Source organism: Ceratotherium simum, chromosome 21 (assembly GCF_057802395.1).
Source record: "Ceratotherium simum simum isolate JZ-2026a chromosome 21, ASM5780239v1, whole genome shotgun sequence".
Taxonomy (NCBI): domain Eukaryota; kingdom Metazoa; phylum Chordata; class Mammalia; order Perissodactyla; family Rhinocerotidae; genus Ceratotherium; species Ceratotherium simum.
In genome coordinates this window covers 7,217,738-7,289,826 of record NC_141920.1, presented here as the reverse complement: position 1 = coordinate 7,289,826, position 72,089 = coordinate 7,217,738, and the positions used below count along the sequence as shown (strand labels likewise).

At 43.2% G+C, this 72,089-nt stretch overlaps 1 protein-coding gene across 1 annotated transcript; it reads right to left on the bottom strand.

Moving 5' to 3' along the window:
• Nucleotides 1–29,622: 29,622 nt before the first annotated feature.
• CBLN4 (cerebellin 4 precursor) lies at nucleotides 29,623–35,206 on the bottom strand. Its single transcript, XM_004430253.3, has 3 exons — nucleotides 34,870–35,206; nucleotides 31,682–31,798; nucleotides 29,623–29,820 (listed from the first exon to the last, which is right to left on the bottom strand). The coding sequence occupies exons 1-3, from the start codon at nucleotides 35,158–35,160 to the stop codon at nucleotides 29,623–29,625; spliced, it is 606 nt and encodes a 201-aa protein (XP_004430310.1). The 5' UTR covers nucleotides 35,161–35,206.
• Nucleotides 35,207–72,089: the final 36,883 nt, after the last annotated feature.

Genomic DNA, 72,089 nt, shown 5'->3' with positions numbered 1-72,089 from the left:
CTTCTCCCGACAGACCATAAGCTGCATTTATTCATTCAGGAAATATTTATTGATCTCCTATTATGTACCATCCTGTGCAGGACACTGGAAATTTAGGTGAGCAAAATAGATTTACATTCTGCCGTTCATGGAGCCTGTGGTCTAGTGGGAGAGACAAATATAATAAAGGGGGTGCATAAATGGTTACATAATTAAGTCTGCACTATGTTCCACTCCAGTGGGCTTTCATTGGTGTTGCATCTCTAGCGCCCATGCTCTCTCTTTTAGTAATAACGGCACCTTCCTTTTCTTTTCTTTTTCCTCCGTTTTGGGAACTCACCTCTCCCACTCTCAGGTAGTGTGGTTTCATGGGTTGGCCCCACCCTGCCCAGGCTCTAGGGGACACACGTTTGGGGCATTGCCATCAGACTCTGTGACTAGTTCTGAGATGGCAGGTGACACATGTCTATCCAGTGACAAGACCCTTGCGGTAACCACTGGTGCAGTGACATGCTGTCAACAGCCTCCCTGAAATCTGAGCCAGGCTGAGAATGATGAACAACTGAGAAGAATGCAGCCTGGACATATGGACATAGATTGAGTCTTCACTACACCTGAATCCAGCCGTGCCTTAAGTAGTTACCTTCCCTGAGTCTTCTCAATTACATGAGTCAATAAGTCCTTTTTTTTTGGCTTAAGTCAGTTTGGTTGGGTTTCTTTCATTTGCAATAAAAAACACCTTGACTAAACACAGCCACAAGGAGTAAGTGCAGGACGACATGAGATGATGCAATGCAAGACTCGGTCTTACCCGTGGTCGTGTGACACTGAAGTATGAATGGCAGTGAGCGAGCGGAAGACAGGGTAGACATGAGGTTAGAGACCACGCTGGGCTTATTCATGACTCTCCCCAGCGCCTTCCACAGAGTGTGTAGTTGATACCTGTTAGTGGAATGAATAGAAGAATAAAGTATAAACTATGAGTTTGTTTCTCATCACCACTTGGATCAGCTTACTCTGGCCACAGGAATTCTGCATAACAAACCATCGATCCTTTATTCTCACAGTTTTGTGGATCATGGCTCTGCCAGGTGACTCCACTGACCTCAGCAGAGCTCACTCACACATCCAGAGTCAGCAGAACAAGACTGGAATCGATGAGGGCAGTTTGACTCTGTTCCACATGCCTTTCACCATCCTCCTGCACCAGCCCAGATACGTTGTTGTCATGGCAATGGCTGAGGTGCAAGAGGGCCAGTCAAATCACACGGGCATTTTTCAGGACTTCGGTCGCACCACGCCCACTAACGTTTCATTAGCCAAAGCAAATCACACAGACAGATGCAAGGTCCAGGGCAGGGAAATGTATTCTGCTCCTTTAGAGGAAAGAACTGCAAAGTTGCTTCAAAAGGCATGAATACAGGGAGAAAGGAAGCGTTGGAGCCATTCATGCAATTGACCACGCCACTTTAACCTCCTGAGTTCTTTCCACTTGACTTCAAGCTCAGAAAAATTAGACATATAGATCAGATATTAAAAATTTAGAGTTTACTGTCAAGAAAATACATGTCTCATAAAAACAATCAGAGAAACTTGTAGGTGAAAGATTGCACAAGAGGAATCTTCCCATAAAAAAAACTAGGTCTGAGGCTGACGAGGCCATAGTTTCCAGCCAGTGTGTTTTCTGGAATATCTTGAGCGTAATCATTTTCCAGTAGCCTCCATACACCTTTATAGCAAATCACATGCCTAAAAGCCAACCACCGGGGACCAGAAGTGTTTACATCATTCCGTTGTTGTCAAAAGGCAACAAGTCAGAGTTATTAGTCAGGATTCTAGCACAGAACAATCCATTCAAAGGGATAATGCACGAGAGTTCAATGAAAAGACTGTTTACAAAGCTGTGGGCAGATTTCTCAGAGACAACATAGGATAGTGAAGCACCCAGGCCCCAGCAAAGGAGGTGGGACTGTCACCTTAAGATGCAAATAAAGGGATCTGTTAGCAGAACCCCCCATAAGCTCCAGTCATCGGAGAGAGGCTGCCTGACACGAGCTGTGGACAGCGATGGAGAACAAAGGAAACCAGGAGAATAAATATCCAAGTTTCTCTTTTTCATCCTCCGGTCTCCTAGAGGTGCTGACCCAAGAGCCCATGCTCTTCATCTGCTCTGTGCTGCTTGCCCATTTTGCACCTTTGATCTTGCCGTCATCCTGATCAAAATCCTGCAGCTGAGAGCGATGGCATCCACCAGCTGAGAGGAGTCAGTGATTGACAAACTATAATAGCTAACACTTTCATAGCACATTCTCTATGCCAAGCATGTCATATGCAATACTTCGTTTAATCCTCTCAACAACCCTGTGATGTAGGTAATATTTTTTCCCCATTTGACAGATGAGGACGTAGAGGTACGAAAGGGTTAAGTAACACACCAAGGTCATCCGGGTAGTAAGCAGACAAGAAGGAATTAAACTCAGGCAATCTGGCCCCTGAGATCATCATAACCACTATGCAATCTACTGCCTCTAAATAGAATCCCAAAGTTTGGGAATGATTAATTTGTTCAAAATGAATCAGATGGGATCCATCCCTATGAAAATGTCATTCTCAACTCACTTGCCTTCCAATCTGCTCCCTTGAATGGAAGAAGAAGAAATGGAATTACATCGAATCGTGCAAAACCCTGGCTCTTCCCATAGGGAAGAGTTGCGTATATGAATACCATCCATCAGGTGTGTCAAGACAGAAGAAGTTTACGAACCACTGACCCAGAGATTAAATCCTGTCCTTCTCAGCCTTGCATTCAAGGCCCTCTGCGACTCAGCCATGATCTGTAATTCCCACTTTAATTCTCACAATTCCCTCTTCGTGGAATCCACACTCCAGCTAAGCCCAACTTCTTACACACGTTCCACCATACCTCTGCTCACACTGGTTTCTGCCACCGTCTCTTCATCATCACGTGTCCAAATAATTCCCATCGTTCAAAGGTCATTGGAAATTCCACCTCCTTTTAGAATCATTGTTAATGTCCTTTCCTCAAGACCCATCTATATTCAAGTTGAGCAAACTCTTTCTTCTATAAACTCCCACCTCATCTCGTTTGTATTTTCCTGAGATGCTTATTGCTCTCTGCCTTGTGTCATAGTCATCTGTGCACATATCATGATCACAATGATGATTATAACAACGACTAATTTTTCTGCATGAGTACTCTGCGTCTCTGCCTGAGTGCTAAGTGCTTTCACACATTTTTTCACTTAAAGACATGCCTCTAATGGGTAGTGTTATTGTCCCCCAATTGACAAGCAACTCCCATGCTTGGACACAAAAAGGGATGATGCTTAAAGAAAGGAAAAAGATAAACTTCTTCTTGAAGTTTACTGTGGAACAGAATTCCAGAAGTTTCAGCCCTTATAGCATCTCTCCATCCTTTGCACATCAAAGCCACAGAAAAAGGTCCTTCCATTTACTACCTGAGCTGACCCTTCCCCTCAGGGGAAAGGGGAGCTAGTTAGGATGCTGTGGGAGTCAGGTTGACCCTCTCTTCTCTCATATCACTATGAGTTCAAGCATAGATGCCAGTCAGGAGTGAATGTGTGTCCTTGTTTTTCAATCTGACAGTGCTATTTGTGAGAACTGAACCTCAACATCTTTGGGGACCTTTATGATCTTCCGTCCTGAGCTAGGGCACATCTACACTTTTCTGATACAAAACAGTTATGCATTAAGTATATCGTGATAATTATAGCTACCAAATTTTGAGCCGAACACATTATATGCACCTTTTAATCCCTTTTTAAAAAGTTACCCAGCTAGTGGATAGGGATATGGGCTCTAGAATCCAAACTTGCCATCAAAATGTTACAGGACAATCAGTTACAAAATAAAGTAAGTCTTTATAGAGTGTATATTATGTCTCACCACCGTGCTAAAGGTTATTATCATTTCTTGCAAATTTCATTTAATTCTCACAATGAGCTAGAAACTCATTACGCTCACTTTATGCGTAAAGCTCAAAGGGTTAAGGATTTTGGCTAAGGGTTTTGTCCAAGGTCAGAGAGAGAACAAATGGGAGAGGTGAGATTTGAACCCAGCAGTATCTGAGGCCGAATCCTATGTTTTTAACCGCAGGATTGAGATGCGCAGTGGGAGTATGGCACGGTTCAGTTGAGTGGCCATGAACACATCGTTAACCTCACCGAGCCTCACTGTCCACATCAACAAAATGGGGATGATAACAGTGTCTGCCTCATAGAGATGAAATGGGATTAAGACGAGATAATTTATGAAGATACACAGCACTGCACCTAGCTCACAGCCGGGGCTCATTCACTGCACATGTATTTACTGAGCACCAAGCAAGTACTAAGCACTGTGCTGTCGTATTTGCTCCCTGTTATGGCACATGCAGACTGCCCCAACCCGTCTAAAGCTTCCCTTTGTCAGGGAAGACAAACTTCAATTTTACTAGCGTTTGTGTGACCACGGGATGAAAAATTCAAATAAATGCATTGGAGAAAAGCAATAGTGTTCTGGCCAACTGCATATTCCAGTCTAGCCCAAATGGTCAGGAAAGGCTTCCTGGAGGAGGTGACACTTGAGCTGGGAGGTAAAGGAAGAGCACTAGTTAACGGAGTGAAGAGGGAGGGGAAAGCAGGGGAAAGAGTCCTCCCCGCAGGCAGTGTGGTGGACTGGCCCTGCTTCGCCCAGGACTTTCCCGTTTTTGGCACTAAAAGTTCCAGAGCCCAGGAAACCCTTCAGTCCCAGGCAAACTAAGACAATCGGTCACCTTAAGTCAGGGGACTTGTATATGCAAAAGCTCTGAGGCGAAAGTGAGTACGTCCCGTTTTAGGAACGTAAAGAGGGCAAGTCTGGCTAGAACACAGAGATTCCTGTAAGACGAGGCAGGAAAGTTGTCTTTTGTGCCCTAGTAAGGAATGTATTCTCGGTCTGAGGAGCATGGGAGCCATTGGAGAGTGTTAAGCAGGGAGATGATGTGAGCACAGGTGGGATGTTGTAAAGTCTACCCTGCTGCTGTGTGGAGAATGGACTGTCAGACACTGGAAGTAAGAGAGCAGGTTATTGGCTCAATAAATGCTAGTTCTTGTTAATACCATTATTGTTATTTCAAAGTGGGGAGAACCACCGATTACAAACTGAGTATCCCAGCTTGGATTTGGGTGTTTGGAGGCTGATGGGGCATCTCCGTGGAGTCTCTACAGCAGCCGCAGGACCAAGCTCTGCGTTTCTATCACACGAACTTCCAGAGAACGAGCGACCGGAGACTGAATTACGCTCTGACTCAGGTCAGCAATAATAAGAGTTCCCCATTGTGAAGGTCTGAACTCAGTCAAAAACTTGATTTTTAAATAAACAGAACAGAAAGTCAAAATCCTGCTAGCAGAAATGGGGATCTGAAATTGGAAATTGCTCAGAAATGTCTTTTGTTTCCTCTCTGTTATATTAATGACTTTTCCAAACTGTCTCCCAAAGGAATTACTCTTAGATATGCTAATGTCCCTCCATTTCTCTAAAACCTCATGTCAAACAGTGCTATAGAAAAGGCCCTGGTAGAAGATACACTTGGAAATCACCAGTGATTAGCAGTTTTATTTGAAGTGAAACTAAAATGAAACATTCCTGCAGGTTCAAGTGGCAAAAACCAATAAGGTTTGCTGCCTAGATTCTGATCATAGTGTCTCCCCACTGCCTGGATCATTCCCCTCCCGCCTCTCCCTTCCCAAACCTACTCCTGGCTGAGACCTATTCATCCTTTAGGAGTCAGATTAAACATCACTTCCTCCAGGAAGCTGTCCCCAGCTCCCCAGGGCAGACTTCTCCCTTATGCCACCTGGAGTCAGCATTTCCCCTTATAGGACGCCTACCAGCTCTAGTGTTGCTAGTTTAATCCTCCTTCTTCCCCCACCAGACTGTCAGCTGCTCGAGGGCAGGGACGGGATGTACATTTGCCCAGTTGCATTTCTAGAGCGCAGAACAAAGCCTGCCCTGCAGGGATGTACAGCAAGTATATGTTGCATGTTGTACAATTGTTTATTGGTGTCTTGTGTTCAAAGTACTATATTGTCTACATCACCTAATTCCATTTGAACTCTATAAAGTGGATACAACCTGTTAACAGACTGAGAAACTGATAGTCAGGGGCTCAACAAATTTGTCAAAATCGTGTTGCTAATAAATGGCCGGGTTGGAATTCAAATCAAGTGTGTGACTCCGAATCCTACGTTTAAAACCACCTCACCCGTGACTCACAATGCAAGTACAGGAGAACACAAACGCACAACCTGTTCTGATGTAGAGAAAACTTTTTTCTGTTTTTAACTGCATTAAAGTCTTAGCCTAGGGTGCTTTCCTTCCCCAGGACAGAATGAGAACTGAAGGGAAGAGAGATTCAGGCCATGGGTGTTTTCTTAAGACTGAACTGTATCTGCCCTCAAGAAAAAGCTATTTGTGGTTAACGATCTGAAATCAGGTTTAATGGGTAATGGAAGCCCCTCCTGATTGGCTATGCAGAACAATTATGAGGGGAAGGAAGGACACAGCGTCTGGGCGAGGTGGGGCGAGTGAGGCATCTCTGGTGCAAATCACAGAAGGCGCTCCCTCTCAGGGCTGTGCAAGAGCAGGTCAGCTCTGGGAGGGACTGCCTCCTTACCTGTGCACCCTGGGCACCTGGGCACTTGCCTCAGGCTCCGCCCAGTCCTGAGAGTGCTGAGTTCTTTGATGTGGAGGGATAAAGGGGATGATGCAAGCAGAGAGGGAGGCTGACAGAAGATGCAGAGGAAGCCAGGACGCCAGGTCCGAGGGTCGAGCCGCCGTCCAGGAAATGCTGGAGAAGCAGACTGAGAGAAGGGGTGGGAGCTGGCCAGCCAGCCATCCCACAGGAGGCAGTTCTCACGACCCCATCGTGTTCATTCTGCTGTTTTTATCGTAGAGAGAAAGTCCTCTGTCGCCGTGCCTCCAGCAGGCATGAGAAAATGAGAGATCCCTGTGTTCCTTGCGTTCAGCCTTTTCTTGCTGTCCACATGTTACCCACTTGGCCCGTGCGGGGCTTGTCTGCTTCCGTGGCATCAGAGCTCGTGGGCCACACTTTGGAAGTGACACATTGCTCAGGGCTGTAATATCAAAGCCACACGATGTGACCCCAATATGGTAATATATCCCCACTGAGATACATCAAGGGGTCTCTATCAAGCACGCCATGTTATGGACTGAATTATGTCTCTCCCTCAATGCATATGTTGAAGCTCTAACCCCCAGTGTGCCTGTTTTTGGAGACATGGCCTTTAAAGAGGTGATTAACGTCAAATGAGGTCATAAAGGTGGGACCCTGATCCAAAAAGACTGGTGTCCTTATAAGCAAAGGAAGAGGCATGCACAAAGAAAAGACCACGTGAGGACACAGGGAGAGGGTGGCCATCTGCCAGCCAAGGAGAGAGGCCTCAGAAGACAACCCTGATGGCACCTTGATCTTGGACTTCCAGCCTCCAGAACCGTGAGAAAATAACTGTCTGTCGTGTAAGCCCCCCAGTCTGTGACATTTTGTTGTGGCAGCCCTAGCAAACAAGTACCCCAGCCTTGCTCAAGATCGCACTCAGACACGATGTCACAAGGAAATCCACCAGACTCTCTAGGGCGTCTTGGTAACCCACGCATCTTCACTTTCAGGACATGACCCCAGCCGCCCCTCTCATCCTCAGAAGTCACACCGTCCGGGTGCTCCACTCCACCCTGCCCTGCAGCCCCCGAGTTGAGGTCCAGGAGCCGGAGACACTGCACACCATTTGTAGGACCCCTGCTCCAGGGCAGTGCTGGGAAAACAGGCCCTAAATGAGATCTCTGAGGAGCGACCTCCCCTCTCTTGACTTACCTGCAGACGCAATATTTCACAAAGCCCTGTCCGTCACTTCTGTGTGCTGCCATCTCTCTCCAGGGCGGGCCTCGGGTCCTCCGTCTCCTCCCATCCCTGCTCTTGTACCCCCTGCCCCATTCCAGGGACTCTTGAGCGGCTGGTTCAGTGCTCACACACAAGCTGTGGCCAATAAGTGGACGAGACCATGCCTGTCTTTTTCACCATTATGTTCCCATCCCCAGCACAGATTTTGGTATATAGCACAGCTTAATACATGTATGGTGAATTAATAAGGGTTTGCTTATTCAGCAAAAATCATTGATGCAGAGAGAGACTAAAAACTATTTGTAAGATAGTAGAGTGGTGGTTAGGAGTAGTTAGAATCCCATGCTCTAATACTTCCTGGCTGCATATATTTGGACAAGTTACTTACACTCTGAGCCTCAGCCTCCTCATCTGAGAAATGGGCATAATAATAGCGCCCACCCATAGGGCTATGTGATGATTAAAGATAATACACTCAAAGTGCTCGGTACAAGTCTGAAACATAGTAAGCACATAAAGGTTACTTATTACTTGCTCATTATTTCCTTTTTGAGGGGCAAAGTTTGAGACATTCTTTTCCTCCTTCCTCTCTCCCATCTGTGCCTAATACTGAACTAAGCAAGCCCAAAGGCATGAACATTGGACGTGAGGAGACAGAAGTATTCACTAAGTGTGTATTCAGTTATCCAATAATTGAGGGAATAAAAATGTCAGTTTCGTAAATTGTTGTGTTTCTAGCACAAACATGGGAACTGACACATGGAAAGCTTTCAAACAGTTATTGAATAAATGAAGAAAGAGAAATGGGGAAGAAAAGGGGAAGGGTGAAGAAAGAAGGAGATGGATGAAGTTAAGTTCCCAGAATCTATTTCAGCCACGAAGTTGATCTCTGTTTTTTCTCCCCTTTTGGGGTAATCACACCCTTCTTTTCCTTGGCGAGTCCTACCTCCTCCACTCACAGTCCAAGACATTTGGCGGGGCTGACTCCATCTACAGCTGGGAGGAGGGGCAATTGTGCCGATCAACATAATCCCATCCCACTGGCCATCAGGACTTGTTCAGGCTGTGTTCATGAGCTCAGCTGATCCAACTAAAGTGGATCCCTAAAACTTATGGGTGCTCTTTAAAAAGGAAACTCTCTTTCCTGCTGGAGAGGAACCGGAGAAGGTGTAAAGCTGGAGGATGGAGCCTGAAATTGTTTGGAGCCACCACAAGAGGAAGACTTCCTAGAATAAAGCCAATAATAAGCAATTAGAGACACATGGAGTAAGAATCCTGTTGCTAGTATTTAAGAACCTGGATCCAGCCATACCTGAAGCCATTACTCTGTGAACTTTCTAGTTTCTTGAGCCAACTTTTTTTTAATTAAACCAATTTGATTTGGGTTTCTATCATCTGCAATTGACATCATCCTGACTAAAAGGCAGTCTTAAATTATCTTTGGCTCAAGGCAGGTTACAAAACAAAGTCAAAACCATGGATGAAATCTTTAATTATGCAAAATAGCTACTTTTTTTTTTTTTGGTGAGGAAGATTGGCCCTGAGCTAATATCTGTTGCCAATCTTCCTCTTTTTGCTTGAGGAAGATTGTCCCTGAGCTAACATCTGTGCCAATCTTTCTCTATCTTGTATGTGGGATGCCGCCACAGCATGGCTTGATGAGTGGTGTGTAGGTCTGCACCTGGGATCCGAACCCATGAACCCTGGGATGCTGAAGCAGAGTGTGCGAACTTAACCACTACACCACCAGGCCAGCCTCCAAAATAGCTACGATTTTTGAATACCTACTAAGTGACAGGCTCCAGGCCAGGCCCTTAATATACACTGGCATTATTCCTTGAAATAGCTCTGGAATGCCCACACCATAAAATCTTCTGGCTATCCAATAAACCCTACGATCCTTCTTTTTGTAAGTGAGATAAATAAAACATCCAAATTCCCAATACCCACGCCTTCCCTTGGTCTTTTAAAGTGAATCTTGCGCCTTAGTTACCATTTTTTGTATCAGGGAAGAGAACCTCCACATAAATCAATCTTGATTCCATTTCAAAGCCTGCAAGATTTTCCAGATATTCCAAAGGGCTCCTTCCCTGAGTGAAATACTACGTTTATTTGATAAAGCAGGTAGGATTTACTATCTAGGTGCGAGAAAGCACTTTTTACTTTTCACCAGACAGATGACAGCTGCCGGCAGGCTTTTCCTCCCTCCTTTTGCTATTTTTTCCCTCCTCTTTCTTTTGCTACGACTTCACGACTTTACCTGTCACAGTGGAATTACCAAGCTGAGCCAAAGAAAGGTTGTCCCTCTGGGGGTGCTGTGGAGGTTGCAGGCTTTATTTTCTTTTAAAGATGACTTTAAAGAATTAGAAATAAATGTTATCAGCTGTGGTTTTAAATGATGCTGACTTATTGTCGTGGGGGAGCCTTAACACTGCACCCCAACACACATGCATACACACACGCACCCCCCAACAACAACAAACTTTTAAGCTGAATTTTCTGGGGACAGGAGGTGGGAAATAGCAGGGGAAAACAGTCAGTTATACAAGCATTCCCAGCCTCAATTTGCCAGAGAAAGACAACGGCTAAGCCAGTAGATTTCCATCCCTTGGCTTAAAACCCGGGAAGGAGTCAGCGCTTTAAGTGGAGTCAGCGCTTTAAATAGAGTCTGCCTGTGGAGGAGAGAAAGCAGCTGGGAGAGGGAGAAAAGTGGTTTGTTTTCATTTGCTGCCAGCAGGACAGAAGGTGAGGGTTTCTCTCTCGACATCTTCACCCGTAAGTTAGGCAGCAAGCCAGTTTGCTCTTTGGCTGAAAAACTCCAATTAAAAATGCATGACTCGGGTCTTCTGGAGAGGAGGGGCGAAAAGTCAATGCTGGGCTGTACAAACACTTGAGGCAGCAGAAGTGAACTGCGGAATCTCAGGACCTCACTTGCCAACTATGGTCTGGGAAAGAACACCCACTAACTCCAGGCAGAGAGTGCAGCAGATCCAGTCACCTTCCGCAGCCCTCACCAATTCACATGGTTTCATCTTGGGCCCCCAAACTATGATTTCAGATTAGGACACTTCAAGTGTTCGATAAACCATTTTTCAGCCTAAATAACTCTTTCAGTTACTCATATACACACACATGCACACAAACGTACATACACACAGGCACAAAACACACATGCACACAAAAACACATGAATTCACATGCACGCACGCATGCACGCACACATGCACACAAACGTACATACACACATGCACGCACAACTTCTTGGTGATATCTTCCTCAATGACACTCTTCTTGCCTCTGGTCACGGCTTATCAGAGTATCTGGAGACATTCCCTTCATCTCCTAGTCATACTTTTATTAACTCTGGGCAGCAACTGTATTGGTCTTATTCATCTCTATATCCCCAGCACTCAATGAGTTGGCAAATAATATTATATTTGTTGAATGAAAGGGTAGATGAATAAATAGGAGGCAAAACACTATTTCCACCACTTTCCATCTTAGGACTATCGAACATTGCTCAGAAGCTTCCCTCTCATCCTCCTTTTTATGTCCCCTGTAAGATTCCTTTTCCACAAAGCATTAGTGATCAATGGAGAATTGTCCTGATGATCTTATAGAGGGAAGAGAGATTTGAAATGGATCTTCTCCCCAGTCCCCCTTCCCCACAGCCCCTCTTCAGATGGTTTTCTCTTCCAGCAAGCAACTACACTTACTTCCCTTCACTCTGTTATACTGAACAATTCCACTCTGCACCCAAACTTGCATTTTAGCTTCCATCGAAACAAAATAACCTGCAGCAGCAAGGACCCAATAGCAGTTTATGAACCACTGACTACTCTGTGAGTGTAATCCCTTATGCCAATGGCTTATCAAAATATTTCTTCCAAATATGGAGAGCTCTGTCCGAGGGAGGTTCTGCTAAATGAAATTTTATCAACTGGTGACCTTTAAGTTTTAATGTTCAAAGTCAGCACCTCCAAAGTGTAAGGATGACTTTGATTATCTTCATTGGCCTGGACTCTCAGAACTGGTTAACGCTGAGGGCCAACTTTATCATGCCAGGTACCACTACCCTTGACTTCATCAGAATTCTCTTTTGTATGGTTTACCTAGGATGTAGACAATTTCCTAAAATCTCTGCTTTTCTTTATTAGTTCATTTTATTTATGAATAAATTATTTTTTCTTTATTAATGTCCCCCACTAATCCCCACCTAGTGGGATTATCTCATGTTATCCCACCCTTTGAGTGAGGGCTGGGTCTATGACTTGCTTTTAATGAACAAAATAGGGCAAAAATGATGAGAAGACACTTCTGAGATCAGGTTGCAAAATAAGTGACTTTTCTCTTGCTAGACAGTCTCTCTACTGCCATCTCAGCTTTCACACTTTGATGAAGCAGGCCACCATGTTGGCAAAGCCCACATAGCAGAGAACTCAAGGCAGCCTTCAGCTGATCACCAGGAAAGACCTGAGGCTTTCCGTCCACCAGCCGTCAAGGAAATGAATTCTTCCAACAACCATGTGAGTGAGTTTAGAAGTGGCTTCTTCCCCAGTGGAGCCTTCAGTTGAGACCACAGACTCCACTGAGAACTTGACTGCAGCCTTATGAGAGACTTGGAGGCAGAGATGCCCAGCTAAGCCATACTCAGATTCCTGAACTTCAGAAACTGTTGGACAAAAAAATGTGTGTTGTTTTAAGCCACTAAGTTTTGGAGTAATTTGTTATGTGGCAATAGGTGACTAACACACCTTGAAATTAAGATCTTTCTGAAGTGTTCATCATCCTCATGTCTGGCTCATAAGTAGCCTAATATGAGATGCTTGACCTCTACTCTGTTGATGGCTCTATGAATCAGCATTAGAAGTCCAAAAGACATCCCTTTTCCTTCTCATCTCACTGAGCGATTCTGAACCACAGACACGTGAAAGTTGAATCCCACAAAATGAATCACTGGTAACTGCTCACTAGGCCTATACTATCTTACTGAGGTTCTAAGAAACCCCAAACAACCAAGACCAATCATCTCTGAATTATCTTTCTGTGAAGACCCTATGTACACACTTATTTTTCTGGATTTTATCTAAGCTGCTAGTCTTTCCTAGCTAAGGTGTTACAGCCATTACAATGCCCACTGCCTCTTCTGCCAGATTAATTCCCCACAGGTGGAGGTTTCATTCTCCAACTGGTCTGCCTGCCTGGATCCTTCCTCTACTTACTACAAATAAATGGAAGCCTTCATCCCCAAGAAGTCTACATGACTGAGGTTTTGAGGAGCCATGTCTTGTGGGAAAATCCCACTTGGGTTATTCACTTATCAATCACTATATTGATCAGCTCTAAAGCAGTCATACAAAGCTAGCCCCTAGATGTTTCAGTTTCTAATTGTGGGAGAGGAGTTCTGCCTGAGGTCTTCAAATTCCACTGTGAAGGATACAGAAATGCACCACCCAGACCCCTCCTTTGGGAAAGTATTTGATGCTCAGCTGAAGAGAACGCATCGGCAACAGACTCTAGCTGCCAACTCCGCCAGGGTCTGCCTGAACTGCAGAGAACAGCCTCACCCAAGGCCACGCCCTTCCCTTAGCGGAGCAAGGTTGTGTGTGTTTGCAGAAGGCCTGGCCATCTGGCTCAAAGCAGGACACATGCTGGGTAACATCAGCTCTAGAGCTCCCCATTGGGGTGACCAAAGCTTTGTTGGCCGGCATCTCAGTTTGCCTTTTCCTTCTGCCCATGCCTGCTTCCTCGCCTTTCCTTTCCATATGTTGATCTCTCATAAATATTTTATACCCCAGACTCTGACTCAGCATCCACTTCCTGAGAACCTAACCTGTGATATGACTGTTAGAGAGGCCCTACTTAAAATCTTATTCCTTAGGATTGTATGTAAAAATGCCTAGCACGGTGTTTACTGCCATTTCTGTTTACATGTATGTGGTTCTATCTTCAACTTTCTGGCTTTGTCTCCTCCTCAAGGTGGTGATTTCCATGAGAGCAGGGACTATCTCCTCTAATTTCTTTTACTCAAAATGCATCAAATCAACAACATCAGTGTCAGGTAATGGATTTTATTAGTAAAGTGGAACTCTGGACCGGTGGGTAAGAATCTGAAGTTTGACAAGACCACATCAAAGTTGATAAGCACTGTTATAACCATTGGTGCCTACCCACAACTGCTAGTCCATGCCTGAGCATATGGGCAGGGTGAAGACCTAGGCCTAAAGACTGAGTGAGATTACCTTAGATGTAGGATGAGAAAGCTTGAGGAAGAGAATGGAGCCTCTGGATTCTAACTCTACTGATTAGAAAATGGGAATCTTTTATTTTGGAAAAAAGGCATGATATTCAAAGAAAGATGATGACAGCACTGCCCAGCTGTCGAAGGAGCAGTCCTGGAGCAGTGTCCCATTCAACCACAACTCTCCTGCCCACCCCCCATCACTAGACTGGGCATCCCTAATATCAAGACAGGCCTGCCGTGTTCATCTGTCCTCAACAGGTCCTTTAAACGTCTGGAACATAAATAAGTGAATAAATTAAAGAACTCTGAGAAGATGAGATTCAAAGCTAGAGAACTGGTCAAATAAGCCAGCGGCATGAGATGTGATGGTGTGGCCTCTGAGCCAAGTCGTGTGAACGATGATTCAGGCATTTATCACTTAGACACAGCATGGAGACAGAAACGTGCGAGGAGCCTCAGGTCAGCCTTCAAAGAGGGACTATAATGAACTGGCCGTACTTCATCATTCTGATAATCACAGAAATTACAGGAGGAAATGAGAGTTTTGGCAGGTCATCCAGTCATCACCTGCCTGCTCTGAACAGGTCTCTAGTGTATGTTTTGTAGGGTTTCACGGCACTGCGTAGTTGCAATGATTTGCATGCCTAGAGAAAATTGGGGGTCAGTTCACACTTTCTTCTTTGCTTCTGCCTTTTACAAAGGTCATAGTCCAAATTCTGCTCTTCTCATCTGCAAACTATTTCTTGCAAGCAGAAGTGAAGTGTTACTATGAAGTAAGACGTCATATGTTTTTCTTTAAGAAATATTTCATTGTGGACATTGAGGGCATGATGCAAAGTGAAATAAGTCAGAGGGAGAAGGTCAAATACCGTATGATTTCCTTCATTAAGTAGTAGATAATAACAACAATAAACAAACACATAGGGACAGAGATTGGATTGGTGGTTACCAGAGGGGAAGGGGGGAGGGAGGAGGGTGAAAGGGATAATTGGGTACATGTGTGTGGTGATGGGTTGTAATTAGTATTTTGGTGGTGAACATGATGTAATCTATGCAGAAATAGAAGTACAATGATGTACACCTGAAATTTTTACAATGTTATAAACCAATGTTACTGCAATAAACAAAAAATTAAAAAAAAAAAAAAAGAAATATTTCATTGGAATAGTCCAGGGCATGCAATAGTAACAAAAAAAAAAAGATATAAATCTCAAAAGATAACACATAAAGTATTTCTTGCTCACAATACAAGTCGGCAGGGGATTGTGTGTATCATGACACAGATCCCAGACTGGTGAAGATGTTTCAGCGTGTTCTGCCATGGGCATCAGAGGAAAGAGTTGGGAACAAAGTAAATTGCACATGGGCTTTGAAAGTGTCCTCATGGAAGTGACACACATCACCTGTGCTCTCATTTTATTGGCATGTCACTTAGTCATATACTTATCAGATGGCCTACCCACGTGCCTGGAAGAGAGAAGAACCAGAAACATTTTGTGGGCAGCAAGAATGATTGCCACAGCAAGAAATCTACCTCAAATGCCAAATGGTCAACCTCATTCTCAAAGACAACTGATGATAAGAACATGACCCTGTGAAAGTGGGCAAATGGCTTTACCATACAGTTAATCGATGGATATTCACTGAGTGATTACTATGTCAAGACTTGCAGTGGCAAGAAAAACAAAGCCACTCAATGATGGTGGTTATATTTAAAAGGGGGAGATAGGTAAAAGAAAAAACAAGTCAGTAGAGAAATAAACCTTATAATGAAAGTGTTACGAAGCATATATACAAGGTGGGTGTGGAGGTGTCTGTGTGATGGGCCAGTGCATTATTGGTGTCCACGCAAGGTGAGGAGGCATCTATGTGGATGAGTGGCCTGCTCTGAGATGTTGAAGCTCACGTGGGTGAGGAGAGTGTTCACATGGGGGAAGCAATCCTATGCCAGGCGTGGAGTCCAGGTGGGGTGAAGAGGGCTTCTACATTGGTGTGGGCAGCCCAGCATGCAATGTTGAATCCTGAGTGAGGTAAGGAGGGCATCCATGCAGGGGAAGGGGCAGAGGGAGAAACCAGAGATTGATTAGATACAGTAAGACTGACCAGTAAGAAAATTAAGAACCATGGGAATGTGGTTTTTCACTTGCAGAGAAGTGAGGTACAAATACAGAAAGGAAGAAAATGAAAATGAAACCCATGCTGTTGGACTGGAATTAGAGGTTATCGGGATAAATTCATAGTTTTTGATAGATGATAGATAGATAGATAGATAGATAGATAGATAGATAGATAGATAGATAGATTTGTGAGTGTGTGTTATACATACTTATATTCTCTAGTTTGTCTGCTGAGAATGCTGAGAAGCAGAAATACTGGCAATGAGCACACCTGGCTCCCAGATCTTGGTTTCTAAGTACCAATATCCACTAAAAGGAACCAGAGCCTTGGAGAAAGGGCTGTTCCCTGTGCTGGGGAAGAAAAAGTACAAGATGAGCCTGGAACATCTTTTTGCACAAGAAAGTGCTCAAAGAATGATAGAAACATGTTTTTTAAAAAATGAAACCAAACTGAAGGGGCTCCCTCTAATCAAATTGAGGACAATTTAAGCGTTTAAGTAAATAATGATAGTAATGGATTATAACCCAATGAATAAAGTAGGAAATCAGGAGTCCATACAGGTACAAACAAACAGACCAACAGACAAACAGTTGGGTGATAAACGGGATATTTACAGGGTCTCGAAGCTCCTCCCCATAAGATACCTCTTAATTCCAAAGGGGAAAAGAACAGCAACAGTGGACAAGCCTGGGAGACACCGCAATAATCTGACAATCAGGGAGACATGACCAGTGATGGGACAAAGTTAAACCATGTGCCACCTGCTAGGATACAAGGCAACACTACTTCTGTGATAACCCTGGTGAAGATGCGTAACCTGAATCCAATCACGAGGAGACATTGGACAAACCCAAAGTGAGGGACACGTACAAAATAAAACACTGGCCTGTGGTCCTCAAAAATGCGCAGCTCACGTGAGTCAGCCACAGACAGAGGAAAATTCCTGGACAAAGGGGTTTGAAGAGACATGACAACAGAATGCAATATATGATTTTGACCTGGAACCTTCTGCTACAAAGGACATTATTGGGACGATTGGTCCTAATTGAACAGAATTAATGGTAGTAATGCATCAATGTTAATTTCCTGATTTTTATGGTTGTATAGTAGCTATGTAGAAGAATTTCCTTGTTTGTAAGAAATACATACTAAGTATTTGGGGGTGAGGGGACACATTTGCCATTAAATGATTCAGGAAAAAGAATTCAGTACTACATATGCAACTTTTATACGTTTTTATTTCTTCAAAATAACAAAAAAAAAGCAGTTATACTAAAAAGAATGAAAAGATATTAATGATATATTAAGAGCACAAGAAAGTTACAGAGCTGAGTGGTATGACTCCAATTTTGTTTTTAGTAAAAGAATGCACACACACACAGTCACACACATGTCTGCTGCGTTAAGTTAATGGTGATGGTTTCTGGGTGGTAGGATTAGCTGTAGAATTTGTGTTGTATATGTATGTTGAGAAGCAATATGCTTCTCTGAATCACCTAAAATTCATGACCATGAACAGGTATTTCTTTTGTGATGAGAAAGTCTTGCAAAAAGAATTGATGGGCTTGGTTCTTCTCAATGCTTTTTGAGTTCTCTCAGCTTCTTGATTCTTCAGCCAGAGCGTTGCAGAGCTCACGGCTTCACACAGGCAGCAAGATCAGGAGAGAATAACCTACAGGAAAGAGTATGACCCAAATCCAGAGGCACATCCCGAGGTTTGTCTAATTTTGCTTGTTGCACAGAAGGCATCTCCAGAAGCCCCCCAGGAGAAGCCCCTGTGACACTTAACCCCACAATGAGCAGGCTGCGTATATTGCCAGCATTAATCACTGGAAGCCCTGAGCAACTCTCTTGGCTATCCTCAGAACAATGTAAGGCTTGTGCATATGCAACAAGAATTTCCAGTGGTAGGAGCCAAGAGGTTGGGTGCTCTCTCAGGACCTCCATTCAGTCTGTTCTCCAGGGTGGAGGGCTGGGCACTGTTAACAAGCCTCCCCTCTTGTCCTGTCACTCACACCTAGAGTGGGCTGGGGAGAAAGACATCTGGCTGCTCCCCGAAGCTGCAGTACTAAGCAGGCACTCTGGTACCCACACATCAGGAACTCCAACAGCACCAAGAGGCTTTTGTCGACAGCACCATGGCAAATTTTTAGTGATTGCTATCTGGAACTGGGGGCAGATATTTTTATGAACTTTAAATAAAAAGATAGGTTAAAGTCAAATTCTCGTTTGGGGTTGAACAATGGCATTATTTGAAAAGTCACTCCAGAGCATCTCTAATAGCTAGTTGATCACTGGGGTCACCTGGAGAAACTATACAACAGAGGGCAGATTTGTGACTCCAACCCCCATCCTATGGATCCAATAAGTCAGAGATGCTAGCAGAGTCAGCAGGGAGAGTGAGAATGATCTTTCCATTTTTACCCCACACATGGCAGCGTTTGCAATTTTTCTTTTTTTTTTTTTTTTGGTGAGGAAGATTGGCCCTGAGCTAACATCTGTGCCAATCTTCTTCTATTTTGTATGTGGGATGCTGCCACAGCATGGCTTGATGAGCAGTGTGTAGGTCCATGCCCGGGATCCCAACGCATGAACCCCAGGCTACCGAAGCAGTGTGCACGAACTTGACAGCCACGCCACCAGGACGGCCCATCGTTTGCAATTTTTTTACGCAAATATGCATTAATTTGGTAATTCAGAAAACAAGGAGGAAAAAAGAAACCACCACGAAAATGATTCAAACAGATGTGACTTTTTAGGTGGGGAATTTAAAGAGCTACCTCACACTTGGAGACTCATCCATTTGGCTCAAACTTAGTGGCTGCATTAAAAAGACAATGGGCAGTGACAGGTCAGTCATTCCTAATTGTAATATCAGGAACAAGCTCCTTCACATTAGCATGGCACATTAGGGTTTGTAAAGCCCCAGCAGTATTTTTATTTAAATAATAATACTCTAGAAGTTGTTAGTATAGAAACAACTAGCATCAGAAACTCCTGTGGTGCTGGTCAAAAATGCAGATTCCCTGGGTACCACCCCAGGCTTAATGAATCAGAAGCTCTAGGGATAGGGAAAGACATGGCAACATTTTTATAAGAATCCCAGGGGGTTCTTACACACAGCCAAGTTCAAAAACAACTAAAGAGCATCCCAACCCTCTTAGGCAGGCAAGGCAGACAGGACAGTTCACTTGCCCAGGGGGATCCTTCACGCCACTTTCCAAGAGCCTGCAAAGCCATAGGACAGAGCGATTCCTCGTGAACATGCTGGAAGCAGGTTCTGGAAAACCTCCCCAGCCCTCTCAGTTTTGTTGTGTGTTGGTTTGATATGATTTCAAATCCACTTGTTTATGACTTAAGTGAAGTTGTTTTAATCCACTTGTTTATGATGAAGACAAAAAACAATGTTGTTTTGATAGAAGAATGAAGTGAGTTGGGTCAGGATGTCATCATCTCATCCGTTGTCACCGATAAGCACTCAGTGCTCAGCCGATGACAAACACTGCTGGGGGCAGAGCGGTGAGAAGATGTGGAGCAGCTGCAGTGAGGGGACATCCGACTATAAAGACAAAGATTGTGAGGACTATTCGAGAGTTTTGGTCTGGGAAGGCACTCTTGGCTGACCCAGATAAACTCTCTAAAGACCTTGGGCATTAGCTCCTACAGTAGAAAGGACAACTCCCTTACCGCAGTGGTGACAAACCTCGCTGTGGCCCATGAAGGAGATCAGCCTGGCTGCCAACACCAGTGCCGTCATTCCCTAGCAACAGGGGACTTTCACTTTTGTTTTCTGCTGGCAGCTGGACATCAGGTCTTGGTTGGTCAAGCCGTCTCTCCAGAGTGCCTCCTCGTACAAAAAGGAACACCTTGAACTAAATTTGGACTTTATTCCTTTCAGCTCCCCTTGCCTGGAACAATAGTATGATTAATCTACCATTGGTTTGGAGTATGTTATTTCTTTATTGGCTTATTAAGAGACATTATCCTGTGTGCTATTGGTTTCTGAAACTATTATAAACCCACAGCGAACCTGTGTTCAATAAAATATTGGCAAACACAGTCTCAGTTTCTGAGCATAACTTTTGCCCCGTTAAACAAAACAAGTTTCGTCCAAGTTACAGAAGACCAAACACCTGCTGAGGGAGATGATAAGGAAGCTAATTCTCTCTAATCCAGCATGAGCCAGATTCTTCTAGAAGTCACGTCCCCTTGGGTTATGAGGGAAGTCCTTCCAGTTGCACGAGGGGGACTGTTTTCTGAAAGGTGGGTTGTCCCAGGTGACTTAGCCCCTCATCATTTCAATTCTGTGAGCTCAGACTCCAGTGGTAAGAAAAGAGGGAAGTGCACACAGGAGGAAGCATGGCGGCGAGTCCCAAGGCTCAGAAATGGGTCAGGAAGTCAGGGAAATGGGTGCATAGTTATGTGAAACGTGGCCGGGACCGCCTGCGCTCGCCATGCCAGCTCCGCGGGTTGGTCACAAGCCAGTGCAGTGGAGGATATTTTGACAAGTGAACACGCTGCTTCTCTCCTTCTCCCCTCCTTCCCTCCCCCATCTTTCAAGCAAGTGCCCCATTTTCCACTCATCTCCTCAAAGGAAAATGTGGCAGAAAACAAACAACCCGTAAGACTCTCAGCCACCTCAGCTATTCTCTGCTTGAACCCATGACCAAGTAGGCCCCTCCCCACCCACAATGCATGAGACCCCCACACTGTGGTCCAAATCCATGGTAGACGGGGCTGGGAGCGAGAAAAACCGAGGAGAAATTTTCTACCAGCCAGTCCACATGTGGGTGTGGAGGTGGGGGTCAGAGGCAGAAATAAAGTGAAGTTACGGAATATTTTTGAAGAATTGTTTTCCTTGCAAATCTAAATTTATAGGTTCATATTTAAGCTACTAAACTTCCCAGGAAGCTGAGTTTAGTGGCTCAGAAGATGGAGGGTGACTGTCCTGGAGAAAGAGTTCCCTTGACCTTCCATCTCTAGGTGCCAGTGGGGACTCTCTGTGGAGCAGATCAGACCAGAGACCTGAACTTCAACTGACTTCGGGAAGCTTTGACGGGTAGCAAATCATCTAACAGACCCAGGGGTATGGAGACCCGATGCCCCAACTTCCCATAATCAAAGACATTCTGTAGAAATAAGACATGATGGACAGAATTTAGGAAAGCAAGCCTCTCCCTTCTCTCCAGGGTACGGTTAACCTTTGAGGCATTTTTATGCAGATTAGGAAAAGGAATTCGTTACTAAAGATACTTCCATCTGTCAGAAAATTGTCATAATATGCTTGTTTGCTAGAATATAACATTCTACTTACTGCCTTCTGCTAGAGAATTGTAGAAATGAATATACAAGTAATTCTATGCTATCTATGATAGAAGTAGAACACCCCAGGGATAATGCAGTGTACAACTCCCACAACTGTACATGACAGCCCTGCATCGTTCTTCATCATTTTAACAAGGCTTGACCCTGAAAGAATGTTCTGGTAAAAGCAACGAGGGGGTCACTTATAGCAGGTTGCTGTTTCAAAACTCCCAGATTGTTGGGCTCAATAAACACTAACACCACACTCTGCCTTCCCAATTGCAGGATTTCCACCCATAAAGTAAAGAAGCATTTGCAAAGAGGTTGGGAACTTGTAGGAATGATGAAGGAGCAGATTCAAAGTATACAGAATGAGGGGCACACAGTAGGTGCACAATAAGTGTGTGATTGTCTATTCAGTAAAAAATGGACATGCCCAAACCCCAAAAAGAAGTTTCTTGCCTTATTTCCTTCCTAACAGACTCAGCCTCTAACTCTCAGAAAATCATGGATGACTTTGTGATTCTGGCCAACTTCAACTCATGGCATTGTGCCAATTTCTAGTAGTAAAGGAGAACATGATATTTTTTCTTTAATTTTTAACAACCAATTCAGTCAAAGAAAAGGAAATCTTGCAAAATTGGAATTTTTAATGGCTCTTATGGACTCCAGAGTTCCCTTTATGGATAGTTATAAAATATCGTCTTATCTTCCAAGAGGGAAAAAGGGCAAAGTCCTATCTCCCTGGAGACCAGCCCAGGCACTTGTGAAGTTGCTCCTAAATCTCGAAGCCTCCCGAGGCCTCTCATGTTCTGAGCATCTCTCCTCGGGCAGATAGAGCTCGATGTGGCTTCCTTCCAAGTTCGGAAACAGTTTCCTTGAATTACTGAAATGCGGGGCGTTCCTCTCCCTGGAGAGAAGTTACCAGGCTCTCTCAGCAGCATTTTTCCTTCCAATCAGCCTAGCCGAGAAACAGAAGGGCAGAATCCAGCACACTTTCTGACGCTGCCCGTGGTTCAGAAAGTCCCCCGAATGAAGACGAGTTGAAATCTTTGCTCGGGAAATAGCAGCCTTTCACCTGCAGAGAACTGACCTCAACACTCACAGAGAAAGAAGGAAAAAAACAACACTTGGACAGAAACCAGAATCCATTTTACTCCTTTCATGTCAGATACCAATAAAGTTTTAGCATTCATTTTTTCCTAGGTGTTGTTGAATTTGTTTTTATCCTTGTACCTTACTTCTTTGATTGAATGCTTCTTATGCTAGTAGTTGCTCCATTTTTTACATAGGGGGAGAAAAATCATGACACTTTTTCACGGTAGTGTTAAAAATGCTAACACTCAAAGTAAAAGCCAAGCTATTTTAAAAGAAACACTCGTGACTGTTTCTAAATAGCTGAGGAACTTAGAAGACAAGAGCCCCCCACAACTTACAGAGGGAGCTGGATCCATTTGTGTAAACACTGAGAATGATCGAAGCCCCTAACCCCATCCCAAGAGCTGAGTCAGGTAGATTGGGCATTGTGTTTGGTTAAACAGGATACTTGTCCAGTCAAAGCAGTGGGCTGCAGAGTATAAAATAGAGAAGAGACTGACCTGAGTATCCAGTGTAGATGCGTTCCTTAAATTCCTTGGGCAACGGTAATGGCCTTTTTTCCTGTGTGGACACCCTAACTAGGAGGATACAGCCTTGATGTTGGATGTCATTTCCACACCCACCAGAACTTGTTTCCAACTTAATGACCCTTAGCCTCATTGAGTGCAAAGGTCACCATACCCCCACCCTGAAATGGGACCCAGGCCTCCTCTTGCTTTTCCATTTTCCTTCTCCCTGGAACACTACGCAAGAAAACCACTGGATGGACAGGTCATTTTAGGCCATGTTTTCCTCTTGTCCTGAAGAAAAAAAAGTAATGTGAAAATAGCCACTCAACCTGCATTAATTTCCCTGCATTTTCTTCCTCTTATTGATTGTACCTTGACATCAAAGCTGAAACATGCCAACAAAACAAAACAAAACAAAACAAAAAACAGCAGAAAGAGAGAGGGAAAGTCCGTTTCTCTACCCCTAAACTGAGCACAGAGCAGTTATTTGCCAGAGTCCCTCATCTTCTCTGGAAAACTACCAGACCGACGCCCTCTAGGGTCTCTCCAATAATTCCAGTTCCTGGAAAGTCAGAGGGTCAAAATTTATGTTCTCCGGGTAACCCTATAAGAAATAAAGACTTCCTTAGCTCAGTACCTAAGACTATGTATTTTCTCATTGTATATATCACCAGTTGGACCTAAAAATTGTTAAGAAAGGCTTCTGCCCTTGGATGAAATTTAAACGTACTGACTGGCCTACCAGAAATTGCTAGTGTCATTGATCCTTCTGAATATATTCTCTCTCTCTCTCTCACACACACACACACACACACACACACACACACACTTTACTCAGTTGAGCAACGTCTTCTTTTTTTTTTTTTTTTTAAAGATTTTATTTATTTTATTTTTTCCCCCCAAAGCCCCAGTAGATAGTTGTATGTCATAGCTGCACATCCTTCTAGTTGCTGTATGTGGGACTCGGCCTCAGGATGGACGGAGAAGTGGTGCCTCGATGCGCACCCGGGATCCGATCCCGGGCCACCAGCATTGCAGCGCGCGCACCCAACCACCAAGCCACAGGGCCGGCCCTGAGCAATGTCTTCTGAAGGCAAATGCCAAGTGTACTTAGACAGAGGCATTGGCATCCCTGGAGAAGAATCACTTCAATTACAAAGAAAAGCAAGATGTCACTGCATCTTTTTCAGAGCAAATGCTGACAAAATGAGGAATGCCAGTAAGGGTTTTCTTTCCCCACAAGAGAGCCACTTTCTGTGGGTGACTTACCTTCGGTTTCTCGCCAGAGTCTCCCACATCTGTCTCTAGGTAAAGTCTTCCTGGAGCCCTTCCTCTGCAAGGTTCCCTCGAGCCTTTTCCCATCACAGAACAGGAGTCTCTGTGGTTATCTGCGTCAAATCCTTGGGCTAACTGCCTTTGGCTCGCGGAGTTTAAAATGAGAAGGATGATAGGAGCCCTTGTACTCCTGGGTCACTGCGAGGAAAATGCCCTGCACCTGGATGGACTGAGATTGTAAGAATCACCCAGGGATTTTGTTACACTGCAGCTGCCTGGAGCCCAGCACAGGTGACTCTGAAGCAGGTGGTCTTCGGGTTTTACTTAGATACAGAGCTTTGTATGCTTTACTGTGCCTAAGATCTATGGTAGGGGGAGAAGAAAGATCTTGTTAAAATGCAGATTCTGACTCAGTAGGTCTGGAGTGAGTATTAACCCCACCTGGGGTTTCTAACAAGCCCCCATAATGTGAACACTACTGGCCCACAGACCTTACTTTGAGAAACAAGGCTTTAAGAAACAGTGATGGGGACCTGCCCGGTGGCGCAGCGGTTAAGTGCACGCACTCCGCTCGGCGGCCCAGAGTTTGCAGGTTCGGATCCCGGGCGCACACCGACACACTGAGGCACCGCTTGTCAAGCCATGCTGTGGCGGCATCCCATATAAAGTAGAGGAAGATGGGCACGGATGTTAGCCCAGGGCCAATCTTCCTCAGCAAAAAAGAGGAGGATTGGCATCGGTTGTTAGCTCAGGGATGATCTTCCTCACAAAAAAAAAAAAAGAAACAGTGATGGAAGATCTTGCTGTTCAATGTGTGGTACCCATGCCAGCACCCTCACATCATCGGGGAACTTGTTGGAAATGCAGAATCTCAGGTCTCACCCCAGACCTACTGCATTGGAATCTACATTTTGTCAAGATTCCTGGATGAGTCTTATGCATGCACGTTAGTTTGAGAAGATGACATAGGAGAACGTCAGGATCAAATTCACAAAGAAGTGTTTTCTTTGTTTTCTGTAGAAAGTTAGATAGGGATAACAAAAAAGCACATCTTTTGATCCTAAGACATTTGAAACCCATACTAAAGGTAGGCTTGTATTAGAGGAGACAGAGTAACCTATTTAGAAACCAACTTCTTAAATCCCACCCCCTTCCCTACCAAAGGAAACCACTTACAACAAGAATTCAACTTTAGCGCCACAACTCTGAATGTGAACCACTACCGTATGCCGTCACCTTTCTCTGTTTTCATTTATTCTCTATGGTCATTACATTCACCAATTTGGGGACCCATGGATTACCATCGTTCTGAGAACAGGTGGTTTATGGTACAGGTGGATTGATAAAGCCGAGCACCTCAGTCAGAAGGTGAGGTGGAACCATTCTCTTAGACCTCTGTTACTCCTTGCAAAGATTCCAGCTGTGTTTGATGTTCAGCGAGCTCTGAAAAGGGCAGATGTCACCACTTCTATCAACTTGGTACCTAGCAAAGCATATGACACATTGTAAGGATAATTTAATCAATGCTGGTTGAAGATATTTATTTCAAGGTTTAAAGCAGTAACTTGTTAAAAAGTAGAGGCCAAAAGAAGATGTGCAGCTATTCACGTTTCCAGAAACCACAAAGAAAGGGGAAAACTGCCTTAAGTCAAAAAGAAACAAAACAAAATTTTAATTAGATAATCAGAATCTAACAGAATCTGGGATCATGTGGAGCCCCCCAAAAGCAGCTGGAATCAGTGAGATCCTACGTACAAGCTCTTTACTTCCTTCAATTTTGCTTTCTTGGGACTCTGTCGGGGGAAAATGCTTGCTACAGACAATTGCATGCATTTGTTGATCAATAGATCAAGGAACAGTCAAAGGAGATAGGGAACATCTAGGAAGGGGTGGTGCTGGCACTGACGAATGTGGACAGGGCCAATGCAAATATTGTGTTCAATTAGCATTTTGTGGACTGAGCAATTTCTGAAAACTATTTTCAAGTCATAGAATATAGAGGGAGCATCTGGCTCCATTTCTGGGAATATTTCTGACACCCCTGCCTCCTGCTCTTCAACCCGTCCCACTCAAACTCAATTTTCTTCCCTTTGTCATGCCAATCTTAATATCCTCCTTCCACCTTACTTGCTTCTTTGCCTGCATTAGGATTTTATGTTTTAGTAACAATGGTAATCTCTTAGTTGAGCTTCCTTACTGTGTACCAGGCACTTCACATGTCTCCTTTAATCCTCAAAAGCAACTATTTCTTGTTTACACATGAAATAACTGAAGCTCACAGAGGTGAAGAAACCTGCCCAAGGTCACAGAGCTGGAAGTGAAGGTTGTAGAATTCCATCCTATGTCCCATCAAAATCCACGCTCCTCTGGCTAAATCATTCTGTCCCTTGTTCTCTCCCTTCAATCTTATCTTTCCAGCCACCATGTTCTGGGTAGCTCTCACTCCCTAGAACCAGTTTGGAATAAGTACCCAAGGCTTTCATTTTGACCTCATTAACCAGACAGATAGCTCATCTCTCCACTGGGGTCCTCCCCTGTTGCAGGTACCCTCGCACACTCCATGGCCACAGCTTCACTGTTTTGTCATGTAGATTTTCTCTTGAAGGTTTTAAACGGATTTTGCATTCCAATATATATAAATACTGGAGCTTAGAAATTAAAGCCAAGTCCTTTGCCAATGTTTTCTTACGTTTAGAAAAATCAAGAAAAATAAGTTCAAGTCCCAAAGGATGGCCATAAACATGTTTATAAATGACATTTCTACCTTGGTCTATTTTGTTAAGCACCAAACTTTCTCTGTCCCATCATAGATGTCTATTGGTAATTCCAATACTCTTGAGCCATTTTGCCAAAACAATGACTAACAGCATATTTATTCAAGTATGATTCACTCTGTTCAACGTATAGACACAAACTCTGAATACAGAGAACTATGGAGAAGCGTACGTTAAGAGCAGGTACATTTGCAGAGGATGCCACTCATATTTAGATGAAAGTCTCCTGTGCAATATTGTTTTTCACATTACACAATTACAAAGGAGGAAAGATTTTTGACTGAAAGCCAGCTGGGGGATAACTTGCCAAGCAAAACATTGAGGATCCAGTGCCAACATCTCTAGATAATTCTTCTCGGGGAAGAAGGGGAGACTTCCTGTGATGAATGAATATTTTGACTTGGTGATTAATCACAATTATACTGGAAGACCTGCCTGCATATTTCCTCCCACAAGATCCTATAGCACCCTCCTCGCTGCCACTAGCTGCAAAAGGGGTCCCCCCAAAATTGTTTTAATCGACTATATACCAGGAAATTGAACCAAATCTCCAGATGAGACATCTATAATAACAGTTCCTCCTAAAAAGAAGCCTGCAATCTCCTGTTTGTCTTTTAGCGTTGAGAAAAGGGCAGAACCTCCTCCCAAAGTCTTCAGTTTGGAAACATGGGTCTTTATGCTCATCACCGCTCGTTCACTCACTGAGCATCCTCGTGGTATTTTAGGGGATTTTTTTTTTAACCTAACTTCCTAACAATGTGTCCGTCTGTAAGAAGAGTTTACTTAAGTTCATTGATTCTCTTCTGGCAAGCTCACAGCTCCTGGATTTGGACAGACTAAACACTGTAAAGATTTCCTACACCAATTCAGAGGACATTCCCCGAAAATTCAGAAAGCTTTTCTTAAACTCCAGGAAAAACAAAAGAGGGAAGAAAAGAAGAAAAGAAGGAAGGAAAGAAGGAAGAAAGGAAGGACGATTGCTGAGAGAGAGGAAATAAATCATGGAGAATACGTATTTTCAAAACTGAGAGGACAAAACAATCCAACTAACATATATTAACCTTTATTCTATAACAGAGACATAAATAATTTTATGAATTCATATGACCCGTACAAAAGACAAAATAAGATATTGCACTAAGTTCAGATATGAGATATTTGGATTTAATATTTTTTTTTAAAGATTTTATTTATTTTATTTTTTCCCCCCAAAGCCCCAGTGGATAGTTGTGTGTCATAGCTGCACATCCTTCTAGTTGCTGTATGTGGGACTCGGCCTCAGGATGAATGGAGAAGTGGTGCCTCGATGCGCACCCGGGATCCGAACCCGGGCCGCCAGCATCGCAGCGCGCGCACTTAACCACCAAGCCACAGGGCCGGCCCTGGATTTAATATTAGCTAAACAGATAAATATATACAATTTAAGGAGTTAAGGCAAAACCAGATGATACTTCAAACACAACAGAAAGTTTGAAAAATAGGTATAATTAAAAACAAGGGTGTCCCATCTCCAGTTAATAAAGTGGTCATGTCTAAGGGAAAAAAAATCCCTTGGGTTTTTAATAAAGTGGTTATTATCAATCATGTTAATTAAAGTTGAGCAATAAAGTATAAGATTTCCTGCGGAGGGGCACTGTTTTGCCGAGGTTTGGGGATTGAGTAATTAGAACTCAAATAAGCAACTTTTTCCTTGTCAGATTTATGATCTATTCTTCCTATTAGAAAATATAATTTGGAAAATATGACTCTTTCACATATATAATTAAAATACAACTATGAAGCATTCTTTTTTTTTAAAGGAAGTCATGTTGGTGATCTCATAGACAGGGTAAATTTGCGGGCAAGCCATTCATTACCCTATTTGTAGAGAAGACACAAAGCCAGTCACTGAAAAACAATTCCCAGTTACCTTAAGAGACACAAAACAAACAAATTCCAAAGGAATACAAACAAGTGTAATCAATATATCAACACCGCATACAGTTCTTTGGCTGTTTCACACTAACCGTTGATTGAAGTCAGAACCTTTGAGTGTTCTAATTCCTAGACCAGTTGCCAGTCTCTCAAAAATAAATAAAATTCCACATCTGCAACAAATTCAGTAATTCCACGAAATTAAATTCAGAATAAACCTTGCAGACAGCTTTTAACTGTTACATTTAAGCATAGACAGGTGTTGTCTGGTGTGGGTCCCAATCCAAATATACTAAAACACACACACAAAAAAAAATAATCTGTGAAACTCTGTACTAGTTCAGACAGGTGTAGAATCCTTAAAGAGAATCCATATTCACCCATGAGAAACCAATAAAAGACATCAATCCGATGACGAGAAAATGATCTTTCAATGACTCAGGGGTGGGCTGCCCCTCACCTGGATAAACATCACGGAGAAATGAAATTCTATAGGGGGAACACCAGAAAGCCAGAGAACGTGGAATACTGCCAGCCTCCGACCAAGTTACCTTTCTCCAGTTTTAGGTAAACCTTATCTTCTTTATCTAGGTAGAGTAGGACTCCATTAGTGGCAGCTTCTCGAGTAACATCTTTGTCCCCAGCGAAGGCAGATATTACTGGTTTTCCATTTAACATCAGGTTAACCTACAAGAAAGAAAACCACTGAAAATCTCTTTCAAGTCAAAACATCTACTGGGGATAATGAATGATATCTAAAATGAATGACCTCTAAAATATCAGATGTTCAGTAAATATTTTCCCTTCCTTTCAAATTAGCCAATTGAGGGGGCTAGACTCAGTCTACTGAGCTGATTTTTTTAAATTTTTTAAAAAAAATTTAAATTTCTCCGATAGAAATTTCCTTAAATGCCTACAAAAGAATACCATCCATGGAGAGGAACCTAGCCATGTGAAGACTGGCCGCCTTTCAGCACATAAATTAGGCTCACTACTTTATTTACGTCCTGTATTCAATAGCAATCTCTTGGGAATGAAGCAAGCCTGTGGCTTCCCAGTATATTAATAAAAAGAGACTCAGTGCCCTTTGCCCTGATAAACCCAGACACAGCAAGATTCTACCAACATCCTTGCAGGTTACTATGCAGTTGCGACATGCATAGTGCTGAAAATTATTTGAAATTATGAAATGTGTGTGTGTGTTGTGATTTCTTTTTCTGTTTTCCCTGATAAGAAATTTTGTGTTAAAAATAATAATTGCCACCACCACTGAAGATTTTAATGATGGATAATTAGCAAAGAATTAATAAACTCAAAATTATTAACAAATAGTAAACTCAAAATTTATTCACTTTCCTGCATACTACAATTTTGATTATATTGTGTTAAGCATTACATAAATTTCTAAATACTGGGGCTTGGGAAAAGCTTTTCCACAGTAGTAAATTTGTTTACTGGATATTCATTCCTTTTATGTTAAAAATAATACTGAATAGATTAAATCTGAGGCTGATCAATTTATCGATTCACTAGGATATGTATACAATACAATCATAGAACATAAGATAAAAAGTTATCCTAGAATCCCATAGACATGCATTGGCATTATTGGTGTTAGCATATTTGAATATTATAGGAACTAGCCCCATTGTTGCCTTTCAGTGCAAGATCAAGCCCGTTATCTTGGAAAGCACAACACAAACATATTCTTTTTTTTTTTTTTTTTTTTTTTTTTTAAAGATTTTATTTATTTATTTTTCCCCCAAAGCCCCAGTAGATAGTTGTGTGTCATAGCTGCACATCCTTCTAGTTGCTGTATGTGGGACGCGGCCTCAGCATGGCCAGAGAAGCAGCGCGTCGGTGCGAGCCCGGGATCCGAACCCGGGTCGCCAGCAGTGGAGCGCGCTCACTTAACCACCAAGCCACGGGGCCGGCCCGCACAAACATATTCTTAAATATGGAATTGAAGTTGATAAGAAGTCACTAGCATCAGAGTGACTGAAGATAAACCATTTAACGCATTAGCATAGCACACCCTTTTTTTAAAAAATATATTGAATAATTGTTCCTTTATAAATTTCTTATTAATGATTAACTGTACCTCTTAATTTTTAACAATGCTAGCAAATTTGTTTTATTTATTTAGTATGCACTTGTAAAGCTCTGCTGGTCTTACAAGTTTTGTCCTCACAAGTTCAAATAATTTTTTCACATGCATTAAACGAAATCAAGATCTTATAAAGAGATTTGTGTCACTGAGTTTTTACTAAGCCGTGTTTTTTAAATGGTTGGTTGTTATTAAGATAATAAGTTCAATTGTGTATTTTTCTATATGCTTCTTGTTGGATGCATATACTGAATGCATCTTAATCTCAATGGATGTTATAAAGAAGAAAATTGGAAATTAAGTGTTTTAAAAATAAACTATAAAGACGGTTGTTTATTTTTACAGTGAAAACACATCTTTGGATAAATACTTAAATATATAACCCACTACCAATAAACACTGTTGTTTGGTGGCAGAGAGGGAACAGGTCAAAACACATACCTGGATTGTTTGGCTCTGGTAGACTTTAATTACGTGAAAACTGAAACTGTAAATTCCTTTTCTTGGTGCTACAAAGACAGACTCCAGTGTGAAAAAATTACCCACATTTACTAGGATCTACAAATAACAATAATAAATAACAGTAAATTATTACAATATTCTCTTCTGTAAGTAAAATAAGCTTCCTTCCTTCTATCCTTCCTTCCTTCCTTCCTTCCTCCCTCCCTTCCTCCCTTCCTCCCTTCTCTCCCTCCCTCCGTCCCTCCCTCCCTCCCTCTCTCCCTCTCTCTCTCTTTCTTTCTTTCTTCCTTTCTTTCTTTCTCAACAACTAGTTTAAGAAACCATAGAGAATAAAACATTGAGTTCTATTCCTTTCCTCTTTAGTGACTTGGTAAATGGATTTGTGTATTGGAAGGTTCTCTGTCTTTTAAATGGTATAGGAAAAAATTAAGTACCTGCTTTGTATGCCTGCCTCAATTTCCAGCAAGGCCCGATGGCTTTGGAAACATCTAGGTAACATGTGAGGGCTTATAAATATTAGCTTTACCTTGAGAGTCAGATAAAAGGCATCTACCATATATTTACATTTCCACCCTCTACAAGCCTTCGCAATGTCCAGAGGTGACGTTTCCAAGCCAGCCAATCGCATCCATGGGCTCTCTGCAGTCATTCCTGGACACATCAAACAGAGGCCTGGGCACTCCCGCCACCGTGTGACATAACTGAACAGTTGGTGCAGAGTGATCTGAACACCTGGCCCTCTTCTGAGCCTCTACCAAACCTCTCCTAAGATCCACGGCCATTTTTTTTCATTTCTACGCCATCTAGGCCTTAATTATAATATTTTGGCAATGACTCAGCCTTTGTAGGCTGCCAAAGAGTAGAGCAGGAATACGGACAGACTGTGAAATAGGTGGCCTTCTCGAGTTCCTCCCAGTCTTATCCTTATCTCCTGATCAATCATCTGCTCTTTAAGTTCAAGGGTCAAAAATGACAAGTGAAATAAGGCACTGTTTTCCAAGAAAACAACAATGCATTTTGTATTCCAAGATGTTCAGCCTGGTTCTACTGGTTATGAAATTAACTCTGAATTTCAATAAGTGACATCTTTAACTAAATTTGCAAATGTCACATAGGTAAGTCCCTTCCTTAGAGAAAAAGCAAGAGAATGTGCGTGTGTGTGTGTGTGTGTGTGTGTGTGTGTGTGTTTGGGGGCGGGGGGGAGGTTGTAAAGTAACCAGCATTTCTTCCATTTCCCTCCAAGAAATGAATCTATAGGTGGGATTCAAAAAAATCAGATGACCCTCTAGACACACATATCCCCTATATCAATGGCAATCTGCTACTATCTCTTTTAAACATTGCATTCTTGCCAATATTAATACATTTTCAAGCCGTCTGCATAATTTCCTAAAGACATACTATTACCTCTGAACAATGCACCAGAATATAGTGATGGTGAGGAAGATGTACCAGGCTCAACCCCTGACTTAAAATACACGTGCGGGTATAATTTTATTCTGAGATTTTACCTTCTTCCAAATAAGCATTGATTTCTTTCTCTGACTTGATGATTGATGATCTTTCAACAAGTCACCAGCTATGCAATAATCCCCAACAGAGGCTTTACAAAGATCTTTTTCAGGCACATTTAAAACAATTTGTGGTACTTAATAGGGACTTCCTGAATCAGACACAAGTAGCATAATTCATTAGCAGTAATGGAAATGGCTGATTAGTGTTGACTACACATAAGGCTGATGTTGACTCTACGTTGTAATTAGAGCATCCAGGCACATCGAGATTTATAACTAAATGTGTCTTGTTGTCTCTAAGATGCATGGCTCCCTGAACAGAAGAACAAACCTTTCTCCTCTTCTAATTGACGGAAAGGTCATTGAAAAGAATGTACTGTACAGAAGATAATGCAGTGTCCACAGTACTCCAAAATTTAATTAATATATTGAAATACAAACCAGGGGTGGTGCTAGACTTTATTTCCTTCAAGATGGAAAATACTGCACCAAAACCCCAGAGGAGCTGCTTAATTCTTTAAAAATTGTGGCTATCCGATAGTAAGCCCCAGAGAGGCATTCTCTGCCTTTCTCCAGCTGGAGAGTGCATTACTTAGGAACAATTAAGTAAAGAATAGAAATGTCACCTCATCCCTTCCCTGGCACATCCTGCAGTACCATTTAACCTGTACTCCTACACATGTGGCTTTGCATACAACTGTGAACTACACATGGCACCTTGGAATTAAGAAGATTTCAGGTGCTGTTAGGGTTGAATTAAAACGCCAGAGTCAGCTTTCAGTTTTAAGACTCCTTGCTAAAGCTAAGCTGATATCCTGGGGTTTCTCATTAGCCAAACCCCAGAGCTCCGTGTCGCTAAAAAGAAGCCACAGATTTTATCAGTACCTCTCCCATCCCCTACCTTCAACCTCAAAGTCTGTCTTTCCCCAGTAATTTGCAATTCTCTGAAAGGACAGGAGCTGGGGAAGGGAGAACCCTATGGGAGCTCAGCACAGTTGCCCAATTTCTTTTTCTCTCCTCCTCCGCAACTTTTCTCCAAGTACCAGGGAAGAGCTGTCCAATGCAGCGGCGCCTGCAACGTGTGTGGGGATCCCGGCAGAGGCAAGGTGGGCGAGGTCTGACCCCGGCCACCGCTGCTCCCCCCTCTGGCCACCTGCGAGATCTGTACAGTGTGTGAATCCCTGGAGCTCTCTTTGGAGAGAAGCTTCTCCACCTGGGAGACACAAATCATTCACCCGGCGTCCGCGAGGGTACCGCGAGAACGGCCTCGGCGGCATCTGCAGAGGAGTCTGAGCCAGGGGACCAAGCTCTAGCCAAGAGATTGCAAGGCCCAGGGACCAGATTCCCGCCAGCTCCTGCGGACCTGTTGCTGTTAAACTTGTCCTGAGCTCTTGCTGCCCGGCTCTGCACTCCCAGTCTCTCTCCCACCGCGCCAGCAGTCTCTTCTGGAGGCCAGGAGGGAATGGGGGCGAGGTCGTGGTGGGAGTGACAGTAGAAGTTTCAGACCCAGACATATTTGGGGAGGCGAGTGCTGAAATGATTCCCCATATCCCAGTCAGACCAGCTTAGCCTGAACAGGCAATCCCAGTCTGAGCTGCCCAGAGATCGCCCCCTCCCCCCACCCCCGGTGTCCCTCATCCCTTGGGGTCCGACCTGATCAAAGTAGATAATGCGCGTCTTGTTGCTCATCTCAGACGGCTCGTGGTTGGTGCTCCGCACCGCCGAGAAGGCGACCTTGGAGTTGGCGGCCCGGACCGAGATTCCCAGAGGGGAAGAAGAGGAGCCCTTGGAGTCCGTGGCTGGGTTCGAGTCGCACACCACCAGACACTTGCCCTCCAGCACGATGGGCTCCGTGTCGTTCTGCGCCCAGACGGGCAGCCCGGGCAGGGTGAGGGCCAGCAACACGGTCGGCACCACGGACAGCGCCCGGCGCCCGGAGCCCATGGTGAGCCGCGTGGGCAGCCGCAGCCGGCTGGCGCTTCTCCTCGCCCGCGTCGCCTCCTACCCCGGGACCCCGGAGCTGGGGAAGATGCCAGCGGCTAGATCGACAGCGCTGCGGGAACGGCGGCGGCGGCGCGCACACTTCCGCCGATTCTGTCGTTTGAAGTCAAAGTCTCCCCTCGCGCCCTCTCGCTGGCTCTGTTACCTTTGTCCTTTAAGGAGCTCATGCAGAACCCCCTACCCCACCCTCCTCCGCCCAAGAATCAGCTTTCTCTGGGGCCTCTGCACCCACCCTTGTTCCTAGACATCTAAAAGTCACCAAACCCTCACATTCACACCTAGAAGGGGAAAATGATGATAAATTCTCACTCCAAACCCAAACACCCCCAGGTGAACCACGGAGCAGTAAAAACCAAGGCGACTCAGAGAAGTCACGGGGCTGATGGGTGCCGAGCGATGCTGAGGTCGGTCCTGTACGCGTCTGGCTTGCGGCAGGGACGAATTACAGAGGCAGAAGGTGTCTCCCAGACTGAGAAGAACGCGAGGCTGTGTTCATGGCCAGGACTCTAGCGACTCCCACTTTCGCTTGGTCAAAAATTCCCCAAAGCTTGATGTCTCTCGGACGTCGGCAGGTAGGCAGTGGCTAGCCGGGTCCCCAGCACGGAAAGCACAAATTCGCGGGATCAGTTCCAGGGTGCAGGGCGGCTCGGCCGGCGGGGTCCTCTCCTGCCTCTGCCGCCCGCCCGGAGTCCCTGCGCACAACTTTCTCTGTCCTCGCGCAGCCGGGGAGAGCGCGAGGCGGGCACACGCGCGCTATTTATAGGAGCGCAGCTTCCGGCTGGGGTTGGCTTCTAGCTCAACCTGCGGGCTCCCGGAAAAGAGAGAGGAGTCCGGTGACCCCAGCGGAGCAGCTCCCGCCTTGCGTTTAACGCACTCTGGAGCAAGCGGGGCGCACAGAGCTGCTGGCTGCCAACGTCCGAGGCCACTCAGCCCCGGGGAGCGCGCGGCGCGGAGAGCGTGTGCCCAGAGAGTCCACAGCCCTCCGCTTGCCCCAGCTCCGCGCCTGCTCGCCTCCTCCTCGGTCTGAGCCGGCGGAGGGGGCTGCGGTTCTCCTCGCCCCTCCCCAGCGCGGGACTCCGCCGCCGAGCGCCCTCCCAGCGGAGCGCGGCGCCGCCAGACCCGGCTGCGGAGCCGGATGGGCGGCGGCGGCCCCGCGCGGCGCGCAGTCTGGGACCTAGGGACCGGCCGACGTCCCTACCGCGCCTGGCCCGGAGCCTGCCCCACAGAGCCCTGGGGCCTGGCGAGCTCTGGGAAGCCTCGGGGCGGACCAAAGCCTGTAGGGGCCGCTGGGAGGAGGTGCCTTATGCTTTCCGCTCTGGGAAGATGGGCCTCAGAAGCCGCCCGGGCGCGCCTTGCCACCCACACCGCGAATCCACCCCAGGCAAGGCCAGAAAAAGAGCGAGAGAGAGAGAGTTCACTCAGCAGGAATAAGTCCTCCGAAACCGTACCCCTAAAAACAGCCAACTCCACTCCTGAGGATACAGCATCTTTCTCCCTCTCGATGTGCCGCCCTCCCCTCTGCGCCACCCCACTGCCGTCTTGGCCTCTGATTGGCAAGATGTATCTCCCTCTTCTGCAGCCACCACTGGGAGCGAAGGGCTTGTCTCTGTCTGTGATCGGCTGCCTACACTTGGCCAAGTCTCTTGCCCTTCTGAGAGGACAGGACTCTGCGAAGGTCCCTCAGCCCTCCAGGTCTGTGATGCTTTGGGGTCATGTCACTCCTTTCCCAAATTGCTTGTAGACTTCCAGCTGCCAGAGGGCAGGCACGGATTCTTTAATCAAAACAGCATCCCCATGAGCCATTTGGAGCGCCTAGAAATGTATTGACTAATTATTAGTTGATGGGGTGTTTGTTGAGCAATGTCCCCCAGACGGATGGCTCCCTATTCCTTCCTGAATGAAGGACATCCTCAGTTAGCATGGGTTCAAGCCCCTCCACAACACAAGCCAGACCTGCATGTCCGGTCTTGTCCCCTCATGAGGTCCTTCGGGAGGCTGGGGTATTGAGCCGTGGGCACCACACTGCAGTTCCAATTGTTAAAATCGGGGATGCCCCTACTGGTTGGTATTTCCCTGGCCTCCACCTCCCTATAATCTTGCAACTGAAGAGTTGGTGCCTGGAGCCGTAGGGGCCTCCAGATTCCGCGGCAGTGGGGCTGGTACCAGTTCTGATTGGCAGGTGCTCCTGCTGTGCTATTTGTTACACTGTTGAATGTCACTACTCTAAACTATAACTAAAAAGGCTGAGCTGGCACCTGTTGAAGATGGCCTTTGCTGCACTTTGTAACTCTCCTCCAGCTCTTACCACAGTCTGCCTGGAAAGCAGCTGCAGTTTCCTCTCAGTAGATGCTGGTTCCTCTTTTTCTGCTACAGGGGTAGGAACTCTGCTTTCCTTGTCCAGGACAGCTGTTTAGTGACTAAGACCTGGGCTGTTCAATTTCAGGCTGGAAGAAGTTTGACTAAAAAGCCCCGTTGACTACAGAATTGTTAAATAGTCAATAAGCTATCTTCCCCCACCAACCCCAATATATTCTCTCTGCATCCTTTCGTTCTCTAGGTATCTTTCCTCCTGCAAGAACTGAGATTTAAAGAAACTTCTTCCTTCCCTCCTCTTTCCCTCACCAAAAGTACTCATTTTGTAGCCCCCAAATCCAACAGAGTGACTATATTAGGGACTCAATATTTGTGGAATGACGTGATGCTTCCAGACAGAATGTAATTATCAGTCACTCACCTTATAGTATAAACTAGTTTAAATGAATCTCTCTCAGCAAATTTAAATTTGAGGCCTTCCAGGTAATTGGAGATGAAAGTCTTGGTTCCTTACTAAAAAATGTTCCTCTATTCAGGGTGTTCTGAATATGTGGAACACTACATTTTCCGTCAACTCCTGTGAAGAGAAGCTATCTGATATCGTGAATCACAGGGTCCCGTCTCCCTTTCCCACCACGGCTGATTGAACAGGGATAGCCCCTGGGTTCCAGGGCTGTCAATCCATTTGATACCAGAAGCCCATGACTTGTGTGTCCTGATGCAGCCAGATGAGCTGGGGCTGCTAGATTCTCTGTCTCTAGGATCTGAATGAGACCCCAGGACGGCTTCCAGTGAGTACTGGGTCCTGCAGAGGAGAGGTCTGTAGTCTCCTCAATGGGCTGCCTGCAAGCTGAAGCAGAACAGCACGATGGAAGAGACAGGAGGACTGGCCACACTCGCAGACAGAAGCCGATTCCGGAGACTGTGCACTTCTGAGAGGTGGAGGGAGGGAGGGAGTGAACAGGGAATGTCCAGTTCATAATTCCTGCTCACAAGAGGTCCAGCAACTCTTTCTTCTCACCTTGGGTTTCTCGAGAGCCTCCTGTATCCTGGCAATAAAACTCACTTCATTGGGCTAGTTTTATTGTCCTTGCCATCTGGAATCCTCATTAGAACAATATCCCAGAAATCACATAAGCCCATGCATCTCCTGCCAAAAGACATGAACAAACCCAATCCCCTGCCGATGGGAAATGTTTCCCCAACATTTCGGGAAAGGAAGCATCACCTGCTCCCCGCCCCCTACTCCAGCTCCAGCATCCCCAGGAGAAAAGAAACAGGATCGAGCCCAAATTTCGTTCCAGCCACAGCACAGATCTGCTTCTTTCTTTCTTCTTTCCTTCTCTTTTTTTCAGTCGCAAGTGTACTATTAGAAAGCCTGGTTGAGACCCAAATGTTCCCCTTTTCTGAGATTCCCAGGTTGTGTTTGATGCCCAGGAACTTTGTTGCTAGACCTACAGCAATTTCACTTCTCTGCACTTGGGTTCAACTTAAAGTAAATTAGGAAAAGTAAGTTAGAATCTGAACTGGTCTTGCACGAGAAAGCGATACTCCCATGGTAAGTAAATTCCATGACTGCTCGTCTGACCACCCCTTAGAGAAACCAAGTTTCAGGCAAGCCCAAGACAGGAAAGATCCATGAGCAATTTTCTCTTTCTGAAGAAAATGTCTCAAAGAAGGCAAAGACAGACACACAAGGTATTTGGTTCTAAGGGCCTCACCTGAAAAACAGCCCTGTGGATGAATGAAAGAAGACTCCACACATCGTGTAGCAGGCAGAACACGTGTCAGTCATGCAGAAGGTGGAAAATCGCGAGAGAGAGCAGTGAGGCTCATATCCTACCCAGGCGAAGGCCCATGGGGTCACTTAATTACACTTCGCTCTCTATATTGATAGTTATCAAGGCAAGCAAATGCTATTCTTGAAGGGAGAGTAAGGAGCTTAAGGAGAACAAGGCTCTGTGAATGACCAATATGTGACCACCGGCCAGTCTCAGAGCAGTGTGGAGTCAATGCTCAGGACCCCCTCTGGAGACAGCCCAATTGCTGATGTGTTTTGCGGGAAGACGGCATTTGTGGGGAAAAGTAGCTGGATGATTTAAAAATCATTTTAAAGGATTTTATAATTTAAAAGTTGTTTGAGATAGTTCATCGACAAAGTCTCCTCCGTCACCACACTGGCCAACAAGGGATGCATCTAAGATGTCAGGGGAGGGTCAGACTTCTTGGTTAGGGCTGCAGACAGGTTTTGATGTCTCTTTTTGGCCTTCCCATAATACCCTATGCTTTCCCCAGTCATTATGTTTATCCCAATTTTCTGAACTTATTGATTTATTTGTTGTGTTCTCCATGGATTATCAACTACTTAGGAGCACAGGATTGAGCAGAGAGTCAATAAGAAAAAAAAAAAGTTTACCAAATAAAGTAACTTATCATTGCCCTTACTTCTCACAGGTAAATAATACACCATTTACTCACTATGATATAAGTGTGATAGGAAAAGTAAAATTCTTTCAAAAAATTTTAGGGGCTTGAAATGTTTAATCCACCCTTAGTTACTAAGAATAGAAGGCCAATGAGGCACAAAGCGGATTTATTGGAAGGACCCTATCTCACAGAGTCCAATGGCAGAACTGAGCCTTGGGAATGGAATGAAGCCTTGTGGATAACCCAAAACGTGGCCTCTGCTCTCCCTCTCCCTCTCCCTCTCGCCGTCTCTATCTCTATCTCTATCTCTATCTCTATCTCTATCTCTATCTCTATCTCTATCATCTCTATCTCTATCTCTATCTCTATCTCTATCTCTATCTCTATCTCTATCATCTCTATCTCTATCTCTATCTCTATCTCTATCTCTATCTCTATCATCTCTATCTCTATCTCTATCTCTATCTCTATCTCTATCTCTATCTATCTCCATCTCCATCTCTCTCTCTTTCTATCTCTCTCTCTATCTCTCTATCTCCATCTTTATCTCCATCTCTATTTTTCTCTCTCTCCTTGGCACATCTGTGTTATTCTTTTGCTCACTGCATTCTAGCTTTTTCTGAAGCCTACATGATGGACAATGGCAACTGACAATCCTAACTTTACATATATCAGATCCATCCACCCAGAGGATACCCCAAAATCCCAAGGAAAAGACTCATTGCCGCATCTGGTATCAAATGCCCACCTTTGGCCAGAGAAGCAGAACTACCATGCTCTTACAACTGATTCCCAGCAACAGGGTATGTGACAGGAGCAGGATCGAGGGGAGAGGACAATTCCTAGAAAAGTGGTACTAGCAATATGTGGTGAAATGAAAAAGAAAAATATAGAGATTACTTTGTATTGTGTGATTCTGTGTTCATAGGCTGTAAGTCTGTGATGATATGGGTATGTTTGAATAAGCAGAGGGAAAAATGTGAAAGGCTAGACAGCAAATTGTCAGCTCTAGAGGGTGTAATAGAAGGAAAGGAAAACCAATTAATTTGACTTCAGATGTTTATTATTTGAATGGTCACAGCAATCATAGATTACATTGTGATTCACATTTAAAATAATTTTTTAAAGGAAAGGGGTGCTGAACAGACCAACCAGTAGGAATTTACTACATTAATGTTTTTTTCATAATTTAAACTTAAAGTTTGGAGAGAAAAGGAACTAACATTCTTTCTTCTAAGTGGCATTGGTTGAAGAGCAGTATTCTTCCTTTTGTTATATTGATCCAACTCTAAAAAATCATTCACTCAAAGTCTAAGAAGATGCCCAGACATATAAACCTCACAGTATACATTTAAGAAAAAATATCACCTTGCAACTGGTAAAGCCCATGAGTAGAATCAAAATTTCTGATTACATTTTAGATTCAGCTTGGCTCTTTACAGAACGTGTGAGCACTGGGGAAAACCTAGCTCCGTGCCCAGTGTGTGATCCGTGCCCAGCCATTGTTAGTTTCTGTTGTACACAAAAGAAGGGTGTGAATGCAGGGTCCTCACCAATGGTCCCTACTTGCAAGAATTTGCTGGGAGGCTTATTACCAAGGCAGACTCTCTGTCCCTACTCTGAGATGATGGTTCTGCTCATGAACTGGGAATATGTTTATTAACTAGCACCCGGGCGAATCTGAAGCAGATGGTACTCTGACTTTGTAGATGCTGCTGGTGGGATGCATCCATGAAGGGTCCATCTGCAGTCAGGCTGACTAGCTCTTAAGTTGAAAACAGGGTATTTAGAATCAGCTTCATCTCGTACTAGCTTTATGAGCATGGGGAAAGTTAAAAACCTTCCTTCAGCCAGGAAAATTGCAATCATAAAAATAATACCCAGTCCCTAGCTCATTATGGGGATTGAACAGGGAAATGTGAGCAGGGCCCTTAGCACAGTATCGGGCACACAGGAGGTGCTTAATTAAAAGTAGCGATTATTAGCATTAATTTATGGAGTCTATTAATGACTACAGGTGAGCGGTGCACCACAGTTCCCTGGACCAAGCCCATCAACTGCTGGGGAGCACTGGCCACAGCTTGATCTCACAGACATTAAAACGGGGAGAACGTAGCGCACCCGAGTGTGAGAGAGACTCAAGGTTCAGACACCCGGTGCAGAGACGATAATCAAAGCCAAGTTTGCGGGACAAGCCACTGGATGAGTGCCTGCATTCTAGAGTGATGAGGCTGAAGTGAGTTCATCTCCAGTAATTCTGCATGACTGAAACTCTCAAATGAGGCTAAGGCATCAGGCAGGTTTCTGAGCTCCCTGCAAGGGATGGATGAAGAGTTTAATTTTCTATTTCTTTCTTTCTTCCCTATTCTCTTAGTCACTGGATCTCATCACTCAGAGTATCTGAAAGAAGTATTTAGCAGAAAGAGATAGATTCCCCAAAGGGAAGATTATACGGAAAGTTAAGAACAGCTGTCCAGAAAGAGTCATCACAAAGCAACAAAGGGATCAGAAAGCCAAGCAGGGGTGGGAGAAAAATATTGCAGTTGTTAAGTACCTGAGGGTACTTAGGGCCAGACAGAGGTGTTTTAAGGACCTGGTAATGCAACTATTTATTTGGCAGCTGGAAGGTCCTAGATGCTTTTAACTTTGCCGAGTTTAACAGGAGTGTTTTTGAGGGAAGAGAGAGAAATAGCTCCCATCCAAAAGGTAACTCGCCCTGCCATTGCACTCCAAGCACACCTGCCTGGAGGAAGTGTGAGAGGGGAAGCGTCAATCTGCTGAGACAGTTGATACTCTCAGTTCCCACTGCCTCTCTGACACGAGCATCTTGCATCATTGAGTGTGATTCTAGTGTTTAAAGAGAAGTATTTTCCTACAACATGGCCACTAAAAGCAAGCCAACCACTTTATCTAGTGCCCAGCTGAAGATACAGCAATCTGTTTCAACTCTGAAGGAAAAACTGGCTGCGGTGGGCTCCTTGAGAGCTGGTGTGCCAGACACCATGGTGAGAATTCCGATAGGATTTTCAAGGGTAAGTTTGACTCGGAGCATTTTTTCCCTTGTGCACTAACTTTAGAATCTAACTCCCGAATACAATGCAACTTCATCGGTTTTTTCTTTTGTTTGGGGAAAACTGTTGCTGATAACGTCTCCCATTTAATTGCCACCGCTCATCTGAGAGATAGATCTTATTACCCCCATTTCATATTGAGGAAATAGAGCATCTGAGACGCTGCTGCCAAAGGTACTCCACTCGTCAGCGACAGGGTTGGATCTGATTGCAGGGCACCTGTCTTCATGTCCAAAGATCTTTCCCCCTAGACCACACGAGAAAGGTTGAAACAAAAGGCAAGGGGCTTCTAAAATGTTCAGAACTATTTTCTTTCAGTTAGTGACACCAAATTCAGAAGAGAAACTGACTGTTTTCCTAGAATTATTAATATCAGTAGAGAGAAAAAGGAAATGAAATTTACAGCAGAGGAAGACAGGCATCAAATCACAGAATTTTTAATAAAAGCTATTGTCCATAAACCCAAGGTGGGGGAATATATGTATATGTATATACAAACACATATATACACATATATATATATTAAAATATATACCATATTAAATATATATTATATCTATTAAATATATGTGTAATTAGATGATGAGTGGTTAGGTCATCTCATGACTTCATAGCTTTATGTGCTTTTCATCTATAGCACTTAACCAGAGTGGCAATACTACTTCCCTACTATGCTGTCAGCTCTTAAGGGCGGAGATGGACTGCTTCTTACCCCCATAATCAATTTCCCGGAATACTTCCTGGCACATAGTAGAGGTGTTTGATGTTTGTTGAAGTAATGAATAAAGTGGTGTAACACAGATTCTAACTTTGGCTACCTTCTCTGAGTGTATTTCTAATTATAACGCTAGATAGTTTCAATAATTGACTTGTGTTTTCTCTGCTTCTCACTAATTATTTATGATGTGTCATAAGCCATCCTTCTGTACGTGGAAATTGAAGACATTTCTGGAAAAAGCACTGTAAGTAGCCTTTCCTTTCCCTGGGCACCCATTTTCACAGCTGTTCCTTGTTTTCCATTTTTCATTCCGGGTTAGGAGTATCTTACTTTTGGCCGTGCTACCAGCTCAGCCACTTGCTTTCCTACTGCTGGGGTTATGAGAATGCCTATTCTTCTCTAGGTTGTGGGCTCAGTGAAACAAAATCTGCCCTACTCTGTCCTTTGCCTGCTAATTGGTTACCTGCAGGATTCTAGGAACGAATCCAAGGTAATGGGCTATGGCTTCTGAATCCATTGGCTTCTGGCTATTTCAGCTGGCTGCGAGCCTTCCGAATGACAAACAATACACCAACTAACTTGGCTTTCTTGGCCATCTGTCTGTTGGCTAAATAACTACCTCTTGGATAGACCAACTCATCACTTAGGCAGCTGGTGTTTTGGTGATTGACTGAGCTACACAACTTCTGGGCTGGGTCCAATATTTCCTGACCACAAAAAAAATGAACTTCACAGGCCTTTGCATGGGCATCGTAGAGTCATTATAAAGCAAAATGTATTATACCCTCAATGTCCATCCATGTTGTCACAAATGGCTGGATTTCGTCGTTTCTTATGGCTGAGTAGTATTCCATTGTGTATATATACCACAGCTTCTTTAGTCCATGCAGAAATAGAAGTACAATGATGTACACCTGAAATTTTTGCAATGTTATAAACCGATGTTACTGCAATAAAAAAAAAAAAAAAAAAAAAAAAAAAAAGCAAAATGGATAAGAAAAGCCAAGTGAATGAGGAAACGGATGGGCTATGCTTTAGAGCAAAGCTTTTTAAAGCGTGAATCATGGATTTTTCCCCTTTGTGGCTGTATTTCATTCTCTCTCCCTTTTGTCTTTCCACGTTTCCTCTGCTTTTCTTCTTTTCTAACCCTCTTCCTATAATTTTTTCCTAAAGTTCCTAGTCTATACTCCATTCAACCAATATTGAATTAGGGCTTAGTGTGTACTAGGCAGGGCAGCAAACTCAAGTGCCTTTGGGGGCCGTGGTGGGCGCTTGCTGTTCTTTTTGGTTGCTCCATGTCAGAAATGCCTTCCTGTGTCCGGGGACTCTTCCTCCTGCTGAAGCAGAGCCCGCTCCCACCACAGAAGCTGAAAGCAGAAGATGCTCGTCTTCCAGCTTCCCTGGCAGCTAGGGTGCAAGCATGTGACCCGAGCTCTGCAAACCAGACACACGTACCCCCAGTCCACAAGAGGGAGCAGGGGCTTCCTAGAACCCTTTCTAGGGAAAGTAGCAGCAGGTGCAGTGGTTCCGGGGCTATAAGCAGCATCACCCATCCAGAGTGGGTGATATTGCACAGCAGGCTGTGGGGTCTATGCTCAGCAGCCATGGCTGTCCTGTCGTGTGGCCCCAGTTCTGTAGCACGAACTGAGCTGGTATGTCATTCCTGGCTGCGTCACCTCCAACATGCTTCTCCAATCCTCTAAGATGTTCTGTCAGCCACTGAATGTATTTTAACAAATTCCTTTTCTACTGAAATTAGCCAGAGTCAGCTTGGGCTGCTTGCAGACAAGAGTCCAGATGGATACTGAGGCCAATCAGGGACCATAAATGGGTGGCATAAACAGGACTTAACACTGAAAAGGTGGAGAGCCTATGCCTCATCTCCAGCAGGCAGCTGCTAGTACACTTTGCACAAGGTGAACCTAGTAATGCCAGATAATTGGGTTTTTAATAGAAAGATAAATTCAGAATTTTTGGTGAAACCTTCACTCTTAGATGTTAGCAACTGGTTCAAAAATGTTTGTAGGTTACCCACATGACTATGGGCTACACGTAGCTCCAGGATTGCCAGTCTGTAGCCTCTTCACTTTTTTAATTTTTTTTACTTTTTATTTTTAAGAAGAATTTCAGGATATCTGTATTGAGTGGCTTCTTTGTAGTAACTTCCCTATTTCCCGTTTGAGCTCTACATTTTGTAGGAACTCAGCTAACTCTTAGATTTAAATAGAAAATTGTTGGGGACTACGATGGGAAATAACATATGTTCATTCCAAACTACCACCATAGCCCCCACTGTCCTGATCGAACCCACCCAAATAATCAAAATGTTTGAATCATGCAAAATCTCCAGCCTCAGATATTGCCCTCTGTCTCAGAGAAGCATCTACATCATCTCCTGATGTTCCTCCTCCAGTTAGGATCACCTGCTCTCACCTTAACCACTGTTTAGTGTGAGGTTGCTGTTTAGTGTCACAGCCTCACAAGCCAACGTCTTAGGTTGGTGTACCTTGTTGGTGGGATCTACACTGAAGCTGTAGCTGCAAGGGAGGCTGAACGAGTATGTTCCTAGCATTTTCAGCTTCTAAAGTGGGAAGTCATCCTTTCCTTTCACCAAGATTTATAAGATATATAATTCCGCAAATATAGAAAGGGCTTCAGATGCTGGTTGCTAAAACATATTGCACATCTTCCTTGCTCTCCCTGGCCTTGACTTCTGTGGCTCTTCCTCACAGGATCCTTCTCCAGACAGGGTTCTGGTTTTCATCCTCAAGCTTGATTCCCCTCCTGCCTCTCCATCAGCATAAGCAGAATTAGACAATACCTACCAAAAATAAACTACGATTTCTGAATAATTTAAGTGCAACTGAATATTGCATTCTGAAAGTACACTTGGCTCAAGCCTTCTTTTAAAATTCTACACTTTGTCACCCTACTAGAATTGTACACACCAGTGTTTCCCAAAGTAGGATCTTTATCAGGATAACCAAGAAAGCATTAAAAATGTTATATATCCAGAGGGAAAGCCCAGACCTATTGAATTAATACTCTAATACTGTATTTTAAAGCTTCCTTGGCAATTTTGGTGTGGATAGTTTTCGATTTTGAAGATGGGGGTGGTACCTTTGGATTAAACTGAGGTTGCTTAGCATGGTGGGCATCTTGTTTTTACAAGCAAGCACAAGACTTTCCATGGCAAGCTGCTCCCACACCACTTCAATGTCACGACTGACAGGGCCAATGCTGATCATAATACCCTCCTCCTGTTCCCAGGAATGGGCTTGTGACCCCAGACCAGCCAATCACGCTACTCCATGCTCTTGGCCATGGTGGTTGATCCAGAGATGAGCATATCACCCAACCAAACCTAATCAGAGTTGTTCCATGAGGATTTTATATTTGGAAGCAGAAGAGAAAGGATCCTGCCTTTGCCTTCAGAGTCAGGCATCTGGAAGGGCAGGAATCAAGGCCACCTGATGGCAGTTTTCTTTGACAGCAGTATTAGAGAACTACGCCAAGATAAGGACGCTGAGACAAGAAACAGAGAGGAGATGAAATTTTCCTTACAATGCCTTTGACCACTCATACATGAGACCCCCCTCCATATCAGGACTTGGCCAAAATGGAGCCCCTTGGGAAAGGCAGCTTCATGTGCAGTCTTTCAACCTCCTCTGGACCACACAAGGATGGGCCTTGGGCCTGGAGCACTTCCTTCCCAAGAGATAAAGGGTCTTCACAGCCTGTGCTAGGCTTATCTCCTCGTGTGGGAATATCTTTCCATTTCAGACTCAATGTGTGCTCCTTTGTTCTGCTTAAGTGTGTGCATCACATGGCACCCAGCCAACCCCAGTGCTATATCTGTCCCCTGTGGGGAGAGACAAGGTCCTTCTGCTGCAGCACAAGAAGGGTACATGCAGGTCAATGGCCCTGAGTTGGCTGCTAGCAGGGACCTGATGGCCACGGGGACCGATGCCCACTACTGGAGCTGATCTCGCTCTGTCTCTTCTCCATGTGAGGAAAGCTCATTCCAGCCAGTGCTTGACCGCATTGCTTTTCCCTTGACGACTCTGACATCAAGATGCAGCGGGCAGAAGTGTTCGGACTTCTGCTCCTGGTGACAGGCAACAGATGCCACTTGCTCGACAAAGCCCATACATTCTTCTCATATTTAAAGCGGATCAAGTTGGATTTCTGCCTCTGGAAACCAAAGTCCCTGGAGTAAGAGAGTTGTACCTTGCTTTCAATAGAAAATAGTAAAAGGATACAAGCGCAAATAAATTTTCCGCATTTTAGTAACCAACATGAAATGAACATTTGCCTACTAATTCTTTAGTATTCTCAGCTCTAACCAAGAAGACAGCTTGATTAAGTTTATAAGAAAGTGTTAATAAAGAAGCCAATGTGACCCAATGCAGTAATAAGAAAGGGCTGTGTGGGTCCAAAGTAACCTTTGGGGGCAAGTAAGTGAGGACTTAAGCCCAAATGAGCTGGGGAAAAATCACCCTTAACAAAGACAATTAAAATGACGAAATGTAATCAATAACAAACTCAGCAAGAACCTTTATTTCCTGAATATTTGACCAAAGAAGAAAAGTCTTGCTGCCTGAACCTCCAGCTTCCCTGTGGCCCAGCGTGGGCATGCACAGAGCGGAAGCTGTGCCACAAACATTGAAGTGAAGGATGAACGTCATTTCCGTCACAGATGTATGTGGGACCTAAAGATGTCATTCCAAAGCCCACCAGTCCAGTCCCCCTATAGCTTCCTTTACAACAAGCTGGCGCCAAGGAAGCCAGACTCATGTGCAATTAACGATTTTACATGGCTTGCCAAACCCCCATCAAAATAGCCTCTCGAAAACTCAAGTGCACATTGCTATGGAAACACTGTCATGTCAAACAAACAAACAAAACACCACACACGAGTTATCCTTAAGTTCTGTACAAACTGCTGAATCCATATGTGTGTGTGGGCATACATGTGCACACACACTCACACACCCACATGCACACACCACATACATCCTGGAAGAAGCCTGCATGTGCTCATCCTCCGGACTGCAGATTTACATGAGGGAGCTTTTTCCAAAGGGAAATGGTTGAAAATATTTTAGTAAAGAGAATCTACAGAAGTCACTTCACTTTGGTCTAGGGGTGAAGGGGTCCTGTTTGATGGATGAAACACGGGAGAGAAAAGTGTCATACAGCTTCCACTGCTCTTTCAGACTTTCCTCCCAGCTCCCTTCCTGGGTTTTCAATACCCATTTCCCTACCCTGAGCACCCCCTTCCTCTCAAATGCCTGAAGTCCCCTTTCCTTTGTTTTTCTTTTAGTCAGAAAGTTCTGAAAATCTAACTTTCTTGGGAATAAATAAGGCATCAGTAGTATAGTTCCATAATGCAGTCTCTAATTCTAGGATGAAAATCAGCAGAAACAGAGCACACGTACCCAGTTGAGAAGCGGAGCGAGCACTTCTCTAGTGGTCCCCTGGAGTTTATCCTGGGAGCTGGGCTTCCACTTCTGTTCCATCTTCACCAGCATCACTCTGGCTAAGGCCCTGCCATCTCCCACCTGGGTACTGAGGAGCTGCCTGTCGGCTCACCCTGAATCCAAGGTCATCCCCTTCTCTTCCATTCCCCTCACTGATGCCAGAGGGATTTTAAAAATTCAACTTTGACCATATCATTCCCCTGAAGAGAACGTTTCATTAGTTTCCCATTACCTGCAGATAAAATCCAAAGTCCTTCCCTGTCCTACGATGTCCACTCACACCCCCCCAGCCTCAGCACAGTGCATTCTCCTCTTTGTGTTCCTCTCTCTATGTCCGGCCAGAGAAACTGTGTGTGGCCCTTCACATCCAACCTTGGTGGCTCCCATCCCCTGCCTATATGCACACAAGTCCCTCTGCCTGAAATGATTCCTCCCCACGCCCATCTCTGCCCCTTCCCTGGTCACTTCTGCATCTCCTCAGAACTGCTTAAATGCCACTTCCTCGTGGAGCCCCACCCCCGTCCCAGAATGCTCTTACCTCCCGGACCCACTAGGTTTGGTTTTCTTATTAATTGTCACAATTCCCGTTAATCGTATATTTTATTTTCTGATATTTTATAAACTCCATGAGACCTGTGATCACCTTTGTCTTGTTCAGAATTGTAATTCCTATACCTCACACAGTGCCTAGCACACAATGGTAATTCAATCATTTTTTCTTGAATGAATACGTGAATTAATTAATAGCTTCTGGAAATGTGGCAACCGCGCCATAGATCCCTTACGGGATAACGCCTTGGTTCGTCAGCTTGCGGCATGTGGCATGGTGCACAAGTATAAATCGGCATGACAGTAAATATCCTGAGCCAGATCTCTACTTACCCAAAATGTAAGTATTGGTTAAGTCCCGACTTAAGTATTGTCCAGACCTCTGCCCTCAAGATCGGGGCAGGGAAGGGTGACTGCAGGGAATATGCAAAAAAGAAAAGTTATCTTTGGAGACGAACATAAGAATGGAGAGTGAAAGATTCTAGAAGCCACGTCAAAACACATAAGGGCAAGATATTAGCCAGAACAGATTGAAGAATCGTCCTGGAGTTAGAAAGCAGACTTGCCCTTGGCAAAGGCAGTCGAGGTCATAGCAGAAGGATCACAGGGCACAACTCCAATTACAAGGTCAATAATGATACGAGAGAAGGGGCAGCACGTTTATTCCATCAGCGAGTGAAGAAGAGCGTTGTGACAAGAGATTCAGAATGGAACCCAGAAGTAGAGAGTATTCAAACTGGGCCACACTGTTCACTTCATTCCCAGAACCTGCTTTAGGGACGTGTTGGCTCAGCAGAGCCATATTGGGCTGGACTTCATTCGCTATGGTTTCCTTGATTTCTTCATCTCTCCTCTTCCAAAGACCGAGAACAATCTGCATTTGCCTACTTCGTTGCACTCAGCAGATTCTGACTCAGGTAGAGTGGCCCCTTGGGTGTCCTGGCTAGCCCAGGAGTGCGCTGAGGCCATCCTATTCACATCTGTATCTCCTCCCCATTACAAGGAGAGGCACAGTGTTTGACACACGTAAAACGGAATCATAATCTCTCCCACTTTAGAGCATTGTGATGGTTAATTTTAAATTTTATGTGTCAACTTGACCGGGCCAAGGGATGCCCAGATAGCTGGTAAAACATTATTTCTGTTGATTCTGTTTCTCAGGAGAACCCTGACTAGTAGAGATTTTGGTACCAGGACAGAATTTTAAAGATGTGTTTTCTGAATTGATTCTAGGGTTTCTGGAATTGGCTTTCTAATATGATTAGATCTAAAGACTATTTCCAGTAGTAAAGAGAGCACTGACAGTCCGTGGCATAAACTGTTAATAGAGATATGCAAAATATCTGCATTGGACACTCCTAATCAACCAATTATAAGAAGCAAGGAGCTAAGTGATTCTGTATATGATACTTTCTAATATTTTTGGAAAATTAAGGAATATAATGACGGTGGTTGTTATTGTTTTTGGACAAAGTGGTGAAAGAAAAGGATGAGTTTGGGGATTCGGTAATTAAATCTGACTGATAATGCTGATTATACCAATAATAATTACTTAATTATTATAATTAATACTGATAATTAAACCTGATTGATAGTGCTGATTAAAACAGTGATGTAAATGGTTTGAGGCCCACATAATTCATTTTAGAGCGTCCATTCATTCAACGACATTTAGTCAACATTCACCCTATATTTATTTATCAACTATCAAGTGCCACATGTGCTCCACACTCTTGCTCCCTCCAATCCATTCTCCTCGCTGCAAACAAAGTGATTATTTTAAAAACCAAATACTCTCATGCCCCTCCCCTGGTTAGAACCATGCAACAGTTCCTATTGCTCATAGAAGAAAGATCAAGCCTTGACCCCACCACTGTAAGGCTTCGCAGGTTCTGACTCTCACCTGCCTCTCCATCCTTACGCTGAAATACCACAGCTTCCCCTGAAGGTCCCCAAGTGGACCACACCCCGTCTCGCTTAAGGAACTTCACATGAAATACTCTCTAATCCTAAAATGATCACCTCTCTCATCACTTGGTTAAATCACATCCATTTTTCCAAGCACCACTATCCAATAGAAAGAACTTTCCGTGATAATGGAAATGTTCTAGATCTGCATTGTCCGATATGGCAGCCAGTGGCCACAGGTAGCTATGGAGCTCTGAAATGTGGCTAACGCGACTGAGGAACTGAATTTTAAATTTTGTTTCACTTTAATTAATTTTAATTTAAGTAGCCACATGTGGCAAGAGGCTACCATATTGGAGAATGTAGCTCTAGAACTGAGTTCAAATGCCTTTCCTTACCCTCTAGTTTTAAGAAGATATACATGTTAACTCTAAGCTTTTTAGTCATAGGATTTATCACAGAAATTCCATGTTATCAGTATGATTATTTGTTAATCTTCAATTTCCCCCACTAGTCAGCAATTCTGTGAAGTCAAGGGTCAGGTCTCTTTTGTCCCATCTTGATCTCTAAGGCCTAGTACAAGTGCCTGGTATAGAGTGAACAATAATATTTGTGAATGAGTGAGTGAATCAATGAATGAATGAGATTCTGTGACTACTTGACTTCAAAATATCACTGCACATTTCTAAGCCTCAATTTATTCATCTATAAAGTCTACGGGTCCATTTAAGCTTAAGCACTGTGTAGATTTCACCTCTAAATAGGAAATTACAGAAACGTGGTGATAGGCAGAAAGTTTTAGACATTACCTGAGACCATTTTGTCTCCACAATGACTTTCCCTAAAGCATTTCAGAAAACGACAGTAATTTATTGTTCAAAAACCAAATATGCTATGAAATTTTATCAGAGCACATTTCTGCCACTTCATTAAGACACACAAAATCTATACAATCCATATTCGACTATTGAAACAACTCATTGAGGTGACTGTTATATTTTGCCAGGATAGAAAAGCTTTCAGACTGAAAGTTAAAATCTGGGGCCTCAAAATATGAGAGACGCTCCCGGTAATCACTCCACCTCTGATTTATGCAACCAGCAACTAATAAAATATGGATCAGAGAGATTTAATATCAATTTATAATTATCTTTTACTTCTTATTACTTTTGGTAATAACTTTTCTGGCTTTCTCATCACAGACTCTTCTTTCTGAACAAAGTAAACTACACCAAAAGTGCAGAAGGTTTCATTTGGCCAAGTTGTCAAATAAATTGTATATAAAGTGAAATGATGGAGGGTTTACATTGAGACTGAAAAGTTTATAATGAATTTAAACTTGGCAAGAGTCTTATATATATCACTAGGTTAACTGCCTATTATTAAGATTCAGAAATTTGATAAATCACAGTCATCCTCTGGACCTACTTTAAAATCTATCTTTCTTCCATGTTGCCCTAGCCATGCTAAGGCCCTCTCTTCCTCTCTGCCTGGAGTAAATGCTTAGGAAATGATCCATGGTGATGACTCATAATGGTGCAACAAAGACAGCAAAGCACAGTGCCCAAATGCACAGGCAATGGAGGAAGACTGCCTATGTTGCAAACTTGACCTCAGTTTCCTCATCTGTAAAATGGGGATAATCATAGTACCTATCTCCAGAGTTGGCATGAGGATTAAATGAGGTAAGACGTGTGAAGTGTTTGACACACTTTATACGGGTCAAAGAATATCAACTATCATAACGATGACGACAGAGGAACAGAAGCAGAAATACTACAGATCTGTGTGTGAAGGTCCTGTACTCAGCAACTTTGTAAAATAGACAATGTTGTCAAAAAGCTTAACGTGCCACCTCTCCTAGTGGCATTTCTGTTTAATTCAATAACTACCACTTGTAAAGCACTCACTGAGCACCAGGTACATGTAAGTTCATTAAATCCTCCCAGTAATCCAAGAAGTAATAGTAGTTATACTAGTAATAGTAGTAACTAGTAGTTGTACTAGTAGTAGTAGTAATTGTTGTAGTGGTAATAACAATAGTAATAATGCCTGACAACGTCTAGGTACTCCTCGCGCCTGGCACTGTGATAGACCCATTACATATATTACCTCATTCAACTCTCTATAGCATACCTATGAGATTAGAATGATAATCACTGTCATTTTAGAGAAAACTAACTATGGTCTGGAGAGCTAAGTAACAAGTCCAAGATCAGACGATTTGTGTGTGGAGAAGCTGAGATTGGAATTCAGATGTGTCTAACTCCTGATAGTTGCTACATACACTCCCTCAATCCTACTGTCTTGGAAATTTAGAATTGGAAAACAGACTATGAGTCAGTTAACAGTAGAACTGTGCCCTGGGTGATAACGTGGACGAGGACTGGGGCTAGGATGAGGCAAATGAGGTGCCTAGAATGCAAACTTCAAGGAGGCACTCACTCTCAGGAAGAACCCAAAGTAGCTGGGATGGGACTAGAAATCTCCTGTGTGGGTCACTGGGAATAGTGGCAAGTGGGGCCACTCATCCTTTTATCCTTTGGTTCCAAAACCCATGTTTTCTAGATACTGGGAACACAGCATCATATCAAGGATTTGATTTAGGGTGTATGTTGAAACCTGGATGACGGCACCCCATCCTCTCAGATTGTCATCTCCAAGCTGATACCTCAGTTGCTTCTTCAAAAGACCATTCCTTACTCTATCAGGCTGGCAGCTGTGGGTGCTGCAGAGAGCAATGGGACCAGTGTGTCCACAGCCACACTTCCTTTACTGTAAAATGGCCCACCACCATGTTATGCAAGATTCTGTGCTAATGGATCAATACCATAAACCTTTGAACATGGTGCTGGCAGAGGCCCTGTGAACAGGACAGGAAAAGCCATACTTCGAGTGGGTATCAACACCAGCCAAGATGAAGTATTGTGCCTTCCATGGAGGAAGGGGACTGTTGTGATCAATTTACCACCAAGCGGCTGGCTGGACTCCTCATGGAATGGTACCCCATTGGGGGCTCAGTGCATACTCTGTTGCTGGCAGATTAGACACCCAGCAGTAGCAGCAATAGCCAAGTCAGCCTTGATGACTGAAGATTCCTTGCTATTGGGCCCATGCGTATCTTCCATCCCTGCCACTGTAGCTACTTCATCATGCACTTGTTGTGCCCAATGACAGACACTGGCTGACACCAACTAGCCAAGTTTGTGTCTCTCCAATTATTTAGTGCTTCTTCCTGGTAGTTGGTCTCCAATGAGCATCAACATGAAATATAAAAATTTTCACCATTTGCACCTACTCCCATGGTTCATCCACATGCCATTTCCCCAAACCATCTTGATCCCATTCTTCCAATCTTTCTCCTTCCAGGCCCCCAACCAACCATCCAAGCCAATCTCTACCACCCAAGAGCCTAAAATCTATCCTTAGGGCACATCTCTTTCCACACAGTGGATAACTGGGTGCACTGTCTATAGCTCTGCCATCGGGAGGATTTCTCTTCCCTGCTGTTTTCTGGGACATCTTTGAGTGTGCGACAGCTTGTTCCCCAAAACTGAGGCAACTCGTCCATGAAACAAATTCAGTCCCTTTCGTCCTCTATCAGCTGGTCATAAGAGAACTTTCATGTGGCCACAGGTGTGAACTGATGGATAAGCAGTGGTACAACCCTGGTGAATGACACGGGGGACTGGATTACCTGCTCATGGAGTTTCCTTGCGCCCTCTGGCCTTGCTCCTTCCCAATCCTAGATACACCGCGTACATTTTACAATGCATTGCTGCTGGGTCTGACAGAACATAGATCATGAGGTGGTTAACATTGGCCACATGGTCACTTGATATCCCTTGGTCAGAGACTCCATCTCTACCAGGGTCAGTAGCATGGCAGGAGCTGCTTTTTAAATGTGTATAATTTTCCGCTGCAGAGAGCATGGCTGTACTCCAGAAACCTAGGGCTCTGCTTTGTTATTTTCATATTAGATTTGCCATAAACTCCACTTTGCATCTTTCCCACAACAGATACTTCCAATGCCACACGGGCTGTCAGGCTGTGTGGCCCAAGCAGCAGGACAATTGCAATGCAGCCTGGACCTCTGCAAAGTCGTTTTTTGCTCTGGGCTCTACTCACTGCTGGAAGCTCTGAAGTTATGATGCCCATTCAGTTTCCTACCTCGAGAAAAGGCAGCCAAGACTTTACACCTCCTTGACAACAGTAGTTGGATAGAGGCTACCCCAGGGCAAAGAGGCTCAATTTAGCTAAAAAAAAAAACCTCAGAGAGCAACTCAACTGAGAACCATCAACCACCAACACTCCCAGTTGCTGGAGAAAAAATGCCTCAGTCCTGAAAGGGGGATCTGAGCGACACACCACCGCATCCACTACAGGATCTGTTTAAAAGGCCTGAAAGAAGTTTGCAGAAGCAGAAGAATTGAGTAGAGCATGGCAAAGGCAGAGGCCCATGCATCACATGTGAGAGAGAGGAACAGAGAGGCAGACATGCTGCCTGTTTCCCCAGTTCTTCCCTAAAATTGGTTTCTGTAAGTGTCCCCTATATTTTTAACTCATTTTTCCATAAACTAACCTGCTGGGTTTCTGTTCCTTGCAACTAAACATTCTCTGAATGTCTGGAGGATTTTCTACCTATTGGTTTGGGAATGAAGTCCAAAGATTAGCACGGTGCATTCACTCTTCATTTAAAGGATCCTTTTAGTTTTATTTCAGTTTAACATGAGGTAGCACCTGAAAAAGATATATGCAACCTAAGGGTCTGATTAACTATGAAGACAACACTCAAAATTGAGTCAAGCTAATTAAGGGCTTTATTTCATCAAAAGCATGGCTCTAATTGCATACACATGATTTATTTCCTAAAGACCATACAATGCAAGATTTGTGGAGGGTAAAAGCTTTTAAAAAGCACAATCAGGGATATGGTCACTAAAGGACCATCTATCCATGATGATTTATGAAATTATCTTGAGAAACAAGGTCTGTTTCACCTTTATTCCCCATTAATTAACAACACTATTGTTATTGATATTGTTGTATGAGTTAGCTTTGCTGTGTAACAAACCACCCTAAATCTCAGTGACTTAATATAATAAGCATTTATTATTGTTCATGCATCTAAGGGTCAGCAAAGAAGTTTGTTTGGTCTCTGCCATGCTTACTCACACTTCTGAGATCAGTTGGACTTTAGGTGAATGGCACTGCTTGGCACTGAATGGTACTGGACTCTTCTCTATATCTTCCAGTAGGCTAGTCTGGTCTTGTTCTCATGGCAGAAGCAGTAGTCCAAGAGACTGAGTTGGGGGTGTTCAACGCCTCTTACAGCCTAAGCTTGAACTGACATATAGTCACATCACATTCTATTAACCAAAGCAAGTCACAAAGCAAGCCCTCATTCAAAGCAGAAAAACAGACTTCTCTTCACAATGGGAGGAGCTTCTAAGTCGCAATGCAAGGGGCGTGAATACACAAAGGAGAAACTTGAGTCATTTTTGTAATCTATCACAACTGTAAAGACTGATATTCATTCTATTCAACCATTTGCTAGCTGATGATCATGAATAACCTAATTATCCTATCTTGCCCTCATTTTCTCAATTTATAAAATAGATAATAATATAAAACCTACCTCAACATTGTTCTAAGTATTAAATGAGACAATAAGCCAAGTGCATATCACAACGCCTGGAATGTACTCAACAAATACTAGCTATTATTTCTTATTGATGTTATTTATAAACTTCCTCATGCATATGTTAAAACTCTCTTTATAGATTCATGAGTAGGGGTGGGCACGGATGAAGAGGAGATGACAGTGTGCTCAGAAGTGAGGAATAAATGCCTTTACATTATAGTCCACCAAGCCAAATTCCATCTGGCCTACGCTATTTCTTGGTTGGTAGATAATTTCATAAGTTAGTTTATGCCAAAATGAAAACTTCACAAATGGTTACACAAGATGGGTAAGACAGAGTTCAAAGTGCAGCTATAAAAATGTCAAAAACAAAAGCTGGATGGATTTGAAAATAAACGCACTGCTTTTGCATTTGGCTTTATTTGCATTTTTAGTTGGTATTCTGTAGTTGTACAGAACAGTAGCTAATCTAATCTAAATTTACAGCTTGTAGAACAACTAGGTTATTAACAGGGCACTTTTTCTATGGCCTTCTTATTCAAAAATATTCTAAACGAAGAGAAATTCTTCTATCTTAATTGAGAACAACAGAGTCAGAGAAGATTATGGGCAAAAACTAACTAATTTCCAAATATAGAGTTTTATCCTAATAAAGATTTCCTTTATTAAACTCACACCACTCTGGACTTTTAATATCTTTGCTGAATAGTTTCTTTGTCCTCCACCATTGTGTCAGCATTTATTCAAGTCCTATTCTTTTTCATGACGACTAGTTGAAGTAAAGTAAAAATTTAAAAACAAAAGATTTAGGGTCGGCCCCATGGCTTAACGGCTAAGTGCGCGCACTCCACTACTGGCGGCCCGGGTTCGGATCCCGGGCACGCACCGACACATCGCATCTCTGGCCATGCTGAGGCCGTGTCCCACATACAGCAACTAGAAGGATGTGCAACTATGACATACAACTATCTACTGGGGCTTTGGGGAAAAAAAAAAAAAGGAGGAAGATTGGCAATAGATGTTAGCTCAGAGGCAGTCTTCCTCAGCTTAAAAAGGAGGATTAGCATGGATGTTAGCTCAGGGCTGATCTTCTTCACAAAAAAAGAAAAAAAAAGATTTAAATTTAAAAACATGTAGACTAGAAAATATATGTGAACATCAACCTAAAATTAAATGTAGTAAAAATATGATTTCCTATTATAAACAACTAGTTGCCCACAAATTTGAGAACTTAGATAAAATGGACCAAATCTTTGAAAGGTACAAACTACCAAAACTTACTCAAGGAGAAAATTGATAAACTGAATAGGCCTACATCTATTAATTGAATCAAAAACTAATAACCTTCTAAGAAAGAAAGCACCAGGCCCAGATGGATTCACTGGTGAATTCTACCAAACACTGAAGGAAGAAATGACACCAAGTCTCCACAATCTATTCAAGAAAATAGAAGCAGAGGGAATACTTCCTAACTCATTCTATGAGAATAGAATGACCCTAATACAGAAACTAGATGAGGAAATAATAAGAAAAGAAAACTACAGACCAATAACTCTTGTGGACATAGATACAAAAATCCTCAACAAATATTAGCAAATCAAATTCAACAATGTACAAAAAGAATCCCACAGTTAAGTGAGATTTACTCCAGATATAGCTGGTTTCACATTTAAAAATCAATCAGTGTATTCCACCACATCAACAGGCTAAAAAGAAAACTCACATAATCATGTCAATTGATGGCAGAAAGCACTTGACAAAATCCAACACTCATTTGTGTTAAAAACTCTCAGCAGGGCCGGCCCCATGGCTTAGCAGTTAGGTGCGCGCACTCCACTGCTGGCGGCCTGGGGTTCGGATCCCGGGCGCGCACCGACGCGCCGCTTCTCCGGCCATGCTGAGGCCGCGTCCCACATACAGCAACTAGAAGGATGTGCAGCTATGACATACAACTATCTACTGGGGCTTTGGGGGAAAAATAGATTAATTAAAAAAAAAATTAAAAACTCTCAGCAAACTAGGGATAGAGAGGAAATGTCTCAATTGAGAACAAATCAAGTTGTCTTCTCTTGCCACTCCTGTTCAATATCACACTACAAGTCCTAGAAAGTGCAATAAGATGAGAAAAGGAAATAAAAGGTATATAGATTGGAAACAAATAAATAAAACTGTCTTTATTCATAAATGACATGATTATCTATGTAGAAAATCTAAAAAGAGTGACCAAAAAAAACTCCTGGAACTAATAAGCAAGTACAGAAATAGAAATGTTTCAGGATACAAGCCTACTATACCAAGGCCAATTTCTTTCTTATATACCAGCAATAAACAATGGAAATTTAAAATTACAAAAACAATACCATTTATAACAGCACCCAAAATAAATGAAATACTTAAGGATAAATGTAACCAAATATAAACAGGATTTATATGCAAAAAACTATAAAACTCTGATGAAAGAAATCAAAGAAAAACTACATAAAAGGAGACATATTCCATGCTCATGGATTGGAAGATTCAATGTTGTTAAGATGTTAATTCTCTACAGCCTCATCTATAGACTCAATGTAATTCCAAACAAAATCTCAGTAAGCTATTTTATAGATAATGACAAACTGGTTTTAAAGTTTATATGGAAGGACAAAAGTCCAGCCAACACAAGATTGAATGAAGAACAAATTTGGAAGAATCATACTACCCAATTTCAAGACTTACTATAAAGTTACAGTAATCAAGACAGTGTGGTATTGGTGAAAGAATAGACACATAGACCAATGAAACAGAATAAAGTAGGCAGAAACAGACCCACAAAAATACAGTCAACCAATGTTTGATAAAGGAGCAAAGACAATTCTTTTTTTTTTTCCAAAGAGTCACTCTGAGCTAACAACTGTTGCCAATCTTCCTCTCTCTCTCTCTCTTTTCTTTTTCTCCCCAAAGCCCCAGTACATAGTTGTATATTTTGGTTGTAAGTCTGTCTAGTTCTTCTATGTGAGCCGCCGCCACAGCACAGCTACTGACACACCAGCGGTGTGGTTCCAAGCCCAGGAACTGAACTCGGGCCAATGAAGCGGAGCACACTGAACTTTAACTGCTAAGCCATCAGTGCTGTCTCAAAGAAAATTCTTAAAATGACTAAGAAGGTACCAGTCATACATAGGTTGGATGGTCAGCCTTACTACAGAAGTTACGGTATGTACTTAGGCACAACCCGTGGCCTTGAACACAATCTTGAGCCATGGCCCTTAGTGAAACAGAGAGATAAGAATCTTGAGGGGCTAATTGTCCTGACATTCCTCTTCTATAAGCCAAACTATTGGGTTGAGCCTTCCTTGACTATGAGACTTGCTGCAGTTGAACAAAAATAATATATTCATTCTCTGTTTTGATAAGGAAACTCCAGCAATGGAAGTTCCACAATAAAAGGGCATCTCTTGTTTGTTGTCTTTTTTTTTGTCGTCATTTGAGATTTTTAATTTAGATAGCCAAATGAGAAGTCAAGCTGTATCCAAATTACAATGCTATCACTCATATAAAAGAATCTTAAAAGAAACTCAAAATGCTTCAGAGCCCAGGGATTCCTTGGACCAAAGGTATGAACAGAGATGTGGTCATTTGGAGAATCTTAAATTAAGATGATCCCTGCTCTCTAACAAAGTTCATGAGCCAACGTATAACTGGATATATCTGATTTAGTTTTAGCCTTCTTTTGAACTATTTGGAAGCAATGACACAGTCTGCTTATGTCATCATTACCATCAGCATCAATGATGTGTCATTTCAAGAGCAGAAGAAAGTTTGAAAGAGGGAGAAAAATCAAAGGATGTTTATAAATGAGAAAATTATATGTTGAAGAGGAAGGCAGCAATTCTTGACAATATTATAAGACAATTCTTAAAATAGCAGCAACTTTTCTTGGTAACAGCATTGGAAATGAGAGAGCAGCAGTATTTTGGTGTGCATGATATTCTGATGTTAGTAATAAGTTGCCAAGAAGATAACTGGCAAATTGCAGACTTTAGGAGTTAGGTTCATCAGCCACATGTACCTAACCTTCCTGGGGAGAAAGATTTGTCTGAACTTTTCAAAAAATTGAAAGGAGCCAAGATAACCCACGCTTATCATTTCTTCAGATTTTTAAACTTAACTGATATAAATTTCTTTATAGAAAATGAAGTATTTATGAGGGGTTGCAGGTCAAATTCTGGCTCCATCTCTTAATTCCTCTGTGACTTCAAACAAGGTCTTTAAGCTATCTAAGCCTCAGATTTTCATCTATAAAGTGGAGAAAATAATACTTCTTACTTCCTAGGGTCGATGGAAAAATTAGATAAAGCATCTAATATAGTGGGCACCATATGGTTAGCATTCAAAACCACTACATAGTATTCTTATTGCAAGGCAATTCATCATCCCTCACAAACTCTCTCCTCTTCCGCCACACGTGCCCTGTCCCAGGTTTCCTGTTTTACATACCTTTTCAAAACCCTTCAAATAATGAATATTGCTGCTGCAGAGACATGAAACTGACTTTTTAACACACACCAAAACCTGTTTACCCATCACCATGTGCGCTGGACTATTTTTTCTTCCATGTAGTCACACGTGAAGGCTGCACACTTCCTCCAAATGGTGAGGTCATTTGTCAAATCATCCTTGGAATTTCACTCTGGGAATTGCCTTCAGCTCAGTTCAACCATTCACCCAGGAAAACCTCTCATTGTTTTATAGGCGCCCCTTGTTGTTGACCAATATGGCCACACTCGGCTTGTTAAATCCCTTCTTTATTGAACTAATATTTAATTGAACACTTACTGTGTGTGAAGAACTATGCCCAACTGAGTACGTATTCAAATAAAATAGATATGATCCCTGACATTTTGGCGCTTACAACATAGTAGAGAGACCAACAATAAACACGTAGTCAGGCAAATAAAATAGACAAATATATAATTATACATTGTGACAAATGCTACAAAGAAAATGAAGACGACACAGTAATAGAGAATAATTGTAGGGGATGCTCCTACTTAGATTGCAGTGAATGATAATCTCTTAAATGCATAGGGAAATGACTACAGAGTTTTAAGCTGGGGAGTGACAAATCTGGATGTACGTTTTCAGACTGGCACCCAGGCTGCTCTGTAGACAAATGAACAAAGCTGCAACAGTGTGCCCGAGAAACCAGTAAGAAGCCTCTTACAGATGCCCAGGCAAGAAAGGATTGTAGGTCGGACGAGAAAAACTCTACTAGTAGCTACAGAGATAAGTGCATGCATTTGAGAGGTATTTTTGAAATGGAAAAGGCAAAATTGGATGTTGAAGGTGGGTAGTGGAAAACAGAGAATCCAGGATAACTGCCGGGCAGAGGTGGACTTGTCATGGAGCCATGGAGTTTAAGCTTCAGGTCTCTCCCACTAGAAAGACCCCATCGGAGGCTTTAGGGGTGGTCTTGGCAATAAGTTCATGTGTGTCATACTGTTGTTAATACTTGCAAAAGTAAGATATTTGTGTATACTTCTTCAAATGGACTGTCCTCAAATTACGTAAACCTCAGACCCTTCAAAACCTGTATCTAACTGCTCACAGCTTTGAGCTTTAACCAACAGGTGGACGGAGACTGCCTTTTGGAGATGAGGAACAAGTGTGGAGAGAAGGGTTACAGTTCCGTTTGGATGTGGGAGCTCGGGACGCCTGCCAGGCATTCATATCATCAGACAAGATCCTAAATGGCTTCTAGATGTTTCCAAACATCAAATCTACTTTCAAAGAAAAAAATATTCCACCATTGACAGCATTCAGCTTCTAATTAGTGATTCTTGATATTTTTTAAATTATCCTTGATAATTTAGGAAACCTATAGACTTTTCCTCTCAGAAAATGCACCTATGCATAACAGTTTAATCCCTGAGCCCATCTATTCTCTAAATGCAGTCACCACACCACGAGAGAGGCAAAGAGTAGATGTCCCATCTACTCAAAGATTATCCTGAGGGGCACAACGTTTTTTTCATGTATGAATTTTAGAATGTTTGTTAAAAATTAGTCGTATTTCAGGGGCTGGCCCAGTGGCGTAGCAGTTAAGTGCGCACACTACACTTCGGCAGCCCAGGGTTCACGGGTTTGGATCTGGACGCTGACCGATGCAATGTTTGTCAAGCCATGCTGTGGCGGCATCCCATATAAAGTAGAGGAAGATGGGCACAGATGTTAGCCCAGGGCCAATCTTCCTCAGCAAATAAAAGAGGTGGATTGCCAATGGATGTTAGCTCAGGGCTAATCTTCCTCACACACACACAAAAAAAAATTAGCCATAATTCTTCATAGCCTCATCTTATCCCCACGATGGCAATACATTTGAGAACATTGGAGACAACATGGTTTCTATGCTTAAGCCTTTACAGAATGCTTATTTTCAAAGCACACTTCTCATGCTTTGTACATTCCCAGGCAATGCTATTTTAAAGAATTGAATGTATTTCCTAGGCTCAATAACACACGCTATTTTTTTCTTAAGAGCATCAGCCGATCACTGGAGAAATTCATGAATACTAAATATTGCTCTGTAGAATGTCTTTTGCTGGCTCCTTCCTCTGGTGTCACTCAAACATCCTTTTGTTTATTCACAGAGTCGTATTACAATGCCTCTGAATTTTCTACCTAATTCCATGATAAACCTGGGAATGGGAAGTACTCGTAGATGCTCCTCCCCCACTTTGCCAGCAGGAAATGAAAAGATTATTTATCAAATCATCAAACCATCAATACAAATTCTATTAAGACCTAAATTCAGTTTCCTATGACAATAGCAACTTCTGCAAGATTTGCCTGTCCAAAAACTGAAGGGATCCCATGAAACAAAGAGAGGCCTTGGTGAGTTTACAATTCCCATGTGGAAGCCAAATACCATTTTCCTAGGCAAGCCCCCTATCCATCTGTCACCTCCACTAGACAGAGTGCTCCATGAGGATAAAGGCATCCATGAACCTACCTTTGTACCCCACACTTTGCACACAGAAAATATGAAATGAACACAAAGGAACTGAATGGTGTGATTGGTTTGGCTACTTGGCCCTGCTAAATCTGTGGTTTTTCAATCTTGTATTGTTTTTCAGCCATAATTTTGGTGTTGCCTGCTACCCGGCAGGAACTTTATCAGGCATAGTCCACAAATTATCTCACTGACTGCTCATGAAAATCACGCTGGTGATATCGTCCCCATTTAGCTGATGAAAAAACAGAGGCTTTGAAGAATTCAGTAACTTGCCCAGATTATTCAGCACCCAAGACAGCTTGTCTGACTGCCAAGCTCACGCTCTTCCCACTATCCCACACTCACTCCATCGCTCACCCTGTTGCTGCTAACCTGGCCTCCTGAATGTCCATCAGACACTGCAAGCATCATCCTATCCCAGGGTCTTTGCGCCAGTTCTCCCTTGTGTCTAGAAGGCTGTTTCCCCCAGCTGTCTATACACTCACTTCCTCATGTCATCCACAATATCATTTCTTCAGAGAGGCTATTCCTCACCACTCTACCCAAAACCCCGCCCCCTTTCCCCTGGCCACTCTCTGTTCCTCTGCCCTGTTTTATGTTTCATCATAGCATTTATGGCTACCTGTCAGTATGCTACATTACGCAATATGTCTTGAATTCAATTATTTCCTAAAATTTTAGAATTCAAGATATTTGTTGACTGGCTTCAGATGACTTAATTTTGTCGCTATTGGGTTTTCGCCCCATTTGTTTTGTGTTCGTATGCAACATTTTTCCATTTACCAGTTGATAAGGTTTAAGCAGATAATAGAAGATGCCAATTTGAAGGCATGTGAGCAGCATCACAGCACTTCTGGAACATTTTATTGCATTCTTTTTGATTGGTGGACATTTCTTATTTTCTGTTTCTTCTTTTATTGCAATCAGCACCATTTTCCACCCCAGACCAAGTTAACTAAAAATTAATCCACACAAATATTAAAAATGTGATATGGTCCCTAAGCCTTGTTTTCATTTATTATCTTTAGGTCCTTGCCAGTGAATTTTTTTGGCATTTGTTTTAACTTTGCATTCAATGAGAATTGATGGAGTGTAGGAGCATAAGTCTGGCTGTAATCAAAATTTCACAAAGGGGTGTAATTAATAACAAAAGCAGCAATAAGGAGGATAGCTGGCATTTAATGAGTATCCAGTACACTCAAGGCAGTGTTGTTATACGTGCTTCATATGTGTTTTCATATAATCCTTACAGCAACCCTATCATATAAGCACTATTATTCCCACGTACTGATGAAGAGGCTGAAACCCTAGAGTTGGAAAACTTGTTGATAAGTAAGAGGTGGAGGCAGGATTTGAACCCAGGCAGCCTGATCTAAAGTGCTCTTAACTGCTCTGTGACTGTCTCTGGTGCATTTGGGAGCTGCTACCAGTTTTATGTCCCTCAGATTCAGTCTGGTCATCCTTCAGGAATTCATAAATGTAGGTAGAGTTGAGACAGACCCAGAAGCCTGGTGCACGGTGAGTCACTGTGAGGTGCGTCCTGAGATTTCATAAAGTCTTTGATCTCTCCATCAACCCTAAGGGGCAAGTGGAATTATTATGCTCATTTTACTCTCAGGGAGACTGAGGCAAGGACAGGCTAGGCTGTCCGTCCCAGATTGCCCTGCTGGTAAGAAGGGGAGTGAAGAGTCAAACCCGGGGAGTTTGCACCAGAATCCACCTCCTTACCCACTGCCTCACCCTTAATAGACTGAAGCTTCTTGTTAAGATGTAATACTTCGTGGTGATTTTTTATTTATCTTTTTTTCTTTTTTCATCTAAAAAGCTCAAGGGACAGACTGTGCAAGCCTTTAAGCCATGAATACTCTTTAAAACTTACAACAGTAAAAAATAATAGGAGAGTAGGAAAGAGAAACGGTTCCCACAAATTAAGAGATTTCTTTTTTTCCCCCTTCATCTGAGCATTTCCAATTGGCATGGAGTTTTCCACACAACAAGTTTTTATATTTGGGGGGGATTTAGATTCAATCAATAGCCTCAAATTTCACATTATTAAAGTAATTCTGAACCTGCCAAGAATTCTGACCCATAAACCACGTCTATATGTTGGAACTGGATCAGCCACAGAATGGTCAAAAATCTCATTTTTCAATCCACTTCATCAACCGGACAGTAATTGACAAGTGCCCCCCAGAGTAACTCAACTCATTTGTGAAAACAGTTAGAAGAGAAGCCTTTTGGGGATCAAGAAATGTTGGCCACAGGGGAGGAACCATCAAACTCATGTCTTTAAACATGTTTTTAAGCACAGCCTCATTGCCATTTGAAAATAATTGGAAATTGTCAACACAGTCCCATGTCATGGTGAAAAGCGATACTGAAATATTCTACATTTTGTAGGTATTTTGACACAGAGTTGAAAGTTCAGATAGCAAAGTACTTCACAAAATTAGTGTGCACAGGATTCCCCTGGGGCGGGGTGGGGGGTGGCGAGGGATGGGGGTGGGGCCTGTTAAAATGCAAGTTCTAATTCAGTAGATCTGGGTTGGAGCCCAAGACTTTACATTCCTAATAATCTCTCAGGTGATGGGTTGCATTTTGAATATAAACCTTACATCATGGAAAAGTCACAGGCTTTGAAATCAGATAGACTTGGGTTTGAACCCCATCTCTGCCACTGCTTGGCTCTATGAACTTGAGCAAACCTTTATCTTCTCTGAGCCTCCATTTCATTTGTCAAATTTCCCTGATAAGACAGAACCCACAGGATTGTCATGCAGTGTCTGGAAAAGAGTAGGAATTCAATAAATAGAAGCCATCCCAATAATAATGCATATCATTATCAATAATTATTATCTAAAAAGATTGAGGCAAAATGGGAAAAGATGCTAGAGATGAAGTCAAAGATGTGAATGGAATCCTAAAAGCCATCAAATGAGGCTCTTCTGTTCATTTACTGAGCCTTCTTCTCCGCCAGTCATGGCTTGAGAACTTTATATGCATCACTCCTATGACTAAAAGAGTAAACCGTCTCATTTAATCATTACCATGACCCACGAAGGAGATGCTAAAGTACTTCACCTGCATGTCACAGAGAAGGAAATTGAAGCTTAGATTTATTAACTAGCTCACCCAAGGTTTTATGGCCCACAAGTAACAAGGGAGGGACCTGAACTCAGTTCTTATAGGTTCCAGGTTCTTGTTCTTAAACATTAATAAACAGTCTTAGTTTACACAGCTGGTAAACTAAGTTGAGTGAGGTGTGGTCCCTACCTTAGAGGAGCTCCAAGCCCCCTGTGGGAGGCTGGTTGAGGACAATTTGTGATGTATCTCCAATAGACAAAACCATTTCAACGACTCTGAAAGAATCAGAAAGCCCTATCAATGAATCCTCTTACATAGATTTGCAACGAAAGCCTGAGCGTTAGGGTGTCTTTGGGAAGAATCTGTGTGTATGCCGAGCTCCCTTGTTATTCTGTAGAATCCCAGTTGCTCTGGAAGTAAGCAGTTCACAGCACTCTGCCTGCATTTCTTTATCTATTAAACGGAGCCACCTTCATGGAGTTATTCCACCCTTTCTGTGTTAAATTGCTTTTCACATTTCCTCTAGTTCCTCCCTATGTAATCCTGAGTGTTCATTTGCTGACTTATTGACGCTGTACTCAGGTGAGAGACCCTAGCAAGGAAAAGCTCAGTCTCTGATTGTTTGCATAACTCAGGGCTCTTTTTGCGACAAGTGACAGAAATCCAATTCAGACTAGTTTTTAAAAAAAAGTAATTTATTGACTCACCTACCTGAGAAATCTAGGACAATGGGCTAACTTCAGGAACAGCTAGACTCAGGGGTTCAAACAATGTCATCAGGACCTAGTCTCTCTCTCAGGTCTGCTTTGCTTTGCATTGGCTTAATTCTCAGGTGTCTTCTGCTGGTGGCAAGATGGCCCACAGAAACTCTATGCTCACACTCCTATCAAAATGTAAATTTCCTTCCCGATGGTTTCAGGAGAAGTCCTGGATTTATTCTAATGGACTGGTTTGGGACACATGTCTATCCTTGAACCAATCACGTGGCCAAGGGAATGAAATGTGCTGATTGGCCAGGACTTGGTCATGTGACCACCCCTAAGGAGTGGTGGGACGGGGTCATTCAATGACCATGTGGACAGGGTGTGGAAAGAGGTGGTCTACAAAGATGCTGTTGCCAAATTAAGGGAAAACAAACGTTGGGCAGATGGAAACATCAGAAAGCCGTCGCAATGCTTATGGACAGTGTCTCACAAGATACCAAGAAATTACAAGAGGATTGGAGGGAGCTACAGAATTAAGAAGTCAGAGATGCATTGGTAAGAGGATTTCTCCCATCTTTCCTCATGACCATTTCCAATCACGTGATACAGATGTTACTGTGGTGAAATAACACTTAAAATGGAGGAAGAATGCAGGCTTGTGCTGGGGGACAGGGTTTCTTATGGCTCTATAACTCCTGATCTAAAATGGTACAACTTTTGAGGCCGTCTTAAGGCATAGTCCTACTCATCTTCCCTGTGGCTCTTTGGGTGTTGGAAGGTGATAAAATTTCCTAAGTCGGTACAAAGTAATTCATCTTTATCATTTATCTCTTAGGTCTTTTCAAGACCCCAAACAGCAATGACTTCTGTAAATGAGGTGTCCTCCTGAGCAACGGAGTGGAATATCAATGCAGGTGCTGCCACTGTGGCAAAACACTTTCTGATTGCCACCAAGTCAGTCTGGAAAGGGAAAAAAGGAAAACAAAATATTTGCGTGTTTGCATGCGCATACACACACAGTTTTATAGAAATCATTTAGTTAAATGCAGTAGACCGCCCAATGCTAAAGAGTTAAGCCAAAGGTAGAAACAGAAAAATTATTATGACCAGCACAAATTCTGTTCAGAACCTCAGGGACCTGAATGCCATGGAAATAGCAATTGTATTCAAGGCTATTTTACATGATCCACATATCAATGAAGAAGTTTCATATTTGGGGAATTTAATGATCCACAGAAAATTGCCAGCAAGTTAAAAACTATACAGTGTTGATTACCGTATTGAATTTCCACACTTTTTTCAGTTTGGTCTCTTCACAAGGGACACTAAAGGACTGATGAACTTAAGAAAAGTACTCTGAAAACTCAACAGAGAGTATAAATCTAAGGTGAAGGATACTGGAATTATTTTCCAGAATCATGACTTTTACAAAGTTGGCCCCCTTTGCTTAGAGAATTCAGCGTTGCTATTAACTGTGAGTGACAGAAACCTCAGTTCAAATTGGCTTAAGTAGAAAAGACAATTAATTATATAACTGAAGAATCCAGAGGAGGCTGCAGGCATGGCTAGTCAAGGACCATGTCATCAGGACTTTGTTTCTCCCTCCCTTTCAGCTCTGCCTTCCATTGCGTTGGTTTCATCCTCAGGCTTCATATGGTGGGTCCTCAGCGACTCCAGACCTACATCATCATTAAAGACGGTAGGAAATAGACCCTCTTGCTGGTACTTCCCTCACAAGTCCCATGATTCTCTCAGAAAATGCAAACATGGATCTTGTGTCTCTCCTGGACCAGTTACCATGGCCAGGGGAGTTTGAATCCCTGATTGGTTAGATCTGGCCCACCAGATCCACCCTTGGAATAAAGAGCAGACCTCCTTTTAGTGGGGGGAGCTCCATTTCCTCAAAGGAAATGCAGGGTGCTATTGCCGGAAGAAAAGGCTTTCTTCATAGCCACAGAAAATAATACCTTTCCAAAACTGTTTGGCGGGGCTGGCCTGGTGGCATAGTGGTTAAGTTCATGCTCCGCTTCAGCAGCCTGGGGTTCGCAGGTTCGGATCCCGAGTGTGGACCTGTGCACTGCTCATCAAGCCATGCTGCGGCGGTGTCCCATATACAAAATAGAGGACAATGGGCACAGATGTTAGGTCAGGGCTAATCTTCCTCAGCAAAAAGAGGAGGCTTAACAATGGATGTTAGCTCAGGGCCAATCTTCCTTACTGAAGGAAAAAAAAAGGTTTGGGAGCAAATAAAGCTTTCATCAAGAGCAAATTGTTATTCATAGACGGACAAAGAGCAACTGTCTTGGTTTTCCTGACTCTCTTCCTTTCATGTCATTTTCCTGCTTGCAGTCTGATTCACTTCTAGCCCATCTGAAAATCAAATCACAGACTCCACAATCCAGAGCCCACTGTTAGATGGACTTCTTTTCTTCAGAAAAAAAATGACTCTGAATTTTGTAAATGATTTTTCCTCTCTGTCCTAGGCCACTAAACAAACTCCTTTAAGGCCATTTCAATTAACTAGAAATTATGCGAGTACTCAGTGTTAGAACAAATAAGACTTTTGGAAGGCACGGTGAAGAAAGTGTGAATGGAGCATCTGCAGCCACAGAGAACTTCATGTTTCCTGGGGGTACATGAAAAGAACATGAAAAGGATGTGATAAAATCCAAATAAATAAGAGTTGTTGTCCTTTTACACACAAAGATGGAGAAATTGTCTTTTCTTCAGTAGGACACATGCATCCATATGTTTTCAACAGACATTTCCTTTCCTCAATTAACTGTTAATGAATTAGTTGGCCACTAATAAAACTCACAGTAAAACTTCAAAGACCGTTCCTTTCTTTTACAAGTCATGGCTCTTTAAATACTGGCCTCAAGTTTCCCAACTTCTCACACCACTCTTGCTGCTAAAAATAAATACATAAAACAAAGACTACGTAGTAAATTACTTCTACATGAGTAGAAAACGTACTAAGGGAGTTCCCTTCTGTGGGATACGATCCTTCTTTAAAACAGAAGAATCATTTTGTAATGCGAATAATCACTCCCAAGTCCAGGGATAAAAAATAGATATGTGCCAATTTTTCTTGACCCAGTGACCACCTAGAGCAGGGGTCGGCAAATTTGTTCTGTGAAAGGCGAGACAACAAACATTTTAGGCTTTGTGAGCCACACAGTCTCTGTCACAACTGCTCAACTCTGCCTTTGCAGTACAAAAGCAGCCATAGACAATATGTAAACTAATGAATGGGGCTGTATTTCAATAAAACTTTATTTATAAAAACAGGAATTGGGCCGGATTTACCCCGGCAGGCCATAATTTGCTGACCCCTGATCTAGAGCACTATATTGAGAAGGATTCTGAGGTTTTGTCTGAGCTCAGTAGGAAAGATTGTCAAATCAATCAGTAAGGTCTGCCAAAGGCTTGGGAAAGAAGGGTTATGGCACATAAGCTATATATCTGCTATTCCTGCAAGCTGACCAGTTTGTTATTTTAGCCACACGCCCCCCCCACCATGTCCCCTGTGTCAGGAATTGTGAACTGGCTGCCTAGGGTGGAAGGTGGAGTCTGGGTCTTCTTTTAAGGTTAACTAATTGTCCTAGATAAGGAGCAAGCTCATGACCTTGGCCTCATTAGCACCAGCCTTAACCAGCTGAAATATCTGGCTACAGATCAGGCTGCTGGAAAAGCAGGAAAAAATAATATCCTTGTTCTTTTGAAATGATAGCCACTCACACTGGGAAAATGATGATTAGGAGAATGAAGAGTTAACGTCTGTCCCAGTTTAACTTCTTGTCATTAGATATTCTTAGCTCTCCTATTTCAGGGGTTGTGGAGAATGAAACTTGTATTAAGCGTTCTACACCTTCAATAAACACAGGCTGCTGTTATCTCTTTTACAAGGCAGATAATACACTATTTAGTAAGAAAACTGGAAATCATTTCCAAACTATATAATATGGGAAAATGAA

Coding starts and splice junctions, on each gene's coding strand:
- CBLN4 (XM_004430253.3), bottom strand. CDS start 35,160: ATGGGCTCCGGGCGCCGGGCGCTGTCCGTGGTGCCGACCGTGTTGCTG. Junction 31,799..34,869: donor GCATTATCTACTTTGATCAG/GTCGGACCCCAA, acceptor TGTTATTTGTAG/ATCCTAGTAAATGTGGGTAA. Junction 29,821..31,681: donor ACCAGAGCCAAACAATCCAG/GTATGTGTTTTG, acceptor TCTTTCTTGTAG/GTTAACCTGATGTTAAATGG.